At 37.5% G+C, this 72089-nt stretch overlaps 2 protein-coding genes across 3 annotated transcripts; both read right to left on the reverse strand.

The window, feature by feature from the left end:
- Positions 1-15661: 15661 nt before the first annotated feature.
- Positions 15662-53418, reverse strand: LOC149196688 (putative F-box protein PP2-B12). Of its 2 annotated transcripts, none has more exons than XM_089405610.1 (3): positions 52819-53418; positions 16558-16673; positions 15662-16416 (listed from the first exon to the last, which is right to left on the reverse strand). In XM_089405610.1, exons 1-3 carry the CDS (start codon positions 53098-53100, stop codon positions 15852-15854), a joined length of 963 nt encoding a protein of 320 aa, XP_089261736.1. In that variant the 5' UTR covers positions 53101-53418; the 3' UTR covers positions 15662-15851. The 2 variants fall into 2 exon arrangements, with proteins under 2 accessions (XP_089261736.1, XP_089261735.1); XM_089405609.1 differs by having other exon boundaries at positions 16558-16676; positions 52819-53413.
- A 7595-nt stretch (positions 53419-61013) lies between these two features.
- LOC149196689 (uncharacterized) lies at positions 61014-62186 on the reverse strand. The gene has a single exon (XM_089408389.1). It carries the CDS (start codon positions 62184-62186, stop codon positions 61014-61016), a length of 1173 nt encoding a protein of 390 aa, XP_089264515.1.
- Positions 62187-72089: the final 9903 nt, after the last annotated feature.

Consider the following 72089-nt stretch of genomic DNA (forward strand, 5'->3'; position numbering starts at 1 on the left):
AGATAGAAAGAATCGTTGCTGCCAGGTATGGACCCTTGGTCTTGCATGTTCCTTTAAATCCTATGCCTGTTGGAGAATACCAGAAATATATGCCTAAGTTCAATGGCACGGAGGGAGTAATAGCAGAAGAACACCTTGAAGCTTTTTACAATTATGCTGATAATTTAGATATAAGTGAAAATGATGTGTGGATGAGAGTTTTTGTCCAGAGCCCTGATGGAGAGGCCAGGAAGTGGTTCAGAGAATTACCCCAGAGATCTATAATAGATATTGAAGCCTTAGATGATGCATTTTTGAAGCACTGGGGAGATAAAAAGGACTTGTTGTATTACCATACTGAGTTTGGTAACCTGAAGAGGGAAAATGGGGAATCATTGCCTGATTTTAATAAAAGGTTCAATCGTATGTATAGTAAGATACCAGCTGAGGTAAAGCCTACCCCAACCTTGGCCAAACTCACTTATGCCAATGCTTCTAACTCTGATTTCTGCCTGTTATTGAGAGAAAGAAGATGTGCCACTCTAGCTGATATGCAGAATGCAACACTAGAGGTGGAATCCAATATCATGGCTGCAGAAAAGCTCAAAGGTCAAGCTGACAGAAGGAGGCAGAGAGCTCAGGCTTCTACTTCCTCTGCATCATCTTTAGAGCCTAAATTAGACAAAATGACTAAGATGATAGAGTCGTTGGCTGCTGAAATTTCTAAGCTGAAGGTTCAGCAGAATGCGGGAAAAGCAAGGCAGCAGAACACATTTGCTCCAAGAAATCCCAATCCATTTAGAAGAGCAAATGAGCAGTTACAAATAATTTAGAGGGGTGAAGAATCAAAGAAGAAAAGAAAGTTAAAGCTCCTTTCCAAAATGTATTCATGGAGGAGGAACAATTTGAAGATGAGGATGAAATTCACTACATGGAAGATAAAGGCAGTGCTGCATTTTTTACGTTGGCTGCTTATGAAGAATCTTTGTTTCAAGAACAAGACAGTCAAGAATGGGATAGAGAAGCTATCCTACAAGCTGAGGAGCAACGAAGATATAATTTGAGGTCCAATGCAAAAAATGTCAAGGAGAATCCTGCCCAAAGAGCTGTTGTCCAAACAGAGCCACAGAATATCAAATAGAGAAGACCAGCAGCTAATCCAGCCATCCTCAAAGCACCAGTCCAAGAAGTAAAAGGTTCTAATAAGTTATCTTCTTCTTTCAGCTTTGAGTCAGAAGTTTAGAAATTGAAAATATTTGTGCCTCTGGTAGAGTTGGTAAAGAGTGAAGTATTTAGAAAGCCTATCCTTGAAACTCTTGAGCTGGAAACTACACAAACCTCCACTGTTTCTGTTAATTTGCAAGATGACAAGCCTGTTGTTGTGCTTAGCCCTATGATTGAACCTGCTGATAATATTTCTCCATCATTTTATGTCTCCTTGACCATTCATGACAAAATCCTCCACAACTGCCTGCTAGATACAGGAGCCAGCCACAATTTAATGCCTAAAGTTGTCATGGAAGAGTTAGGCCTTGACATCACCAGACCTTATCATGATTTGTTTTCTTTTGATTAGAGAAAGGTGAAATGTCTGGGATTGATCAAAGATCTAGCCATTACCTTAACTCAGCTGCCCATGAAGAGTATGATGATGGATATTGTGGTAGCAGATGTTCCTCCCAAGTTTGGCATGCTGCTGTCCAGAGGGTGGATTAAGAGGGTAGGTGGGACATTACAGAATGACCTATCTTATGCCACTGTCCCAGTTTTTTTAGGGGAAAGAAGGAGATTGTACAAAGAAGCACAGTTGGCATACATCATTAGTGATGAGAAGAATCCTACTAATCATCCTATTTATGCAGTGGACACTGATTTTGGAGCATGCATTCTCCAAATAGAAGAATCTTAGAAGGCCTCAATGCAGATCAAGAAACCAATTGTTCGGGCCGAGAAAGAGCAAGGAAGTTAGGTTTGGGAGATGTTCTTTGATGGAGCATGTTCCAAGAAGACTGCAGGAGCAGGGGTGGTGCTAGTATCTCCAAAGCAAGAAAGCATTCACCTGTCTTTTAAGCTGGTTTTTCAAGTCACAAACAATATAGCAGAATATGAGGCTCTGCTGTTGGGCCTTAATGCAGCAAAAGACAGAGGAATCAGGAACATAAAGATGTTTGGAGATGCTGATTTGATCATTCAGCAAGTAAATAAAACATTTCAGGCAAAGCACCAAGGCTGAAAGCGTACAGAGATGAGGTATGGAGAATCAGATATTCTTTTGATTATTTATGTATTTCATATATTCCTAGAGCCAAAAGTCAGCTTGACGATTCCCTTGCGATGTCTGCTAGTTTGTTTATCCCTCCCATGCCTCCTAGACTAGTGTATGAAGTCCAAATGAATTACAGACCATCCTTGCCTGATAATGTCCAGCATTGGAAAGTTTTTGAAGATGACGATGAGATAAATAGGTTTCTTCAAGTCATTGATGAGTTTTCTAAAATGCAAATTGACCAAGAAAATGTAACCTTGGAAGAAAACCCCCAATCTCAGCTTAGAAATAAAATTGGCAAAAATAGCATTGTCTAGCTTCCTAGTAATCATATTCCAAAGGGTCTAATTCCTCTTGAAAGACTGTTTGACCAAAATGATGTGCCTTACAAGGCTGTCCAAAAAGAAGATCAATCTGTAGTCTGTAAGCATGATATAGGAAGTCCAGGTCAGCCTAGATACATAAATCTGTCCACTCATCTGTTTGCTGATCAAAGTGTTGAATACTGCAATTTAATTGGGCAATTTGCTTATGTGTTTGCCTAGGAGTACAGTGACCTGAAAACGTATGATAAGAACATAATCCAGCATAAAATCCCTCTAGAAAAAGACACTATTCCTTTCAAACAAAAGCTGAGACCAATAAATCCTATGCTTCTTCCTCTAATTGAAAAAGAAATTAGAAAGTTATTGGCTGCCAAGATTATAGTTCCTCTTAGATATTCAAAATGGATAGCCAACCTAGTAGTGGTGAGGAAGAAAAATGGAGAAATCAGACTGTGTGTTGATTTCAGAAACTTAAACAAATTCTCTAAGAAAGACAACTATCCTCTACCAAAAATGAAGCATTTGTTGCAAAAGGTCTCAGGAGCAAAAGTAATGTCTTTCTTGGATGGTTTTTCAGGCTTTAATCATATTGTTGTGCATCCAGATGATCAAGAGAAGACTGCATTTACCACTCCTTGGGGCACTTTTATGTATGCCAAGATGCCTTTTGGGTTGATGAATGCTGGAGCCACCTTTGAGAGAGCTATGGATATAGCATTTGTGGGAGAGAATGATAAGTTTGTCCTTATCTACCTTGATGATATAACAGTATACTCCAGCAGCCATCAAAATCATTTGCATCATTTAAAAAAGGTGTTTCTGAAGTGCAGGAGGTTCGGAATTTCAGTCAATCCTAAAAAGTCACAATTTGCTTTACAAGAAGGCAAGCTATTAGGACATGTTGTTTCTGCTGCAAGGGTTCAAATTAACCCAGAAAGAGTAAAAGCAACACAGTCCCTGACTATTCCAAGATCAAAGAAGGGCGTCCAGTCTTTTCTAGGCAAAATTAACTTCGTAAGGAGGTTTATCCCGAATTTTGTTGAATATGTGAAGCATATAACCTCCATGTTAAAGAAAGGGGCAGAAATCAAATGGACTGATATAGAAAGAAAATCATTTGAGTCTATTAAAAAATCTATTATGGAGGCTCCCACTTTAATAAGTCCATATTACAGCAAGGAGTTCCATATATTTTCGTTTGCCTCCGAAGACACCATTGCAGCAGTTTTATTACAAGCAGATGAAGAAGGTTCAGAACATCCAGTAGCATTTTTCAGCAAGAGCTTGAGGGATGCTGAACTGAGGTATGATATTATTGAAAAACATGCATATGCCCTTATCAAATCCTTGAAAGCTTTTAGAGTTTATATCTTGCATTCCAAGATAATTGCATATGTACCCTCTGCTACAATAAAAGATGTCTTAACACAACCTGATGCTGATGGAAGAAGGGTTAAATGGATTGCAAAGCTAATTGAATTCAATATAGAACTGAAGCCCACCAAGCTGGTCAGAGGTCAGGGTCTTGCCAGATTATTGGCTGAAGAAAATTGCAGATCATTTGATATTGGTTTCCTGTGTACAATTGCAGAAAGTGGTCAGACAGATGAAGAAGAGGAAGCAGTTGAACCAGAGAGAAAGCATTCAGTGGAAGAAAATCTAGCTTCTTGTGATTGGTATTTTGCAATAATTAATTTCTTGCTAAAGCTAGAGATCCCTTCAAAATTTACTCAAATTCAAGCCAGAACTATCAAGCTTAGGGAACCTAAATATTGCATTAATGAAAATCTACTCTACTGGAGGGATCCATCCAGATTGCTTTTGAGGTGTCTGGATAAAGAACAGTCAAAAGAAGTTATGCAGCAATTTCATTCCAATATGTGTGGAGGGCACCATTATTGGAAAACTACAGCCCATAAAATTCTCAGAGCTGGGTACTATTGGCCCACTTTATTTTCTGATGTATTTTCATTTGTTAAATCTTGTGACAGATGCCAAATATTTGAAGGAAAATAGCAATTGAAGTCCCTGCCCTTGAAACCAATTCATGCAAAAGGACCTTTTCAGCAATGGGGCTTGGATTTCATTGGAGAAATCAATCCACATTCCAGTGGCCAACACAGATGGATATTAGTAGCCACTGATTATTTCACTAAGTGGATTGAAGCAATCCCTACTAGGAAGGCTGATCATAATGTGGTCATGAATTTTTTGACAGAGAACATCTTCAACAGATTTGGTTGTCCACATAAACTAGTCACAGATAATGCAGCAGCTTTCAGGGCAAAGGAATTGGTGGAAATGTGTGATTCAATGGGTATTAAACTTGTTCATTCCACCTCATATTATCCTTAGGGAAATGGTCTGCCAGAATCCTCTAATAAAATCCTGATAAGGATAATTAAGAAGATGTTAGAGGACAATAAAAAGAATTGGGATTCAAAGCTCAAGTATGCACTGTGGGCTGACAGAGTGACCATTAAGAAATCTACAGGGAATTCTCCTTTCAAGCTGGTATATGGTACTGAAGTTGTATTCCAAATTCACTTAACTCTCCCTGTGGCAAAATTCCTTCAAGAAGAGCAGGATGAAGAAGAAGAAATGGCAAAAAGGATCACTGATTTAGCAGAGGTACATCATATTAGAGAACAACTGGTTGAAAACGCTGCATCACATCAGAAAAATATCAAGGAAGCCTTTGACAAGAAGGCAAAAACAGATAATTTTAAGGTTGGTGACTTGGTTTTGAAGTGGGATGCATTGAAAGAAAAGAAAGGCAATCATGGGAAATTTGATGCTTTCTCGACAAGCCCTTTTATTATTTCACAGTTTCAAGGGAACAACACCTTCATACTGAAAAGTATGGGAGGAGAGGCAGTGTTTGATGGCTCAGTTAATGGGCGTTTTCTGAAAAATTATGTTGTTTAAGGTCCTTGGCCTTAAAAGTTGTAAATATTTTGTTTTCATCAGTTTTGTGTAGGCAAAGTAGACTCCATATCCAATGGAATACTAGGAATTTTGTCTAATTTGTTTTCAATTGGAAAGGCAATGATCTGCAGGTTCTTGAGACCTCACAGGGAGGATCCATCCCCGGAAGGAGCCAGTGTTAGCTCTGCTATTAATTTCAATATTTAAAGGTCAATATGCATGCCTGATCAGGTTTTCTATGATAAAACAGGATTTGCAGTGGCCAGTCTGCCGTTTCCCCTTCACTCTGCTCATGTCCTCATAACTCCTCGTACCTCCGTTTCCTCCTTCCCTTAATTCTCCTTATTCTTCCATAACCCCGTTATTTCTGTTTCCTCTCCAATCCTTCATAAACTCCGTTTAAATCCTGTTTCCTGCAGGTCCCGGGCATAAAGTAAACCCATGAGTCCGTGGCTATATGATCGCGCGTATATAAAAAAGCGCTACCATCGTAGCCCTCACCTGTTACATCAATCAATAAACGTACATGTTAGACCCCCATCGTCCGATCGTGCCTTCCATATGATCCGACGGAATTCGTTGATCCTCATCCCACAAGCCGCGCACGCAATAACCCGTGGGGAGAATGGTTTCGCGCCCAACACATCTGCCACATGTCGTTGTTGTATTTGATCGCACGGTCGCATACGAAAACCGCCCATGGGAGCGGGGAAACTTCTTACCGCCCACATGTACGTTCCCCACCCGTTAACGCCCGCGCACCTTTCTCTTTCAATGACCATTAGATCCGCTGCTCCCTGATCTGACGGCTCTCGTTTGTCCGCTACTGTTCTTTCTCGATATCGTCCGTGAACCATTCCCCGCCGTTCATCTGCCGAGATCCAACGGCCTACAATCTCCCTGCGCATTTACCTTCCGATAGCCCACGTGATCCGATCTCCGTCGTCCAATTTGTCAGATCCGACGGCTTATAACCAACTGTGCCTCCGTTTCTTCCCATCGCCTCCCACCATGAGATCTCAGCCGTCCATCCGATTCATTCAACGACTAATATTCATCCCCAGCCCTTCGTTCATTTTCCACGCATTTTTGATGTGTTTGGCCTATTATATGCTTCCAAGGGATGAAGGATAACAACGATCAGCTACCAACCAGCACTCTGTGTAGTTAATCTGCAACTACCTCATTCAAGAGACAGCACGGCCAAGGAAGGAAAGTACAGCCTCGAGCAGTTAAACGCCTTCAGCAGTTATGGACATTTATCCGTGCAACATTCCACCTGTTCGAGGAGTACACCTAAGTACCAGAGAATGTCAAATTTTGCTCATTAAGGCAGCAGATGGTAGCAGAAGCCCCATATCAGATAGTTAATGTGGTTGGTGGTCATTTATGACCCCTCCACGCATAGGATAGCAAATAGTTTTGTAATCAACCTCCATATATACCCAGAATCAAGATGTAATGAGGGTTGATGAATGTTATTCTGATGTAAGGTTCAACTTCTGGAGACTATAACTATTATGATACCTGCAGCATCTGGTCTTCATTTTCAGCTAATACAAGCTTCTTTTGATGTTAATTGCTCACTTTCCACTTCTTCTTTGTTCCAGGTTGTGCTTGTTATGCATTTTTCATGTGCTCTTGATGTTTAGCATTAGAGGGGCTGTCATCCCACCTCTGTGTTAAGATCTAGTGTGTATTATTGAATTTGTATGCAGGTTTCTGTTGTTTTAATGCTAGAGAGTTGTCATCATGTCTGTGTATTAGGAAATAAATTTGCAGACCTCTTTACTGGTTGCAGCTGGCCATCACATGGTCTTGTGCATCTACTGGTGCGGTCAATATTCTCCATATTCACCTGTTCCTCAAGCTGTGAGTAATTGGTGGTCTAAAGCCTTCTAGTCCGGGGATGTTCACCCATGTCTGGGGTTAAGCATAGTAGAAGTGGTTATCTGGCTTGAATATGCATCATTCCTTCCATTCATCCACCATTTTCCAACATTTTTTGTTGAGTTTATAATGTTCCCGAGCATCTCTGATATACAACCTAGGAGACTTTCTTGGGGTGATAACAGTATTGCATCAATGTTTGGGCTTCATATTTCATGTCTGAAGGTGAGTGTCATATGTGCGGAGTGCGAAGGAAGTTTTCATTGTGCTTCCTTCGCACCTTCGCACAATGATCTTAGACAATGAAGAGACATCAGCTTTAATCATTGGGACCAATTTAAAGTTCAACGAGATTTCATCTGAATGAGTTGGCGCTGGAGAGGTCCTGTAATTTGCAAGGTTTAAAGAGTAAGTTGAAAACCTTATATGCTCAGCAAATGCTTCACATTCTCACCACTCGCCAAGGAAAATTTTAAGGATGGAAAATTTTCTTGAAGTTCAAAACATTGGCACGTCTTACTAATCCCTAAATTTATGAAAACTATAAAATGTTTATTGATATATTTGTAGAATTATTCAAATTTATAATGATTTTATATATATTCTCTATATAATGTTGGTGATTTTTAAGGTCAAATAATTTTATATTCTAAAATTTGGGCGAATTGTCTTTTATAAAAATTGGAAATTGGCGAATCTTTTTTGTGGAAAAATCATGGAAAATTAGCCCACTGGGTGAACATTAGCCCCTAAAATTTTCAATGCCACTCGCTCATTGTCGAAATGGAGTGTCCCTCACTACCTTAATCATATCATCATATCAATAGATACAAAAACAGGCGACAAATTGTGGAAACGATTACGGAAATGGAAAATGCAAACCGCACACAAAGAGGCAGGTAAAATGATAGTGGAATTAGCTTTCATTGTGCAGAGTGTGAAGATTTCCTCGTGAGGAGATTTCCTTAATCAATTAGCCTTAAGTATATTAAATTAGCCTTGTGCAGAGGAAGAAAGCTTCACTAGATATAGTTCCTACTCTTTAACAAACTTCCCCACATGCAACTTCTCTGCACACCCTTTTTCCGCACTTCCCGCACACCCTTTCTCCTTCCTCCACACATCTATTCACCCCTTGGCTTGTGTAAATGACCTTTCCCACACACCATGTCTCTGCACAGCAAAATGGTAAAAGTTTCATATCAAATTAATATATAAAAGCTTCATTTGCATATTTCTCATCAACCCTTGTATCATTGGGTAGAGCACTTACCAACAAAATTAGCATTTTTTGTCCATGCCTCAATTCCGCGTATTAAATTAGCCTTGTGAGGAGGAATAAAGCTTCAATAGATATAGTCCCTACTCTTTAACAAACTCCCCAACACAATTTCTTTGCACACCCTTTCTCCTGCATGTGGACACCCTTTCCCCTTCCTTCACATATTTGATCAGCCCAACTCCTCCCCTCCTACCCCCCACTTCCCCCCGCTTACATAAGCAGCCTGGAAGTCTGTTAGTTCTAGCATCATTGAGCGAAGCAATAGCAGTGTCAGAGCACTCACCGACCAATTAGCCACTCACAAAATTAACCCTTTTTTTATTTTAAAATGATTTGTCAAACACTGAAAAATACTGAAAATAAATCACCCTCCAGCAGAGGAATTATGTCCCATCACATCTCGCTCAAGAAATTGAAAATTATAAATAAAATTTCCAAAAATTAGAAAATTATTTTTTGAATTTACCGTAAAATAGAAATATTCAGAATTTTCTTGAAACTTTGGTTAAAATTGCAAAAGCACAGTCAAATAATCGAGAGTGAGCACACTTTGACTGCTAGGAAAGTGCTATCGCCCTGACAAGGCAGGGACTAATAATAATCGAATAAATAAAATCCATCTCCTAAAAAAAATTAAACATTAAAATCCATCATAAACCAAGATCTAGATCAAGCTTAAATGCCAACATCAATGGGTTTTAACAGGTTTTTCAAAGTGTTAACTTATGACTTATTTTTTGGGCAATAACAGATTCAGGATTAAGATGATTGGGATATATAAAACAAAGCATATTAAAACTTGTAAATTTTGCAGTCCTTGTTCCCGAAATGGAAATGGGTGACTGACAAATGGCCAACTTTATTCATTTATTATGGCCTAATCTGGTATATTCATCACAACAGAGTATTGAGCCAGGGTTGCATGTAACACGATAATTTAGTAATGAAGGCATTTGCAATAATAAATTTTGCTAGTAATCAGATCTAGAACCATTTTCCAAGAAGTTGGGTCAAATGGTCAGTTCCAACACGCTGAGTCAACTGGACAAAAACACTTATATGGGGCATGTCTAATGGTTGTTCTAAACATGCTACAGTCATTCATTGTTTTAAACATCCTACAATCATGTTAGAATTTTATAAGCAAAATTTTTTCTAAGTTCCTTTATTTTGTATTTCATTTGATTTTTTAAGTAATTTTATTTTGTAATTGACTATAGCAAAAGATTGAAAATTTGAAAAAATTATATTTAAAATTTAGTTGAGTCTCAAATTATATATGATGCATTTATAGTGGAAAAGGTTTAAGCTTTCATACAAACTTGAATAATTAAACAAATTGAACAAAAAGAGAGACAGATGAGGCGGCAAGGAAAGCAGTTTTCAGCAGAGTGCCATCTTGTATAGACGAACAATATTGTATAGATTTATATAGTCATACAAATTCCATAGCAGTTATGTACAGCAGTTGTACATCCCCTATAGTAGTGCAGTAGAACGAAGAACTGCGGTTGATGTTTTTCGGCAATTGTACCTCTTAAACAACTTGTACAAGCTCAAGTTCAGAGTCGTTTCTGATAACAGTGTAAATGCTAATTTTTTTGTCATCATGTAGAGGTTTACTTAAGTTTCAAAAAAATATGAAAAACTAATTTGAAAAGGTGCCAAATTAATTTTAATTGTTCTTTTTTTTTTTTGCAATAATTGTACCTTTTAAACAACTCATAAAAGCTCAAGTTTAAGGTATTTTTTATAATAGTGTAGTGTAAATTTTTGGACATCTTTGGTTTGTTGTGATAAGGCTCAAAAAATAGGTTTCCTCGCATATGTGGAGTCTCTTCTCTTGCTGAGTCATAAATTGTCGGTATATCTCGCATGCAAACTCTTGGATATAGCCACCCTGGGTTGAATCAGAATGGGATCGAGCCCAAATCCTAAGGAGGGTCGATATCTCACTAGGCCAATGGTCTGAATCCCCCTGTGCCAAAATTGAAGATGAGCACTCAATTCCTTTAACCAACCAATTTCTATGGATAAGAACACAGACCAACCCAGCGATAATATGCTCAGAACAACTTCTCCAATTAAACTAGGTGTATTTCCCCTTTTTTGGGCTATATCCAAGAGATCCCATTTGTTGATAAGATCTTCCAATATTTCTCGGAATGGATCTCTATCAACACCTCCTCCATGATTCTTTGATGAGAGACTTCATGCCATTGTTCCACCTTTAATCTGATTAAGGAGTCCCAAAATTCACCATTTTCACTATAGATGACCGAGGTGTAAACATTTACAAAGCATAATGTTTACTGTGTTCTTGTCTTCTAACCTAAAAACCACCCAATATCTTGTCTTGGAACTAGCTATTAACAAAAAACAAGTGTATGACTAGAATGTACTCAAGCCTAAGCTCCACAAGAGCTTTGAGCTATACCAACATTGTTTCTCTAGAATGACCTAGATAGAGCTAGGATCTCTGCTTCTACTAGTTTTGTTTCTTGCAAAATTAATATAGGATTTTTCCATCTTAACTAAATCTTTAACTACATGGGATTTAATGTGGTTTCCCAGTCCATTGATATTCCAGGATACAACTTTCATTTAAACTAAAAGAGGCATTTGACTTAACTCCTCTAACCTTGGTGCTCCCATGTTCTCTATTGTTCATGTTCTTGAGAATTTTTGTAATTTGTGGTTAGCTGCTAGCTTGATGTTTTGTTCGACTTTTATTTCCCTAACATCTTTCTTAGAACTCCTTCCTCCCTTTTTGTGATTTTCCAACTCATGGCTAGTGGAATCACTTGCCCAATCAAGCCTTCTTAGCACTTCTCATAAGCTCCTTTCCTAGTCCTTCCTTCCTTTCTTGGGGCTCTGGTATTACACATTCTGGTCTTTTATCCCTCCTATCAGGGTCTAATAGAGTCGTAGAGCTATATTGAATCTGAGATTGGACGTTACTGACAGGAGGCATTTCTCTTACCAATTCTTCCTCTTGAATCCCCCCCTCTTCTCCTTCTCCCTTTTCTTCTTTAGTACCTGGAGCTTCTTTTCTTGTATTTGGCTTTGTCTGTTCATTCTCTTCTTGAGTCAAAATTTCATAGGGATTTGTCGATGTTGAGGCAACATTATGAACGAGGGTTTTGGGATTTTTAACTCCACCTTTTCTCCTGTTTTCCCCCCTTTTCTAGGTGTGTCATTGATCATCATGTGTTGAGGTCGTTACATCTCCATTTCCATACTTAGTTTTCTTGCAATCTCAGGCAAAATGTCCATATTCATGGCAACTTTTACATTTAAACGAGAGTTGATCATAGTCAAGCAACTAAATGTAGCTCTACTTCCACACAAATTTTAGCGCACATGAATTATTGGCCTTTAGGTTCAGCACGATCAAGGTATTAGTCGATGTCATTACCTATTGTCTTCAAGCACACGTCACTCCAAAAATAAAGTGGTAAGCAAGGAAGCTTAACCCAAATGGGCACGACAATTGGAATGTCCTTGTCCAAGTTGAAATCCAAGGACTAATCTTTCATATACACCCCCCTAGAGCCAAATAAATATGGCCTATTCTGAAATACTATGTCTTGGTCCTCCTTGTACTGAAAGAGAAAGGCAAAAAAATTGTTACCCACTCCATAAACACCAAGATTTCCTTTCATCATTGATTTCCAAGCCTTATCAGACCATTGTTCAACGGACTTAGGCGAAGGACACATACCCAAGAATTTCCCAACCCGAAGGGAGAGCAACTGACAGGGTATTCTAAGACTTCTTAACGAATTTAGTCTATTGTTCTTTTGGTCTAGGCTTACTTTTGAGGGATGAGACTAAAGCATGAAAGGAGAAATCCTCATCACAAGGAGGGGCAAAGGTCCCCATCGAGCTCGAAGCCATTGAACTTCAGCGAAAAAGGCATTGATGCTAGCAAAGGGGATAAGGTTTTAGATCGTCGCAGTTTAGTTGCAGAGCTGTTTTGGCTACTCAAGATAAATTTGTATTCATATCCAAGGGAGGTCCACTGCAAGGGATTCAAGATCCAAAGACCACCCACAAGGCCCCATCATCTTACCCCAAATTTATTATAAATAATTAAACTAACTAATTTATTTAAATTTATTAGAAATAATCACATTTATTTTAATGAATATTATTATTCATGAACAAATTCCTTTGGTTTTTATATTAAGATTAACATTTTATATTTAATTTTTTTTATGGAGTTTCGAATCAATGAATATTTCACCATTAAATACTTTATTTTAATGAATATTATTATTAATGAACAAATTCCTTTGGTTTTTATATTGAGATTGACATTTTATGTTTAATGTCACCATTAAATACTTTATTTTAATGAATATTATTATTAATGAACAAATTCCTTTGGTTTTTATATTGAGATTGACATTTTATGTTTAATGTTTTTTATGGAGTCTCGAATCAGTGAACATTTTACCATAGAATTCCTAACAAGACCCAGTTATTATAAATCCTTGTTTAATGATTAGATTTGTATTAATAAAGACATTTTATGTTTAATGTTTTTTATGGAGTTTCGTATCAGTGAACATTTTACCATAGAATTCCTAACAAGGCCCAGTTATAAATCCTTTTTTTTAATGATTAGATTTTTATTAATAAAGAGTCACAAAACTGAGTTGTATGATAAAAGACTACAAAATTGCTCCAAGTTGCATCATTTGAAAATTGTGAGTGATATTGTCCATCCAATTTTTACATTGTGAATAAAAAAATTAGATTTGTATTAATAAAGAGTCACAAAACTGAGTTATATGATAAAAGACTACAAGATTGCTTCAAGTTGCATCATTTCAAAATTGTGAGGCACTTTTTACATTGTGAAACACACAGTAGAACTAAATTATCACAAATTAGTTACATAACAAAAAAGAAAAAGAATAACCCAAAAAAAAATGGATTACAAGCTTGACTTCTTATTACCATTAGTTAAAATGTTGATGACAATTTTCCGTCTTTACATTTATCCAAACTTGTAATGTCTTTGCTGAAATCTTTTTTATTTAAGTGTTCAAACTTCTTTTCCAGTTAGTGGCCAAACTTCTTTTCCAATTAGTAGAATCCTTGTTATTTTTGTGAGTCTTACATTTATCTTGATTTGATGGTTCTACTTGTTCTCAAGTGTTCTTCAACATGGTCTGTCCAATTCAACCTAGATCAAAAAAACTAAAATATCCAATTCAACTTGGATCAAAAAAGGCCGAAATGACTTTTTATTCTTGTCCTATATCATCAGGGATAAATTCCCCCATCTTTGGATTTTGGGTTTCTGGATTTTGCCGAGTTTTCATAGTTATGAGGTCAGTTGGAATCAAAGGATCTATGGGTGAAGACAAATCACTAACACACTAGACTATGTGGTGATCTTCAAAAGAGCCAAACCACCAGTTAATTTATGTTGGTGTTTCTTGTTATTCTTAAACTCTTTATGTCCATGGGTTACAATGTAACCTGTTTCAAATCAAGACTTTTTTTTCAAAATCTTATTAGTGTTTCTAGTTATTCTTGAACCTTTTATAGAAATGAATTATAATGTAACTTGTTCCCAATCAAAATTTACTTACTTACATACTTATTTATTTATTTATTTCACAAAGTTTTTACTCATTTATTTATTTATTTTATGAAGTTTTTTTTGTTATTCTTAAACCCAACAATAATAACAACCCTTTATATGTTTATTTCACAAAGTTTTTACTTATTTATTTATTTATTTCACAAAAGTTTTTTTTGTTATTCTTAAACCCAACAATAATAACAACCCTTTATATAAAGATGAATTACAATGTAACTTGTTTCCAATCAAGATGATTTATTTATTCATTTAGATTATTTATTTATTTCAAAAACAATTTTAAAAAAATAGATTTATTTTTTTTATTTATTTCAAAAAACCATTTTTAAAAATATCTCCGACCAATCTCCTCAAGAATCTTTGGCCAATCTCCTAAACCCATTCAATACCTTTTCATAAAGTTTGTCAAAATCAATTTTGACAAAGAAATTTGTTTCTACGCAAGATTTTTTTTTACCAGTCCCCAGAGCCCATTCAAAACCACCTGATAGCTATAAGATTATCAAGCATAAACATGCCCTCTCAATTCTCCTTATAGGTTAAGGAACGAATCTGATTTTCCTTATCCAACTAGCTGTCTACAAAGACAAAACCTTTGTAAGTTTATCCCTTCTTGGGCACAACTTATTTTTAAACAACTTTCTAACAAACTCAACAAAGGCGTCACATGGATGAACAGGGCCTTTCGAAGTCTCCGGAAATTTTCCTGAAAATACTCCGACTTTGATCTCATCTCTAAAATGTTGCCACTGAAATCTCAGGAGGACAAATCCACCCAGAATTCTATGTTCTCTTCAGGTGCTAGGTGAATAATTTCGATGACACAACCCCTTAGCCGATCTGGAGAATGAGTACCCTAATCCTAAGCCCCTGCCCCCTTACGTCACTGCGTTTTGGAGGTGGTTCCAAACTCGATATTCAGTTTCTTATCTCGGCCTAGAGATCATATCTTCCCAATCCATAAAAGCTAATAGATGCAGATAATAAGTAAGAACATGAACAAGAACATTCCAAGGCTAAACAGATAGTTATTACATTACAAGGCTAAAAAGATAGTTATTAAACCTTTAGCAATCACAGAAAATAGTCCTCTAGCAACTGTTAATGGTGACTCGTGAGTATTCCTTCAGCTCACTGTTAATGACGAAAGAAACTTTCACATGGCCATTTCTGTACATTGAATGTATCATAGAAATGCATAAAATTTAACACTGAAATTGGAGATTCCACAGCTAACTGTTAATGACGAAAGAAACTTTCACATGGCCATTTCTGTGCATTTAATGTATTATAGAAATGCATAGAATTTAACGCAGTGAAATGGGAGATTCCATGAAGGAGCTGCTATAGCCATTTCTGTACACTGAATGTACTAGAGAACCAGTACAGTTGACCATAATGAAATGAGAGAAACGTTCCTACAAGTCATTTCTGTACATTGAATTTCTTCCATTAGTCAAGTAGAGATACAAGAAAGTTGAAAATGGTGGAATTAGTAAGCAAAATATACACATTACAAATCTCTAAAATTAGTCCATGATGAAATAGAACCAAATTATATCATTCTGCTCGTTCCCTGAGCAAAGCAGTGGGTAGGATCTTAACCCCTTCTAAAAGAAGTCCACCTTTCCAATTCCCACCTTCCCATTCTCTCATGCAGAACTCTATACTTCCTGGATTATCTCCCTTTTCTTCCACAACAAATCTGCCTGCATCAAACTCCATCCACCCTTCCTCTACATGTCTAAAGGGAGCCATCTGGTACCCTTCAGCCTCAACAGGTTTATCCACGTCACTCAAATATCGAGCATATATCTGGTGATCACCACAAGGAGTTGTAAGTGAGAATTTGACTGGCTTACGATTCCATCCATGTGCTCCATTCCATCCATGTGCTCGAGGCAAGGGGGGAATAATACGTTGAATAGGTTGAGGCCAGAGGGGAAGAAGTGGATGCAAGTGTGGAATAATAGCTCTACGACCAAAGTTCCGAATAATGCCAGACTCATGGACTTTGAGCCTGAATGAAACACTGTATGCCGCACCAGGAGACAAAAACTTGCAGTCAAATTGACCTCTCACTTCAAGCCAACATACTTCAATTAGTTCAGCTATCTCCTTGTAACTGTAGTCAAAAGTCAAGAGTGTGTTATTAGCTTTTCTTTACATACTGTCTTGTTAGTATTAACCTAAAGAAAACAAAGAACAGAGCGTTGTCTTGTTGTCAATATTAACCTAGAAAACAAAGAACAGAGCGTTGGATTACCTGGATTCATCCTGAGAAATCCAATGCCAATACCGATTATCATCTCCCCAAGTTATATTCAAATTTCTTGCAGACAAGAATAAGCACAACTTGCCTGTGTCTCGCTCTATCCAGAACTTCTGAAATCAAAAAACATTTATGGCCAAATATAAACATTCAGTTAAAATAAGAAAACTAGGATATTCTGTGGCAACTAAAGTAGCACAAAATAAGAGAAGGAAGGCAAGCAATGAAAACTGGGTAATTGAGGCTACTATTTGCCTAATCATATAGGCAAATCATGGTGTTGGCCCCATGTAATATTGTCAATTAATACACATTGAATTTCTGACCAAACTTAGAACTCTGAAATCAGTGGAAGGTAAGATCTAGTTGCACCTACCCCACGTTTATAGGGGCAGCCTTCTCGAGGTAAACCATTTTACTTTCAACTGACATTGATTAGCTGATAATTTGGTAGTTTTTCTATATTTAAACCATTTTACTTTCAACTGACATTGATTCGCTGATAATTTGGTAGTTTTTCTCAACTGACATTGATTAGCTGATAGTTTGGTAGTTTTTCTATAACTTTTTTGGGTGGTCCAAAGGCCTATGGGTGGCATACACGAACAACACTGCAAATCCTGTAACAGGGCTCCTACATAAATCATGGTTCCAGGTATATTTTCCTGCTCAATTTTACTTGAAAGCGGATAATTTGGTAGTTTTTCTATATTTAAAGATGATATTTTCGGGTGGTCCAAAGGCTTATGGCTGGCGTACAGTAACAACACCGTACAAACCCTGTAACCAGGCTCCTAAATAAATCATGGTTCCAGCTATATTTTTCTGCTCAATTTTACTTCGAAACTTCATTGGTATGAGATTGCATGATTTTTTTTATTTTACTTAAAAGCAGATAATTTGGTAGTAGGCCTATGGCTGGCATACACTAACAACATCGTACAAATCCTGTAACCACCGTACAAACCCTGTAACCGGGCTCCTCAATAAATCATAAATCATGGTTCTAGTATATTTTTCTGCTCAAATTTATTTAAAATTTCATTGGAATGAGATTGCATGATTTTTTTGAAGACATTAAATCAAATTTTCAAAAAATATAATTTAAACCATACAAAATAAATATATGACTAGCTCAGAGGGTTAGCTCAATTGGTCGAGGTCCCATTGCTAAAGCACCTAGCCATAAAGAGGTCATGGAGTCAATTCTCTTGAACAAGCTTGGAGTTAGGGTCTGATTAGTTTGGCCTACCTTATCAATATATATATATATATATATATATATATATCCCTAATCATGGCAATTACATTGTTAATTAAAAAGTAACTTAAAAGTTATCACTAACAATCACAATTACATCGTTAATTTAGATAAATCTAACAATCACAATTACACTGTTAATTTAAATAAATCATGGTTCCAGGTATACTTTTCTGCTCAATTTTACTTAAACTTCATTGGAATGAGATCACATAATTTTGTTGAAGGCATTAAATCAATTTATGTATTCAAAAATATAATTTAAACAATATAAAATAAATATATCACTAGCTCCAACGGTTAGCTCAATTGATCAAGGTCTCATTGCTAAAGCACCTAACCATAAAGAGGACATGGAGTCAATTCTCTTGGACACCCTTGGAGTTAGGCTCTGATTAGTTTGGCCTACCTTGTTAAATTAAAAAATAAAACTAAATAAATATATCAATAATCATCACAATTACATTATTACATTGTTAATTAAAAAGTAACTTAAAAGTTATCACTAACAATCACAATTACATTGTTAATACCGTGTTAAATTAAAAGAATAAAATTCAATAAATAAATATATCAGTAATCATCACAATTACATTGTTACATTGTTAATTAAAAAGTAACTTAAAAGTTATCACTAACAATCACAATTACATTGTTAATTTAAATAAATCATGGTTCTAGGTATATTTTTCTGCTCAATTTTACTTAAAACTTCATCGGAATGAGATTACATGATTTTATTGAAAACATTAAATCAATTTATTTATTCAAAAATAGGATTTAAACAATATAAAATAAATATATCACTAGCTCCGAGGGTTAGCTCAATTGGTCAAGGTCCCATCGCTAAAGCACCTAGCCATAAAGAGGTCATGGAGTCAATTCTCCGAACGCCCTTGGAATTAGGCTCTGAAAACACTCTGACCTCAATTTTCGCACTCCTTGGAAATTTGGAAGCGCCTTGTTCCAATATGTGATCTCATCCCTACCACGACCCTCCCTTGATGCTCTATAGGCACTCTTACCAAAAGTATAAAAAGATAATATTTTTATTATTTTATTTAATTTATTATTATTATTATTAATTTGTTTTCGGGAGAGTGGTTCCAACCTAATAGCATTTTATATGAAGAAAATAGAATTACATTTCCTATTAAAAATTCAGCAAGCAAATTTAATAATTTTCAGAATTTCAATGGGATTGAAGCTTTCATTAAATATTATGACAATAAAGATATGTGATTGGCATCTAATCAAGAGCACCAAGCCCAACCGACATGTGCCCAATATTAGTAGTGTTGAATATTATGACATATAAGGATATGTGATTGGCATCTAATCAAGAGCACCAAGCTCAACCGACATGTACCCAATATTAGCGGTGTTGATTGTTGAACTCCTTTCTCATGGTCTTAACAAAAATGTACCTTTTACTCAAACCAAAATCATTGATCGGCCATATTAAGCCTTTTCCATCATATTTAAAGGCTTGGATTAAACCACTTCATCAAAATTGGGTGGTGTTGACTAATGTCACTAGAGGATCGAGGAAGAGGCAAAGACCAAACAAGAAGAAAAGAATGAAGGATGGTAATAATGAAATTCCTGATATAAGTTGTTAGTGTTAGTCTTTGCAGCCTTCCTCCAATGATCAAACATGCTCTTATAAAGTGATTTTAAGATGTCAAGGTCAAATTTTGTCATTTCAGTGAGTCTTCAAGCAAAATTTGATCACTAGGTATTAAGTCTAGGGTTTGTTTTCACTCTTTTCAAAGTTGTCCAAATGTCGGTCCATGTCGCTATTCCGCTGAGTGTACCATCATTCAGAGGGTTGTCATTATCATGTTAGGTTCCAATGGGTCATTTTACACTTTGTTCATGCTTCAGTTGTGCCTAAGTAAGGTTCATTTCCCTCTCCTAGGGTTTTGAAAGCAATTTCTCTTGAATGGTCAAATCATCAGCAAAACTTGTATCCTGATGTTCATACATCTTCCCCTATCCTTAATGTATCTTAGTAAACACTTCCCATCACTGATATCCCTCAAATTCCTCATTTCGCACAAACCATAGTTTCTTGCTACAACTTGGCAATTTTCAACGCTAGACCTGTGTTTTGCCCTTTTGGACCCCTTCCCCTCACTCAATCTTTGAAATTCCACTTTCCCCTGCTTCCTAACATCCCTCCCTATTTCCCAAAATTTTCTCAAGAATTTAGAAGCCCCTTATCCCCTTCATTTCGCTTCATTTTGACAAATCCCCTGTTTCACACATCGGGATAGGTTTTACTTCAATGATGTTTCTGAGCAAAAAAAAGATGAATTTGGAAAAACTGAGAGAGGTTTTGTCCACAGTAGGCCAAGGAAGAAAAACCTCATTCACTTTTTACACAGGTCATAGTTTTAGAGAAATGTCAAAAATAGAGTTGCCTCAGGAGAATTGATGCACCTCTGAAGTGACCTTGGGAAAATCAAAATTTCTCCTCGCTTGGTTGGCCAAATGACTTGCCTAATGAGTCAAATGATAACTAGACACAAGGAGCTTTCCAACGAGCCATCATGAACTCAATTTGGAGTCGAAGAAGAACTTCAAAAGTTGACTACAACATCACTCTGCCTTGAAGCAGCCTCATTTTTCACATTTTGATCAGTTTTGGGAGATTTGACTTTTGACAGGGCAAATGAACTCCAAATTGAAAAATTCAAGTTGGGTTGGAAAGTAGACTCAATAAGCTTTTCAACGAGCTATCCCGCGTCCAATCTGGACACCGGGAAGGCCTCCAAATCTGGTCTACAAAAAGGCGCAGCACACTTAATGGTCCGCAACTTTAACACAGAAAAGGTGCGGTCAAGTGCGTTGGAGACATGACCAATGGGTGCAGGACCTCAGGTAATACTAAGAGAAAGTGCGGAACTAGAAATTTTTGAGCAAAAACAGGCTTTTCTACCCAATGCGCCGCGCCACCTGGCGCTCGCTTTTAATAGAAGCCTCCAAATGACAAAAACTCAGCATCTTTGGATTTGTGTTGGAAAAATATGCATGCCTACCAATGGCCAAGAAAATTTTGACAGATTTGAGTCCCCAAAAAGGTCAAAAACACCCAAAAAATTACCTCACTGCCCCTATTTTGACACACATGAAGCAGTGTTGGAAGAACTCAGTTTTGGAGGGGCAAATGGAGGCCAAATTCAAAAATTCCACATTTGTTGGAAAGTAGACAGGCAGAGCTTTCCAACAAGCCCACTTGGAGAAAATTTGAACAACAGAAAGGCCTCCAAAAGCAGCTGCAAAAAGGCGCTACGCATAGGGAAATCAGCACGGCGCATTGGAGAAATTTTGCTCAGTTTGACCCAAATACTCTGTTTTTTGCCAGTTTCTTGACAGTTTGACTTTTCTCCTTCTTAATGTCAAACTCGTGATGTAATTTAATATAATTTGATGGATCTTGATGTAATTACGTTGAATTTTTACTCATAGAGGTAGATTCATCCATGAAAAGATAGTTTGCAACTGAATGAATCAGTTCCCTAATTTTTAGAGGCATGTTGTTCCACTGCCTACTTTTTAGTTCTCAGTTTAAAATTTGTTAGAACAGCTCCTAAAGCCATGAGCTCGACCCCTAGAGGCTAGGATGAGTTGTTGTTTGCCTATATCTTATGTTTTCTCAGTCATTAGCATGGTTGGACTTTTGAGAAAGCAATGAGCTTCATTGTATACTCATATCAGCATTTTGGCTAAGGAATTGAGACTAGGGATTGCAGCACTCTTTGGGATTCATGTGGCATTTTGTCTTGGTATAGTGCTTTCTTCTGTAATTGTGAATTTGCTGATGTGTTATGTATGCCATTATCTATCTTGTTTCTTCTTAACTAAAACAAACAAGGGTAAAGGTAGAATCCATTGAAAATGCAGTGTTCTAGCTAGGGTTTGCTTTAGTTTTTTATGTTTTCAGTTGTTTGAAGAGAATCCCTGAGCTTTCTTGCCCTCTTCAACTCCTCACCTGTCTAATCTCTCCATCTCATTCAATTTGAAGTGCCAAATCAGTTTGCCTACCTTGCCCCATTGAGATCTCTACAAAACTGAGCCTCATTCCCCGCACCCAAAATCTGTTTTTCCATTTGAGCCAACAAAACATCTTTAACTTCAATCAAACCCTTTTGCACAAATACCTAGCCTAAAGTCAGTCTTCATTCAAGTCATCTCAAGCCTCATTGATCATTTTTGCTAAGATTGACAGGAGAGAGCCCTCTCCCGACCTAGTGGGGCTAGCTACCAGGGGTTAAGCTTGGTTTGATGTTACCCTAGATCCTACCTTTCTCAGCCTGAGGTAGATTTAGGCCCTAACATAGTGGCGACCATACTGGGGAAGAAAAGTTTGTTCTTGCTTTATAAACTACAGACAGAGCCTGAAGTTATGCCAAAAAGCCTTCGAACTACATATTGCTTTGTGAGTGCATAAGTAGATAAACGTTGCTTCAGTCAATCTCCAGTCTAGTCTTATAAGCTGAACATCTGACTTGCAAATTGCCCCAATAACATGTATCAAGTTCAGATCTGATTGTTGATAGTGGACAACGATCAGACACTGCAAGGCTGAAATCATTCACCTGGCGACTCTAAATCAGTTTCGAGATCAGATCAAAGGACTCCACTGGAGGATGAACCTGACCAACAGAAACATGAAAGGACAATATGGAAAGATCAGGTATTCAAGTTGGAATTCCATCCAAGACATTTTGTTCTTTGTTCTAAATTATTTCTTCTCTTTTCCCGAGAATGTCAAGAAGGTTTTGCAAAGTATATTGTATTTGAGAAAAGTTCCTCGGCCTGCATTTGATTCCTTCCCTTTGAATATTGTAAATACCAAATATTTGCATGACTTTGAGCTTGATCAAGACCCTTTTTCTGAATCTTGTGATGACCGTCTTCAAACTGAAGAGCCTAATGAAACCAAGACTGATTCTATACTTTCTGTACATACCCCTATACCTTGTAAAATTCCAGATCGATACAAGCCTCTGATTTTTATCCCATGCTTTCCCTAAAAATCATGATCTATATCTACCAAGATTTGATGGTGAACACGACAACATCACTATTGAGAGACATGTATTGAATTTTGACTCTTTTCTTGATCTTTTCGAAGTTGATGAAGAAGATGTCAGTATTAGGCTTTTTGCTTTTTCTTTGCAAGGCAAAGTGAAGAGTTGGTTCAAAACCCTGGCTGATGCGAGCATCTCAGATTTCCAGCAGTTCGTCAGAGTTTTCATCCACAGGTGGGTGGTAAGACAAAACCCTTTCTTGATTATAGAAGAGTATAACCAGCTGAGAAGATTGCTAGTGGAGACAGTACAACAATTTTCTGTCAGATTTAACCATGTTTATTTTTCGATGCCAGTTAATATAAGACCTCCTCCTGGATCCACTCTCTTGCACTACTTGGGTGCCTTTGATCCGGAAATGGAGTTCCAGCTGAGAGAAAGGAATCTTGCAACACTTGAAGAGATGCAAAACAGTGCAGTAGATGTAGAGGCTCATTTGTTGATCCGAAGGGCAAAGTTGAAGAAAGAAGAAATGAAAAACATACATCTAGAGGAATCGACATCTATAGAGGTAAAGCTCAACATTTTGGTAAGTGCAGTAGAAAAGATGATGCCAAGGATCACCACAAGGAATGAGTATAATGTTCAAGCCCATGGCTTGCTGATTGAAGAAGAACAAGTTGTTGATCCAAAACATCTTCTTTCTTATCCCAATTGTCATAGATCTGATAATGATTGTTTTATAGATCATCTTGGAGAAGAGAGATTTGTTGACATGACATGTATGCTTGATGATGTGTTTTATACTGATGATTTGTCTTAGTTTGATCAGTATGATGATGATTATGTTCTCCAAACAGAAGCAAATCTTGCAGACAAACCAGCAGCTAGTTTGTGGGAGGAAGAAGTTCACTTTCAGCAGCTCGAATACAATGTTCAGCCATCACATATTAGCGATGGAAATGATGAGGAAAGTGCAGCAAATTTTGGAGTAAGTGAAGAATCTTTGCCTTTTTGTTTTGCTTCTTTTCAGATCATTAGAGACAACTTTCATGCAATCAGAAATCAGCTGTCGACAAGTCTTGATTTGGACCATCTTGAGAGCAATGAAAACCTTGTTCAAGACTTTTCATATCCAGAGTTGCAGCCCTTGAATCCCATTGATTGTCATGTTGCAGATGAAGACATGGAAGCTGGACCATATGATCAAATGATGCAAGATGATTCCATACCATTTTGTTTTGAATCATTTCAGTTTTTGAAGGAAAATTTGCATAATACATCTTCAGTAAAGGATGAGCAGCTTGTAGGGAATCATATAATCTCATCGGAACCAATAAAAAATGGGTTGCAGCAGTCTTTACAAGTTTTTCACAATCCAATAGCTAATGTGTTGGATGATGTCTGCAGTCAAAGTCCTCCATTGACTACATGTGAGCTTGAAACGTGTACTGATATAAACTTGATCTGACAGCAGGTTTCTTTGTCATTTTCAGCAGGAGTCTCGTCACAAAGCTCAGATCAAAGATTGCATTCATGGTATGAAGAGAAGAAAAGTAATCCATTGGATGAGCTAAGTCCCAGTGTGCATGAACTTCAAGATCCTTATGCAGTGTTTTTGGAAGCAGATAGAGAATCCGTAGTATTCAACGGATCCGTTCACGAGTTTTCATGGGAAATGCCTTTCAGTAGTTCTCTCTTGTTGCTCATAAGCGAGCACTTGCGCAGAATTCAAACAGCAGCCGGAATACTTACTTGGTTGCTTCATTTCACTTGATCAAGTGATGAATGGAACAACTAGAGTAGGTTGTATTGAATAAGCTCCATTTTGAGCATATTTTCCAGTTTGTCGGTTGTGTTTAAGTATCGAGTCAGTTTTTAGTTGAGTGAGAGTCAATTTGTGTCGTCAAGTCATCAGTTTTCAGTCATGCATTTCAGCTTGAGTTTTTGACTCCATTGCCCAATGGATGAAGGCATTGTCTGCTTTCCAAATATCTGTAGTTCTTGGCACCTCCAAGGAGCTACCATCCCCATTGGAGCCAATGTTTGTGTCAGTGTTTGCAGCCTTCCTCCAGTGATCAAACATGCTCTTATAAAGTGATTTTAAGGTGTCAAGGTCAAATTTTGTCATTTCAGTGAATCTTCAAGCAAAATTTGGTCACTAGGTATTAGGTCTAGGGTTTGTTTTCACTCCTTTCAAAGTTGTCCAAATGTCGGTCCATGTCACTATTCAGCTGAGTGTACCATCATTCAGAGAGTTGTCATCATCATGTTAGGTTCCAATGGGTCATTTTACACCTTGTTCATGCTTCAGTTGTGCCTAAGTAAGGTTCATTTCCCTCTCCTAGGGTTTTGAAGGCAATTTCTCTTGGATGGTTAAATCATCAGCAAAACTTGTATCCTGATGCTCATACCAATGTTGCACGAAGCGGGAGCGAAGCGGAAGCGCAGAGCGCGGAAGCGTCATTTTCCAAAAATCTAGGAAGCGAAGCGTCCGCGGAAGCGTCTGCTATATATATATATATTTTTTTGCATTTATACTCAAAACAAACATCCCAAATACCAAATTAATTGTAGAAGACATGAAAACATGCATATTTTTGCATAAATCAAGATAGATATGGCATCCATGATTCCATTGTAGTTACTAGTATGTACAACAATCATCTATATTCTAGCTATTACAAACATACATCAAATTTTTAAGCATATTATAAAACATAAAACATTTAAGCATATTATAAAACATAAAACATAGAGCATATTATGATTTATCTAGCAAGTGAGCAACTGTCAACATTTGTCATGTCCAAAATTCAAATAATAATGTTTACAAAATATGTCACTTGGTCACCGCCAAGCCAAAAAGGTTCAAAATTCAAATTCACAAGTCTACAAGTCTAATGAGTAATCTATGACAAAAAGAAGTAGATTGTGAATATATCTACTAATCTCTCCTCCTTCCACCACGAATAGAACGTGATGGCGGGCCTCCACGTGGTGGCAATGAAGAAGATGGTCCCTGTGTAAGTCGTGGCACTGGAACTGATGAAGAAGAACCCCCTGCCGTTGGTGTTGAACCATGGAACCTAGAAACCAAGGGACCAGATGGGGGTGGTGGCAATGGCATATCAACACCCGTGTCATCATCCTAGAATCGCTCAAAAAATTCATGCAAAAAAAAAACACTAGTTAACAAAAAAATTAAAAACATGAATTAGAGAAATGCTTTATAAGGGAAAATTGGAAAATTCATACCACAATGGACATACCTGGATAAGAGAATCCTCTAATTGCTCTAGTCGCAACACTCCATCCTCCAAATTGGGCTCCTCTGGATTCTTGTCCCAAGTCAACAAGTCTTTATTAGACTTTGCATCTTCACAGTAATGGAACAACAATCGCAAGTTGTAATGAACATAAACCAAGCTCTCTGCCCGGTCTAAATTCAACCTGTTCCTTTTAACACTGTGGATGAAAGAATAAGAGCTCCAACACCTCTCTGCAGAAGAAGTGTTTACCACCTGTGATAGCACCCGCAATGCCAAACTCTGTAGAAGTGGAGTAGGCCCTCCATGCATGTTCCACCACTCAAGAGCAGAAAAATGCTCTCGATCTTGAATTGCATGCATGCTCCCAAATGGACCAATGTTGCTCGTATAGTTGCTCACCTGTCTCCGTACCAATGCAGCCTCCTCATTATCAGGGATTAATCTACTCAATGCAACCATATATTTTTCGTGAACCTCTTTATCTTGGTGTGGTTTTTTCCTGCTTCCCCCCCCAGGTGCTGGTTTTGAAAGCCATGATGGATGATAGTATTTAGGTGTCAAAACATATGCTAATGCATGCAATGGAACATTTAGCATATCCCATCGGTTTTCCACCTCTTCACGAATATAATTGTACAAGGTGGTATCTCTAGGCTCAACAATGTCTTTAATCTGCCCCAACATGCTATCCATTTGCTCATACACCTCCCCAATTACTGGTCGATCTGAATCTGCAAACTTGATCATGTAATAAATTGGTTTGGTGAATTGCAAAACATATTTAACCTGTGACCAAAAGTAACTGTCAAGAACAGTGTCCTTGACTTCATTAGCACCATCTGTGTCAGTGTTAATTTCATCCCATGTTTCAGCACACACCAGATTAGTTAAAGCTTGTCTCACCCTCACTAGCCGCCTAAAGGTGAGGTAATAACTAGCAAATCTTGTCTTTGCAATTTTAAGCAATTGCAACTTGGAGTAAGTGCCATAGAAGTAGTTTACCCTTGTATGCCCTGTGATGAATTTAATGAGCTGCTTCCCTTTCCTGTAAACCTCAGCAATCCACCCACAATCTTTGTGTTTCACAATATCATGCATCAAAAGGTTCAATGTGTGAACCAGGCACCCAGACCAAAAGATGTGTGGATGAGTACGCTCAATAATTTTTCCTGCTAACTTACAATTTGCTGCATTATCTGTGATCACTTGAACCACATTATTCGGACCAACATCTTTGATTGATTTCAATAGGAGATCTGCAATGTTTTGTGCAGTTGCACTGATGGAGGAGGAGTCATGAGATGCAATAAATACTGCACCACTAGAAGAAACACCAAGAACATTTATCAAATGTTGGTTTCTAATATTTGTCCACCCATCTGATACAATGGATACCCCAGAATCCACCCACTCATGTGTAAAACGTGTCAAAGCTCTTTGAACCTTAGCTTTTTCTCTTTCTAATAACACTGTTCTAGCTTTCTCATAGTTGGGGGCCTTGTATCCTTTTGGGGCTTCATTGATGGCCTTTACCATTTCGTGCCAATAGGGAGAGCGAAGCACATTGAATGGTACACCGCAAGCACAAAGAAAACGGACTATCTTTCCATCCACATCATCCCTCCCAGCAACATTAAGGAAATCCCCTATTGTTTTTCTACCTCCAGAGGTTGCAAAAGTACCATGAGGAGATGGGCAACTACCAAATTTAGAGGTTGCACTTGATTCAGAATGAGTTTTTTGTTTCTTGTTTTTTTGTTGTGCAGCCATCTCTATTTGGATGTATTTTGTTCTTTGTTCAGCTGAAATTTTTGGGCAAATTTGTACCCCCACAGAACCCTTTTTTTCTTCACTATCCAGCACCCCACAAAGATGCCTCCTCAGACGGGTATATGAACCACAATATGGTTTTCCTCCATGACAATCATGAGGGCACATCCATTTGTAAGATCCACCACCCTTTCCCCCATCAAGTTTGGTCACATAGTTCCACAAGGGTGTTGTTGTACCTTTCCCATCTTGTGCTTCAGTGTCCCCTTCAAGTTCATCCCCTTCCTCTTCAAACCCTTCCTCCTCATCATACATTGGGTCACCAAGTTCATCCCCTTCCTCTTCCCCTCTATTCCTCACCCTTGCCATCATTAAAACCAAGAGTGGAATGATACATAGAAGCCAAAAGAACACCATCTTGGAATATGGATATAGGTGGTGGACAACCTGTAAATAAAGGAGCAAGTAGAAACAATGGGAAAGAGTAGGAGAGGGAGGAAAAAATACAATTTTTTTTTCAAAAAAACAAGGGAGTTTGGGGTTTGAACTTACCTCTTTAGCTCTTATAGATGAAGTCCTGCAAGCTCTTGCTCCAAGCTCCTCCTCCTTCTCCTAGCTCCTCCTTCTTCACTCCTCCAAGCTCTCCTCTCTTCTCCTCTCCTTTCCTCTCTTCTCTTCTCCTCTCCTCTCTTCTCTTCTCCAACTCTCATAAACTCAAAGTGAGAAAATGAGAAGAGAATGGGGGCTTTATTCTTTTCTAAACTCACCCTAAACTAACCCTAACCTCACCCTAACCCACCCCCTCATGCTAACTTAAGTGAACTTTTTAAAAAAATTAAAAAAAAAAACCAAGTTAAATGCTGCCCGCGCGGAGGTTAGTGGAAGCGCGCTTCCGGGCCTCGTGAAGCGTGCGCTTCCGGGCCTGAAGCGTTGCGCTTCCGGAGGCCCGAAGCGCCCTCCGAAGCGCGGATCCGGGCAGCCGCTTCCATAATTCCAGGAATCGTTTTTTTAAAACGGAATCGCGCTTCGGGGAGAGGTTCCGGAACGCTTCCGTACGGGACGCGATTCCGGCCTCGGATCCGGGGGGGGGGGGCGATTCCTGCAACACTAGCTCATACACCTTACCCTATCCTTAATGTACCTTATTAAACACTTCCCATTACTGATATCCCTCAAATTCCTCATTTTCGCACAAACCCTAGTTTCTTGCTACAACTTGGCAAATTTCTAGGCTAGACCTGTGTTTTCCCATTTTAAACCACTTTTCCCTGCTTCCTAACATCCCTCCCTATTTTCCAAAATTTTCTCAAAAATTTAGAAACCCCTTATCCCCTTCATTTCGCTTCATTTTGACAAATCTCATGTTCCACACATCGGGATAAGTTTTACTTCAATTATGTTTCTGAGCAAGAAAAGATGAATTTGGGAAAACTGTGAGAGGTGTTTGTCCACAATAGGCCAAGGAAGAAAAACCTCCTTCATTTTTTACACAAGTGTCATGGTTTCAGAGAAATGTCAAAAATACAGTTGCCTCAGGAGAATTGATGCACCTCTGAAATGACCATGGGAAAATCAAGATTTCTCCTAGCTTGGTTGGCCAAATGACTTGCTTGATGAGTCAAATGATAACTAGACACAAGGAGCTTTCCAACGAGCCATCATGAGCTCAATTTGGAGTCGAGGAAGACCTTTAAAACTTGACTACAACATCACTCTGCCTTGAAACAGCCCCATTTTGCACATTTTGACCAGTCTTGGGAGATTTGACTTTTGACAAGGCAAATGAACTCCAAATTGAAAAGGCCAAGTTGGGTTGGAAAGTAGACTCAATAAGCTTTCCAACGAGCTATCCCGCGCCCAATTTGGACACCGGGAAGGCCTCCAAATCTAGTTTTCAAAAAGGCGCAGCGCACCTGGGTAGTGGTGCGGCGCATTCAGTGGTCCGCACCTTTAACACAGAAAAGGTGCGGTCAGGTGCGCTGGAGACATGACCAATGGGTGCGGGACCACAGGTAATACTAAAAGAAAGTGCGGAACAAGAAATTTTTGAGCAAAAACAGGCTTTTCTACCGAATGCGCTGCGCCACATGGCGCTCGCTTTTGATGGAAGCCTCCAAATAACAAAACTCAGCATCTTTGGATTTGGCTTGGAAAAATATGCATGCCTACCAATGGCCAATAAATTTTGACAGGTTTTGAGCCCCCAAAAAGGTCAAAAACACCCAAAAAATTACCTTACTGCCCCTATTTTGACACACAGGAAGCAGTGTTGGGAGAACTCAATTTTGGAGGGGCAAATGGAGACCAAATTCAAAAATTCCACTTGTACTAGAAAGTAGACAGGCAGACCTTTCCAGCAAGCCCACTTGGAGCAAATTTGGACACCGGAAAGGCCTCCAAAAGCAGCTGCAAAAAGGCACTACACATAGGGAAATCAGCACAGCGCATTGGAGAAATTTTGCTCAGTTTGACCAAAATACTCTGTTTTTGGCCTAATTTCTTGACAATTTGACCTTTTTCCTTCTTAATGTCAAACTCATGATATAATTTAATGTAATTTGATGGATCTTGATGTAATTATGTTAAATTTTTACTCATAAAAGTAAATTCATCCATGAAAAAGTAATTTGCGACTGAATGAATCAATTCCCTAGTTTTTAGAGGCATGTTGTTCCACTGCCTGCTTTTTAGTTCTCAGTTTAGAATTTGTTGGAACAGCTCCTAAACTCATGAGCTCGACCCCTAGAGGCTAGGATGAGTTGTTGTTTGCCTATATCTTATGTTTTTTCACTCATTAGCATTGTTGGACTTTTGAGAAAGCAAGGAGCTTCATTGTATACTCATATCAGCATTTTGGCTAAGGAATTGAAACCAGGGATTGCAGCACTCTTTGGGATTCATGTGGCACTTTGTCTTGGTATAGTGCTTTCTTCTGTAATTGTGAATTTGCTTATGTGTTATGTATGCCATTATCTATCTTGTTTCTTCTTAACTAAAACAAACAAGGGTAAAAGTAGAATCCATTGAAAGTGCAGTGCTCTACCTAGGGTTTGCTTTAGTTTTTATGTTTTCCGCTGTTTGAAGAGGATCCCTGAGCTTTCTTTCCCTTTTCAACTCCTCACCTGTCTAATCTCTCCATCTCATTCAATTTGAAGTGCCAAATCAGTTTGCTTACATTGCCCCATTGAGATCTCTGCAAAATTGAGCCTCATTCCCCGCACCCAACATCTGTTTTTCCATTTGAGCCAACAAAACATCTTTAAATTCAATCAAACCCTTTTGCACAAATACCTAACCTAAAATCAGTCTTCATTCAAGTCATCTCAAGCCTCATTGATCATTTTTGCGGATATTGACAGGAGAGAGCTCTCTCCCGACCTGCTAGGGCTAGCTACCAAGTTAAGCTTGGTTTGATGTTACATAAATCCTACCTTTCTCAACCTGAGGTAGATTTAGGCCCTAACATAGTGGCGACCATACTGGGGAAGAAAAGTTTGTTCTCGCTTTATAAACTATAGACGGAGCCTGAAGTTATGCCAGGAAGCCTTCGAACTGCACATTGCTTTGCGAATGCATAAGTAGATAAAAGCTGCTTCAGTCAATCTCCAATCTAGTCTTATAAGCTGAACATCTGACATGCAAATTGCCCCAGTAACATGTATCAAGTTCAGATCTGATTGTTGGTGGTGGACAACGATCAGAGACCGCAAGGATAAAATCATTCACTCAGCGACTCTAAATCAGTTTCGAGATCAAATCCAAGGACTCCACTGGAGGATGAACTTGACTAGCAGAAACATGAAAGGACAATATGGAAAGATCAAGTATTCAAGTTGGAATTCCATCCAAGACATTTTGTTCTTTGTTCTAAATTACTTCTTCTCTTTTCCCGAGAATGTCAAGAAGGCTTTGCAAAGTATATTGAATTTGAGAAAAGATCATCGGCTTGCATTTGATTCCTTCCCTTTGAATATTGTGAATACCAAATATTTGCATGACTTTTAGCTTGATCAAGACCCTTTTTCTGAATCTTGTGATGACCGTCTTCAAACAGATTAGCCTAATGAAACCAAGACTGGTTCTATACTTTCTGTACAAACCCCTATACCTTGTAAAATTCCAAATCGATACAAGCCTCTGATTTTACCTCCTATCAATGTCACATGGTTCGGGTTTGAGTTCGGGTTCGACAATGATTAGGTTCGGTTTGAGTTCGAATTTTTTGATGAAGTTCGACATTAGGTTTGTCTACATATATTAATTTAAAATGAATTATAAGATAAATATTAAGAAATCAACATCAGTAAACATCAAAAATGCTATCACAGACATGGAAACTGCAAGGATGAATTACAAGCTTGAGTTGTAACATGAAGTTATGAGTTTTGATCTATGGACTTGGTCAATGGCTATGAGGTTCGATGAGGTTCGTCGAACCTCAACATTTTTTTAAGGTTCGCCAAAATTCGAACCTCAAGGTTAAAGTTCAACGAACCTTGTCACATAGCCTCCTATATCCCATGCTTTCCCTAAAAATCATGATCTATGTCTACCAAGATTTGATGGTGAACGCGACAACATCACTACTGAGAGACATGTATTGAATTTTGAGTCTTTTCTTGATATTTTTGAAGTTGATAAAGAAGATGTCAGTATTAGGCTTTTTGCTCTTTCTTTGCAAGGCAAAGTCAAGAGTTGGTTCAAAACCCTGGCTGATGCGAGCATCTCAGATTTCCAGCAGTTCGTCAAAGTTTTCCTCGACAGGTGGGTGGTAAGACAAAACCCTTTCTTGATTATAGAATAGTATAACCAACTGAAAAGATTGTCAAGGGAGACAGTACAACAATTTTCTGCCAGATTTAACCAAGTTTATTTTTCGATACCGGTTAATATAAGACCTCCTCCTGGATCTGCTCTCTTGCACTACCCGAGTGCCTTTGATCCGGAAATTGAGTTCCAGCTGAGAGAAAGGAATCTTGCAACACTTGAAGAGATGCAAAACAATGCAGTAGATGTAGAGGCTCATTTGTTGATCCGAAGGGCAAAGTTGAAGAAAGAAGAAATGAAAAACATAGATCCAAAGGAATCGACATCTATAGAGATAAAGCTCGACATTTTGGTAAGTGCAGTAGAAGAGATGATGCAAAGGATCACCACAAGGAATGAGTATAATGTTCAAGCCCATGGCTTGCTGATTGAAAAAAACAAGTTGTTGATCCAAAACATCTTCTTTCTTATCCCAGTTGTCATAGATCTGATAATGATTGTTTTATAAATCATCTTGGAGAAGAGAGATCTGTTGATACGACATGTATGGTTGATGATGTCTTTTATACTGATGATTTGTCTCAGTTTGATCAGTATGATGACGATTATGTTCTCCAAACAGAAACTAATCTTGCAGACAAACCAGCAACTAGTTTGTGGGAGGAAGAAATTCACTTTCAGCAGCTCGAATACAATGTTCAGCCATTACATATCAGCTATGGAAATGATGAGGAAAGTGCAGCAAATTTTGGAGTAAGTGAAGGATCTTTGCCTTTTTGTTTTGCTTTGTTTCTAATCATTAGAGAAAACTTTCATTCAATAAGAAATCAACAGTCGACAAGTCTTGATTTGGACCATCTTGAGAGCAATGAAAACCTTGTTCAAGACTTTTCATATCTAGAGTTGCAGCCCCCGAATCCCATTGATTGTCATGTTGCAAATAAAGACATGGAAGCTGGACCATATGATCAAATGATGCAAGATGATTCCATACCATTTTGTTTTGAATCATTTCAGTTTTTGAAGGAAAATTTGCATAATACATTTTCAATAAAGAATGAGCAGCCTGTAGGGAATCATGTAATCTCATCGGAACCAATAGAAAATGGGTTGCAGCAGTCTTTACATGTTTTTCACGATCCAATAGCTGATGTGTTGGATGATATCTGTAGTCAAAGTCCTTCTCCATTGACTACATGTGAGCTTGAAACGTGTACTGATACAAACTTGATCCAGCAGCCGGTTTCTTTGTCATTTTCGGCAGGAGTCTCGTCACAAAGCTCAGATCAAAAATTGCATTCATGGTATGAAGAGAAGAAAAGTAATCCATTGGATGCGCTAAGTCCCAGTGTGCGGATAGAGAATCCGTAGTATTCAACGGATCCGTTCACAAGTTTTCATGGGAGTTGCCTTTCAATAGTTCTCTCTTGTTGTTCATAAGCAAGCACTTGCACAAAATTCAAACAGCAGCCGGAATACTTACTTGGTTGCATTGATTGTTTCATTTCACTTGATAAGGTGATGAATGGAACAACTAGAGTAGGTTGTATTGAATAAGCTCTATTTTGAGCATATTTTCCAGTTTGTCGATTGTGTTTAAGTATCGAGTCAGTTTTTGATTGAGTGAGAGTCAATTTGTGTCGTCAAGTCATCATTTTTCAGTCATGCATTTCAGCTTGAGTTTTTTACTCCATTGCCCAATGGATGAAGGCATTGTCTGCTTTCCAAATATCTGTAGTTCTTGGCACCTCCAAGGAGCTACTATCCCCATTGGAGCCAATGTTAGTGTCAGTATTTGCAGCCTTCCTCCAGTGATCAAACATGCTCTTATAAAGTGATTTTAAGGTATCAAGGTCAAATTTTGTCATTTCAGTGAATCTTCAAGCAAAATTTGGTCACTAGGTATTAGGTCTAGGGTTTGTTTTCACTCCTTTCAAAGTTGTCCAAATGTCAATCCATGTCATTATTCAGCTGAGTGTACCATCATTCAGAGGGTTGTCATCATCATGTTAGGTTCCAATGGGTCATTTTACACCTTGTTCATGCTTCAGTTGTGCCTAGGTAAGGTTCATTTACCTCTCCTAGGGTTTTGAAGGCAATTTCTCTTGGATGGTCAGATCATCAGCAAAACTTGTATCCTAATGTTCATACACCTCCTCCTATACTTAATGTACCTTATTAAACACTTCCCAACACTGATATCCCTCAAATTCCTCATTTATGCACAAACCCTAGTTTCTTGCTACAACTTGGCAATTTTCTAGGCTAGACCTGTGTTTTGCCATTTTAGACCCCTTCTCCTCACTCAATCTTTGAAATTCCACTTTCCCCTGCTTCCTAACATCCCTCCCTATTTCCCAAAATTTTCTCAAAAATTTAGAAGCCCCTTATCCCCTTCATTTCGGTTCATTTCGACAAATCCCCTGTTCCACACATCGGGATAGGTTATACTTCAATGATGTTTCTGAGCAAGAAAAGATGAATTTGGAAAAACTGAGAGAGGTGTCATGGTTTTAGAGAAATGTCAAAAATACAGTTGCCTCAGGAGAATTGATACACCTCTCAAGTGACCTTGGGAAAATCAAGATTTCTCCTAGCTTGGTTGGCCAAATGACTTGCTTGATAAGTCAAATGATAATTAGACACAAATAGCTTTCCAATGAGCCATCATGAGCTCAATTTGGAGTCAAGGAAAACCTTCAAAAGTTGACTACAACATCACTCTGCCTTGAGGCAGCCTCATTTTGCACATTTTAACCAGTCTTGGGAGATTTGACTTTTGACAGGGCAAATGAACTCCAAATTGAAAAATTCAAGTTGGGTTGGAAAGTAGACTCAATAAGATTTCCAACGAGCTATCCCGCGCCCAATTTGGACACCGGGAAGGCCTCCAAATTTGGTCTGCAAAAAGGTGCAGTGCACCTGGGTAGTGGCACAGCGCACTCAGTGGTCCGCACCTTTAACACAGAAAAGGTTCGGTCAAGTGCGCTGGAGACATCACCAATGGGTGCGAGACCGCAAATAATACTAAGAGAAAGTGCAGAACTAGAAATTTTTGAGCAAAAACAAGCTTTTCTGCCCAATGCACCGCGCCACCTGGCGCTCGCTTTTGATGGAAGCCTCCAAATGACAAAAGCTCAGCGTCTTTGGATTTGTCTTGGAAAAATATGCACGCCTACCAATGGCCAAGAAATTTTGACAGGTTTTCAGCCCCCAAAAAGGTCAAAAACACCCAAAAAATTACTTTACTACCCCTATTTTGACACGCAGGATGCAGTGTTGGGAGAACTTAGTTTTTGTTGACACCTAATCCGAAACGGATGAGGTGAAGCTGGACAGTCATCTAGAAGATGAACTGATCCGTTTTGTGTATGTATAAATAATAGTTGGTTAATGAATAAAATTACCAATTGTTTCTTGCGCTCATTAATTTCTGGAGTTAACCTGGCCTGACATGGTATCAGAGCCAAGTTCCAGAAATAGCTGTAACTCCTCTGCCAGGTTTCTGCTGCCTCATGAAACCTCTGTCTTGACATGATGTTCTCTGGCGCACCAGTAACGCCAGTCTGTCGATGATATTCTCTGGCGCACCAGCGCTGCCTTTGTAACGCCTGTCTGTCCATAAACGTTGGCCTGTCTGTCCATAAACGTTGGCCTGACACCTGACATGCTCCTCTTCTGCTCGTAACTCCTCTCTTGTAACCTCCAATGAATTTGATACCAGTGAATGACGACATTCGATGTCCACATGCATTTCCGAGGATGACTTAGCGAAGGAACTGGAACCCTCGACTGCTTCTTCTTTCAGAAATGGGGGTATGCATGAAAACTGTGAGTTACAATCTTGTGCAAATCCAGTACTAGATTTTCAATTGCATTACAATCAGTAGCAGCAGAAAGTGGCTGAAATTGACGGGATTTCCGAGAGGGGCGACGCTGCTTCCCCCTCTTCTCACCGTCCGCTAAGCCTACGCATTCATCCACATCCACATCATCTTCTTCATCATCGTTATCCCTCTCCTTTGCCTTCATCCTCTTCATTCCGCTTCTTTGCCGACGAGGGCCTTCCATCTCGCTGTAGGTATTTGTATTAAAACATCAAAATAAGTCGGGATTATGTAATGGAACATATCTTCTGCAAACTGAGCAACTCCATTACTGTGTATGGTTTTGAATTAAACTATCAAATAGAAATTGGTGTATTTTTTATCTAAAAGGGCCACTGCCGCGGGTTGAAGAGACCGGAGCTCTCAAACTTCCGTCCAGACAAAGGAGCAGCCACAGCGGATTTTGAACAGAAATTTTTTGAAGCAGCTAAAGGGAATCAAAAATACGTTTTGAGATATTTGCACAAGAGGAGCGATGTTCGATCTGAGGTTTGCAGTTTGAGTGAGCATCGACTTCTGTGTGTCATGTTTCTCTCTAAATACACATTGTATCTGTATCATACATTGACTGCTCTCTATATAAAGGCTGGCATAGATTCATTTAAGCAAGGAAAGACATCGAGTACACTGTCTCTGCGCTTGCTGTAACAGTGAAGACTGTGAAGATTAAAACGCGCAGTATCATTCAAAAGTTTTATATATTGCGCTGCCTTTTTTAACAGTTTTTGCATTGATATATATTGAAGTGATATATGTTGAAGAGAACCCTTAGCGCCTTTTTTTTCTTTCTCAAAACACAGTAGTGTGGCAGTGATATAAGAAATGGTGATGCTGATGCAAATGTTAGAAGAAAATAAAATGCATAAGGCTATGATATAAGAATTTTTTTTTCCAGCATTAGTCTTGTTGTGGCATAAGATTTTTTTTTCCAGCAAAAGTCTTGCTGTGGCATAAGATTTTTTTTCCAGCAGAAGTCTTGTTTTGGCATAAGATTTTTTTTCCAGCAGAAGTCTTGCTGTGGCATAAGAATTTTTTTTTCCCAGCAAAAGTCTTTTATCAACAGAAGTTTTTTTTTAGCAGAGATATTTTTACAGAATGCATTCAATCATTTCTATGGTCGGAATAGTTCTCACTGGCAAGGAGAACTATTCTGAATGGTCTCGGATGGTGAAACACACCCTCATCTACAATGCGCTGTGGAAAGGAGTGTGTGTCGGAGAAGAAGACAGAGAACCTGTGCAGCCCACATCAGACAAAGAACTCGCCATTTGGGAAAACAAGAACAGCAAAGCCTATGCATTGATCGCAGCATCTGTAAATGAGGAAGTAAGTCGTCATATTTCATCCTATTCCACTGCCTTTGAAGCTTTACAAAAGCTGAAAGAACTCTATGATACACATTCTGCACTTGAAGTTGTTCAGCTAATGATTAAACTCTTCACTCTTGAACTGAAAAATAATGATCCTCTTGCTCTTGCATCTAAAATAAAGTCTATAATGCATGATATTAAATCCACTAAGGTTGAGCTGGATATCTCTCTTATTGCCTTTCTCAAAGCACTCTATCCTACCTACTCCAATTATCTTGAGTCTTTACAAGCAAATGGAAACCTTAAAGATATAACCTTTGACTCTCTTGTGAAAAAGTTTGCTGAAAGAGAGAAAGCCTTTGGAAAGAAAACAGTCCCTGAATCTTCTGGAGAGACTATTTGCCTTGCTCATAAAGAAAAGCATCCTGCTCAAGATTCTACAAGAGGAAGAGGTGGACGAAGAGGAAGAGGAAGATACTTCAGAGGCAGGGGGGGCAGACATTCTCAAGCAGAAAAGGCAGATCTGCATTGCATTCGCTGCAAACGAAATGGAACACATGATGCTTCTACATGCAAGCTACCATGGGACAAGGTTGAGCAGAGAAGAAACTAGCAGAAAGGTAAAACTGATGACACAGACAAAGGTAAAGCACCTGAATCCGCTCACTATATTGAGGCACAATGTAACATTGGAGTAAATGAAGACTTGTTTAATGCTTCACTTGCTTCTTCGAAAAATGACTGGTTGCTTGATTCAGGAGCAACCTGTCATATGACTCATAGGAAAGAATTTTTTGAAGATTTCACTGACAATGTTGATGGAGCAGTATACTTTGCAGATCAGTCAAAAATCAAGCCATCAGGGCTTGGCACAATCAGGCTTAAACTGCCTGGTCTTCCAGATTTTCTTCTGGATCATGTTCTATATCTCCCACAGCTCAAGAGAAACTTGCTGTCCCTGGTCCACATCCGCCAGCAAGGTCACTCCATTCATATGTTTGATGGAAAGCTTGAGGTAAGAAAGGCATCTGACCATTCACTTGTCATGAGGGGTATAGAAGAAGAAAGACTTCTTAAACTGCAAGGAACCTCTGCTCATGCACAACATTTTTCATATATTTCTCATCATGAAGAAGGTACACTTCCATCAAGTTTATTATGGCATGCTAGATTTGGACATTTAAACTATGATAGTCTCCGCTTGTTGAAGAAAAATGGTGTTGCTGGTTTGCCTACAATTCCTAGAAAACATAAACAATGTGATGCTTGCATTCTAGGAAAGCATAGCAAACAGTGTTTTCATGATTCACATTCAAGAGCACATAGGAAGCTTGAACTTATTCACTCAGATTTATGTGGTCCAATCCCTGTTCCTTCTGCAAATGGAAATAAATATATCATGACATTTATTGATGATTACACCAGAATGTGTTGGGTTTACTTATTGAAGAACAAATCTGATGCTTTTCAAACATTCAAGAATTTTCATAAATGGATTGAAAATGATGCACAATCTCATATTGGGTCTATTCGCACTGATAATGGAAAAGAATATACATCAAATGAATTTGAACACTATCTTCGCCAACATGGGATTAAACATCAAACAACTGTGCCTTATAATCCTCAACAGAATGGTGTAGCTGAAAGAATGAACAGAACAATTTTGAATATGGTACGATCCCTGCTTTTCTTCAAAAATGTAAAGACAATGTTTTGGGCTGATGCTGTTCTATGTGCTGCATATATAAAGAATAGATGTCCATCTAGTGCTATAAGAAACAAGACTCCTTATGAATTGTGGTATGGACATGTTCCTTCGGTAAAACATCTCAGGATATTTGGTTCCACCTGTTATGCTTTAATACCAAAAGTACATAGAAACAAACTTGGTGCTAGAAGTCGTAAGTGTATCTTCCTGGGGTATTCAAACACATCTAAAGCATACCGCCTTTATGATGAAGTAAATAAAAAGTTTGTTTTATCTAGAGATGTCATTTTTCTTGAATCATCCAAATCTGACAGTGTTGTTGAGCGGCAACTTGATCGCTTGGATAGATTCACAAAACCGAAATCATTCCAAGAGTTTGATAATCAGATTCTACATCTTGAAGGGGGGATTCCTATACTAGATCAACATGTGGAATCTCCTTCTGAAGAACAATCTCCCCTGCATGACACTCCAACAACGGATGATGCTTTAAGTGATGTAATTGATAGAATTGGGAGACTTAATCTTGATTCAGACCCAACTCAATCAACAGAACAGCCTGGACCATCTCAGAAAGGTCCCCCAAAGTGGCTGACAAAGACAATTGAAAGTGTTCATCCTGATGAAATCGGAAAAACAGGAACCAGAAATTCAAACCGACAAGATGGAGGTGATGTAGATAACTCTAATTCACCTGTTGATATGGATGTTACTTATGATTGTGAATTGAACTTGTCTACAGATTTTGAACCAACTTCCTTCAAAGAAGCTGCTTCTCATGATAAATGGAAAGAAGCGATGCAGAAGGAGTATGATGCCCTCATAAAGAATAGCACTTGGAAGCTAGTTGATCCTCCATTTGGAACCAAACCAATTGGCTGCAAGTGGGTCTACAAGAACAAGTACAAAGCTGATGGCTCACTTGACAAGCACAAAGCTAGGCTTGTGGCAAAAGGTTTTGCACAGAAGGAAGGGGTCGATTATGAGGAAACTTTTGCTCCCACAGCAAAATGGGCCACCATCCGGACACTCTTTGCACTAGCTGCTCAGAACGGTTGGAAAGTCCATCAAATGGATGTAAAAACTGCATTCTTGAATGGAGATCTAAAAGAGAATGTTTTTATGTCCCAGCCTGAAGGATTTGCTGTGAAAGGACATGAACACAAAGTATGCAAACTTGTGAAGTCCTTGTATGGCCTCAAACAAGCACCACGAGCTTGGTATGAAAAACTAACTGAACATCTTCTGAAACTCAACTTCAATCATTTTGATCTTGATGATGCAACTTTATTTGTCAAGAAAGTTGGCAAAACAGTTGTATATCTTGTGGTATATGTAGATGATCTTTTAATGACAGGGAACAATGAAAGCTATATTGCATCCATAAAGAAAGAATTAGGAAAAAATTTTGAAATCACTGATTTGGGCTATGTTCATTACTATCTTGGCATTGAAGTAACCCAACACCCAAAGTCCATATTTCTTTCTCAAAAGAAATACATTGGAGATTTGTTAAACAGATTTGGCATGACAGAGTGCAATCCCCTTTCTACTTCAATGGAACAAAACTTGAAGCTCACATCTATTGAAGGAAAGGAATTTGAGGATGCAACAAAGTATAGACAGCTTGTAGGAAGTCTCATCTACCTCACTACTACCAGACCAGACATTTCATTTGCTGTTGGAATCCTCTCCAGGTTTATGCAAAAGCCTTGTGAGGGACATTGGTCTGCTGCAAAAAGAGTTCTAAGGTACTTGAAGGGAACTCAAGACCTTGGAATCAAGTATACACAGGTGGACGACTTCAACTTGATTGGATACTCTGATTCAGACTTCGATGGAGACAAAGAAACTGGGGTATCTACTTCAGGATATGCTATGAGTCTTGGATCGGGAGCTATCTCCTGAAGATCACGCAAACAATCAGTACCAGCAGATTCCACAACAGAAGCAGAATATGTGGCAGCAGCTGAAGCAACGAAAGAAATTGTGTGGCTCAGGAAAATTCTTGAAGATTTGCAGGTAAAACAAATACAATCAACTCCACTCATGATTGATAACACCTCTGCAATAAAGTTGGCCAAGAACCCAAAGTTCCATGATCGTACTAAGCACATCAATACTAAATATCATCTGATCCGACATCATGTTGAGGCCAAAACAATCCATCTCCGTCATTGTTCCACAAACGAGCAAATTGCAGACATCTTCACCAAAGCGCTTGGAAGAGAAAAGCTTGAAAGATTCAGAACGATGCTTGGACTCACCAACATCCCTTCAGATTAAGGGGGGGAATGTTGACACCTAATCCGAAACGGATGAGGTGAAGCTGGACAGTGATCTAGAAGATGAACTGATCCGTTTTGTGTATGTATAAATAATAGTTGGTTAATGAATAAAATTACCAGTTGTTTCTTGCGCTCATTAATTTCTGGAGTTAACCTGGCCTGACAGTTTTGGAGGGGCAAATGGAGGCCAAATTCAAAAATTCCACTTGTGCTGGAAAATAGACAGGCAGACCTTTCCAACAAGCCCACTTGGAGCAAATTTGGACACTGACAAGGCCTCCAAAAGCAGCTGCAAAAAAATGCTATGCATAGGGAAATTAGCACGGCGCATTGGAGAAATTTTGCTCAGTTTGACCAAAATACTCTGTTTTTGGCCTAATTTCTTGACAGTTTGACTTTTTTCCTTCTTAATGTCAAACTCATGATATAATTTAATGTAATTTGATGGATCTTGATGTAATTATGTTAAATTTTTACTCATAAAGGTAGATTCATCCATGAAAAATTAGTTTGCAACTGAATAAATCAGTTCCCTAGTTTTTAGAGGCATGCTGTTCCACTGCCTACTTTTTAGTTCTCAGTTTAGATTTTGTTGGAACAACTCCTAAACTCATGAACTCGACCCCTAGAGGCTAGGATGAGTTGTTGTTTGCCTATATCTTATGTTTTTTTAGTCATTAGCATGGTTGGACTTTTGAGAAAGCAAAGAGCTTCATTGTATACTCATATCAACATTTTGGCTAAGGAATTGAGACCAAGGATTGCAGCATTCTTTGGGATTCATGTGGCATTTTGTCTTGGTATAGTGCTTTCTTCTGTAAATGTGAATTTGCTTATGTGTTATGTATGCCATTATCTATCTTGTTTCTTCTTAACTAAAACAAACAAGGGTAAAGGTAAAATCCATTGAAAGTGCAGTGCTCTACCTAGGGTTTGCTTTAGTTTTTTATGTTTTCAGCTGTTTGAAGAGGATCCCTGAGCTTTCTTGCCCTCTTCAACTCCTCACCTGTCTAATCTCTCCATCTCATTCAATTTGATGTGCCAAATCAATTTGCCTACCTTGCCCCATTGAGATCTCTGCAAAACAGAGCCTCATTCCCCGCACCCAAAATCTGCTTTTCCATTTGAGCCAACAAAACATCTTTATATTCAATCAAACCCTTTTGCACAAATACCTAGCCTAAAATCAGTCTTCATTCAAGTCATCTCAAGCCTCATTGATCATTTTTGTTGAGATTAACAGGAGAGAGCCCTCTCCCGAACTGGTAGGGCTAGCTACCAAGTTAAGCTTGGTTTGATGTTACCCTAAATCCTACCTTTCTCAGCCTGAGATAGATTTAGGCCCTAACATAGTGGCGACCATACTTGGGAAGAAAAGTTTGTTCTTGCTTTATAAACTACAGACGGAGCCTGAAGTTATGCCAGAAAGCCTTCGAACTGCACATTGCTTTGCGAATGCATAAATAGATAAAAATTGCTTCAGTCAATCTCTGGTCTAGTCTTATAAGCTGAACATCTGACTTGCAAATTGCCCCAGTAACATATATCAAGTTCAGATCTGATTGTTGATGGTGGACAACGATCAAACACCGTAAGGCTGAAATCATTCACCCGGCGACTCTAAATCAGTTTCGAGATCAGATCCAAGGACTCCACTGGAGGATGAACCTGACCAGCAGAAACATGAAAGGACAATATGGAAAGATCAGGTATTCAAATTGGAATTCCATCCAAGACATTTTGTTCTTTGTTCTAAATTATTTCTTCTCTTTTCCCGAGAATGTCAAGAAAGCTTTGCAAAGTATATTGTATTTGAGAAAAGATCCTCGGCCTGCATTTGATTCCTTCCCTTTAAATATTGTGAATACCAAATATTTGCATGACTTTGAGCTTGATCAAAACCCTTTTTCTGAATCTTGTGATGACCGTCTTCAAACTGATGAGCCTAATGAAACCAAAACTGATTCTATACTTTCTGTACATACCCCTATACCTTGTAAAATTCCAGATCGATACAAGCCTCTGATTTTACCTCCTATATCCCATGCTTTCCCCTAAAATCATGATCTATATCTATCAAAATTTGATGGTGAACGCAACAACATCACTGTTGAGGGACATGTATCGAATTTTGAGTCTTTTCTTGATCTTTTTGAAGTTGATGAAGAAGATGTCAGTATTAGGCTTTTTGCTCTTTCTTTGGAAGGCAAAGTCGAGTTGGTTCAAAACCCTGCCTGATACAAGCATCTCAGATTTCCAACAGTTCATCAAAGTTTTCCTCGACAGGTGGGTGGTAAGACAAAACCCTTTCTTGATTATAAAAGAGCATAACCAGATGAAAAGATTGCCAGGGGAGACAGTACAACAATTTTCTGCCAGATTTAACCAAGTTTATTTTTCGATGCCAGTTAATATAAGACCTCCTCCTAGATCCGCTCTCTTGCACTACCCGCGTGCCTTTGATCCGGAAATGAAGTTCCAGCTGAGAGAAATGAATCTTGCAACACTTGAAGAGATACAAAACAGTGCAGTAGATCTAGAGGCTCATTTGTTGATCCGAAGGGAAAAGTTGAAGGAAGAATAAATGAAAAACATAGATCCAGAGGAATCGACATCTATAGAGGTAAAGCTAGACATTTTGGTAAGTGTAATAGAAGAGATGATGCAAAGGATCACCACAAGGAACAAGTATAATGTTCAAGCCCATGGCTTGCTGATTGAAGAAGAACAAGTTGTTGATCCAAAACATCTTCTTTCTTATCCCAATTGTCATAGATCTGATAATGATTGTTTCAAAGATCATCTTGGAGAAAAGAGATCTGTTGATATGACATGTATGCTTGATGATGTCTTTTATACTGATGATTTGCCTCAGTTTGATCAGTATGATGACGATTATGTTCTCCAAACAGAAACTAATCTTGCAGACAAACCAGCAGCTAGTTTGTGGGAGGAAGAAGTTCATTTTCAGCAGCTCGAATACAAGGTTCAGCCATCACATATCACCTATGGAAATGATGAGGAAAGTGCAGCAAATTCTAGAGTAAGTGAAGGATCTTTGCCTTTTTGTTTTGCTTCGTTTCAGATCATTAGAGACAACTTTCATGCAATCAGAAATCAACTGTCGACAAGTCTTGATTTGGACCATCTTGAGAGCAATGAAAACCTTGTTCAAGACTTTTCATATCCATAGTTGCAGCCCCCAAATCCCATTGATTGTCATGTTGCAGATGAAGACATGGAAGCTGGACCATATGATCAAATCATGCAAGATGATTCCATACCATTTTGTTTTGAATCATTTCAGTTTTTGAAAGAAATTTTGCATAATACATTTTCAGTAAAGGATAAGCAGCCTGTAGGGAATCATGTAATCCCATCGGAACCAATAGAAAATGGGTTACAGCAGTCTTTACATGTTTTTCACGATCCAATCGCTGATGTGTTGGATGACGTTTGCAGTCAAAGTCCTTCTCCATTGACTACATGTGAGCTTGAAACGTGTACCGATACAAACTTGATCCGACAGCCAGTTTCTTTGTCATTTTCAGCAGGAGTTTCGTCACAAAGCTCAGATCAAAGATTGCATTCATGGTATGAAGAGAAGAAAAGTAATCCATTGGATGAGCTAAGTCCCAGTGTGCATGAACTTCAAGATCCTTATGCAGTGTTTTTGGAGGCGGATAGAGAATTCGTGGCATTCAACTAATTCGTTCACAAGTTTTCATTGGAGTTGTCTTTCAGTAGTTCTCTCTTGTTGTTCATAAGCGAGCACTTGCAGAGAATTCAAACAGCAGCCAGAATACTTACTTGGTTGCATTGGTTGTTTCATTTCACTTGATCAGGTGATGAATGGAACAACTAGAGTAGATTGTATTGAATAAGCTCCATTTTGAGCATATTTTCCAGTTTGTCAGTTGTGTTTAAATATCGAATCACTGTTTAGTTTACTGAGAGTCAATTTGTGTCGTCAAGTCATCAATTTTCAGTCATGCATTTCAGCTTGAGTTTTTGACTCCATTGCCCAATGGAGGAAGGCACTGTCTGCTTTCCAAAGATCTGTAGTTCTTGGCACCTCCAAGGAGCTACCATCCCCATTGAACTCCATCCCCATTGGAGCCAATGTTAGTGTCAATCTTTGCAGCCTTCCTCCAGTTATCAAACATGCTCTTATAAAGTGATTTTAAGGTGTCAAGGTCAAATTTTGTCATTTCAGTGAGTCTTCAAGCAAAATTTGGTCACTAGGTATTAGGTCTAGGATTTGTTTTCACCCATTTCAAAGTTGTTCAAATGTCAGTCCATGTCACTATTCAGCTGAGTGTACCATCATTCAGAGGGTTGTCATCATCATGTTAGGTTCCAATGGGTCATTTTACACCTTGTTCATGCTTCAGTTGTGCCTAGGTAAGGTTCATTTCCCTCTCCTAGGGTTTTGAAGGCAATTTCTCTTGACTGGTCAAATCATCAACAAAACTTGTATCCTGATGTTCATACACCTTCCCCTATCATTAATGTACCTTATTAAACACTTCCCATCACTGATATCCCTCAAATTCTTCATTTTCGCACAAACCCTAGTTTCTTGCTACAACTTGGCAATTTTCTAGGCTAGACCTGTGTTTTTCCCTTTTGGACCCCTTCCCCTCACTCAATCTTTGAAATTCCACTTTCCCCTACTTTTTAAAATCCCTCCCTATTTCCCAAAATTTTCTCAAAAATTTAGAAGCCCCTTATCCCCTTCATTTCGCTTCATTTCGACAAATCCCCTGTTCCACACATCGGGATAGATTTTACTTCAATGATATTTCTGAGCAAGAAAAGATGAATTTGAGAAAACTGAGAGATATTTTTGTCCACAATAGGCCAAGGAAGAAAAACATCCTTCACTTTTTACACAGGTGTCATGGTTTTAGAAAAATGTCAAAAATACAGTTGCCTCAAGAGAATTGATGCACTTCTGAAGTGACCTTGGGAAAATCAAGATTTCTCCTAGCTTGGTTGGCCAAATGACTTGCTTGATGAGTCAAATGATAACTAAACACAAGGAGCTTTCCAATGAGCCATCATGAGCTCAATTTGGAGTCGAGGAAGACCTTCAAAAGTTGACTACAACATCACTCTGCCTTGAGGCAGCCTCATTTTGCACATTTTGACCAGTCTTGGGAGATTTGACTTTTGACAGAGAAAATGAACTCCAAATTGAAAAATTCAAGTTGGGTTGGAAAGTAGACTCTATAAGCTTTCCAACGAGCTATCCCACGCCCAATTTGAACACAAAGAAGGCCTCCAAATCTGGTCTGCAAAAAGGCGTAGCGCACCTGAGTAGTGGCGCGGCGCACTCAGTGGTCCGCGCCTTTAACACAGGAAATGTGCGGTCAGGTGCGCTGGAGACATGACCAATAGGTGCGGGACCGCAGGTAATTCTAAGAGAAAGTGCGAAACTAGAAATTTTTGAGCAAAAACAGGCTTTTCTGCCTAATGCACCGCACCACCTGGCGCTCACTTTTGATGGAAGCCTCCAAATGACAAAAACTCAGCATCTTTGGATTTGTCTTGGAAAAATATGCATGCCTACCAATGGCCAATAAATTTTGACAGGTTTTGAGCCCTCAAAAAGGTCAAAAACACCCAAAAAATTACCTTACTGCCCTTATTTTGACACACAGGAAGCGGTGTTGGGAGAACTCAATTTTGGAAGAGCAAATGGAGGCCAAATTCAAAAATTCCACTTGTGCTGGAAAGTAGACAGACAAACCTTTCCAACAAGCCCACTTGGAGCAAATTTGGACACCGGAAAGGCCTCCAAAAGCATCTGCAAAAAGGCGCTATGCATAGGGAAATCAGCGCGGCGCATTGGAGAAATTTTTCTCAGTTTGACCAAAATACTATGTTTTTCGCCTAGTTTCTTGACAGTTTGACTTTTCTCCTTCTTAATGTCAAACTCATGATGTAATTTAATGTAATTTGATGGATCTTGATGTAATTATATTGATTTTTTACTCATAGAGGTAGATTCATCCATGAAAAGGTAGTTTGCAACTAAATGAATCAGTGCCCTAGTTTTTAGAGGCACGCTGTTCCACTGCCTACTTTTTAGTTCTCGGTTTAGAATTTGTTGGAACAGCTCCTAAACTCATGAGCTCGACCCCTAGAGGCTAGGATGAGTTGTTGTTTGCCTATATCTTATGTTTTTCAGTCATTAGCATGGTTGGACTTTTGAGAAAGCAAGGAGCTTCATTGTATACTCATATCAGCATTTTGGCTAAAGAATTGAGACCAAGGATTGCAGCACATTTTGGGATTCATGTGGCATTTTGTCTTAGTATAGTGCTTTCTTCTGTAATTGTGAATTTGTTTATGTGTTATGTATGTCATTATCTATCTTGTTTCTTCTTAACTAAAACAAACAAGGGTAAAGGTAGAATCCATTGAAAGTGCAGTGCTCTACCTAGGGTTTGCTTTAGTTTTTTATGTTTTCAACTGTTTGAAGAGGATCCCTGAGCTTTCTTGCCCTCTTCAACTCTTCACCTGTCTAATCTCTCCATCTCATTCAATTTGAAGTGCCAAATCAATTTGCCTACCTTGCCCCATTGAGATCTCTGCAAAACTAAGCCTCATTCCCCGCACCCAAAATCTACTTTTCCATTTGAGCCAACAAAACATCTTTAAATTCAATCAAACCCTTTTGCACAAGTACCTAGCCTAAAATCAGTCTTCATTCAAGGCATCTCAAGCCTCATTGATCATTTTTGCTGAGATTGACAGGAGAGAGCCCTCTCCCGACCTGGTAGGGCTAGCTACCAGGTTAAGCTTGGTTTGATGTTACCCTAGATCCTACCTTCCTCAAACTGAGGTAGATTTAGGCCCTAACATAAGTGATGGTGGAACATGAACATTACTTATCAAGGAGTTGTGGAACATGCATAGTGGTGCTACCCCACAGCACCAACAATTGGCAACAAGGGTGCTTTCACAAGTACTGAACACTTCCTTTGTAGATTGGTGTCTAGCAACAAACTCAATTAATTGTTTTGAACATTTGATCTTCATATTTCTGCATAGATGGCCTATTTTGTAAACATAACTATTTGGTCATGTTTGTGTTGACAGTTGCTAGATAACCTACTTCATTCTTAAGTCAATGGTGTACTTTCTATTATATGCCTTAAAAATTTATATGTTTGTTTGTAAGTGATAAGAGGTAAATGGTTGATGTTCTAATGATTAATCATTATAGATATATCATGGATGCTATTTCTATCTTCATTAATATATAAATATATATCTTTTCATATATTCTACCACTAATTCAACATTCTAGATTTTTTAAGTAAATGCACTATTATTTTAATAAATTATATATATATGTATATAGATATATCCTCGAGGCAGCTCAATTGGTGATCAAAGTGATATGAAATCATGTAAATTAAGAAATCCAAGGTTTAATTCTCCTGAAATAATCCAGTCTACAGAGAAGAGGATTGGTTGTAAGCTCAAGAAGTATAGTGGTAACTGTTGTGGTAGTTGTTGGAACCGACCCCATGTAAAGCAAATACAATATGATCCAGTTATATATAGTATATATATAGAAATGCTCCACTCCACTCATGAGGATTTCAAAGCTCCCAGTCTCTTAAATTAAAGATGTTACAGTGAAGCGTTAATTAAAATATTAAATTTTATGTCAATTTATTTTTAATCTTTGTTATTCAAATAAAACTAATGAAAAGAGATACAGCGATTAGATGAATTTGCATGGATGTTTAAATAAAATTAGTGAAAAAAGTACATTGATAAAATGACTTTGCATGGATGTTTAAATAAAATTAGTGAAAAAAGTACATTGATAAAATGACTTTGCATGGATGTTTGAAGATTTTAAAGTGCTTTTGAATTCATATCAAATATTTTTTTATTAGTCAGTATATGTCTTTATCTGCCCAATTTTACAACGCCAAAGAGCTCAGAAATTGTTGCTTATTTATGCTCTTAGAGAAGGCCATGTTCTTAGGCCAGAATGTGCACAACGGTTATATATAAACAAATAACAGAAAATTGTAAGACAATTAAATATATTAAAATAGATCCATCGTAAACGAAGATTTATTAGACTTTCTATTAATGGTATGAGGGATCATTATTTAATGCCAAGCTCAATGGGGTTTTAAAAAGAATGTGCAGGTGTTTACTTTGACTAACCTTTTTAGTCAATAGTAGATTCGAGATTAAAGGAGATTAAGGTGGACGAGTTAAATACAAGGAAAGCTTATAAAAGTTGTAAATTTTGCAGTCCAAAAATGGCTTGTTGACAAATACACAACTTGATTTACATTCATCAGAGTAAAATGGCGTGTAGTTGTTGATTCATTTATTGTGTAGTTGTTGATTCATTTATTGTGTTTTAATCTGGTACATTCATTACAACAAAATGTCTAATTTTATTTATTTATAGAGTTGTTTTTAGCGAGATTTTTTGAAAGTTTTTCCAGTGGGTTTTTCGGTCTAATTTTTCTAAAATCTGAGAGGAGTTTATTGAAATCACAAGTTTGATGGGTAACCTTGCACAATTAAAGTGCCCTAGGGGTTTTTCAGGGTGTTGAATCCATATATACAGTCAAAAAACCAATTTAAATAACACAAATCAAGATTTCACCTCAAATTTTTCCGCAGGATTCCAACACCAGAAAGTCCAAAAAGTCGCACTAAAGACAACTCCTTTATTTATTAAGACCTAAACTATATATTTATGGCAATGCCTATATATTATACAGACTCATCACTAATGCTAACTATGAGATCATGGTTTTGCTACTCATGGTTCTGCCAAAGGTATGGCAAGGGTCTGCCGTTCATGCTCATGCTCATGGAACCTTGGCGTGTAGCAGAAGCCTGATCTAGATAGCTCACATTCAAGGCAACGCCTATATATTATACAAACTCGCCATTAATGTCAGTTGTCTAGATCACAGTTCCGTTGCTCATGGTTCAGCCGAAGGTATGGCAAAAATCTGTTGTTCATGCTCATGAAACCTTAACATATTTTTGGTGGAACTGTAAGCAGTGAAACAGTGAGTTGACAGCTAGCATTAATGGCGAATCTGTATAATATATAGGCATTTCCATATATTCGTAAACTTTATTCATTTATTGTAGCCTAATCTAATAAATTCATCCAACTTTATTTATTTATTGTAGCCTAATCTAATAAATTCATCACAGCATAGTAAACTTTATTCATTTATGGTAGCCTAATCTAGTAAATTCATCACAGCATAGTAAACTTTATTCATTTATGGTAGCCTAATCTAGTAAATTCATCACAGTACATCACAGAATAGTATTTGATCTGGGGTTGCCTATCAGGCACGGTAATCTAGTAATATAGGCTAACTTGCCAAAATAGATTTGGGGAATAATAGCTTGAACCCTTCCTGAAGGTTGGGTCAATTAGAGAAAAACACTTGTGATGGGATGGGCCATCTTAGTGCGTAATCTGAAGATACTAAAATTTGGATTATTTTTAATTTTGATTTATTTTTGTTTAAAAAATAAATAAAAATGATTTGTATAAAAAATAGATGATTGATTGAGATTGAAACTTTTACTAGAAAACTTTAATGTGAAAATACAAAAATAAAAAAGATAGATTCTCCATTAAAAGTATAAAAACATGCTCTCACACAGATTGAACAACGGAGAGGAAAGTGGGCATCCAGGAAAGCCGTTTCCAGCACAACAATGCCATGCAAATTCATATAGTCATACTGATTCCGTTGAGCATAGATGCCATCTAGGATAATAGCAGTATTCTCTGCTGTAAAAGCAGTTGTACCTTTCAAACAGCTTGTAAAAAGGCAGCTGTACCTATTAACATTTTGTAAAAGTTTCAGTTCAGGGTGATTGTTTTTTTGAGAGGTCACAATTTTCATTTTAAGGGAGAGATTCCAGTTGTTTGCTGGAATTTGGTAAGAAATTTTTCAAGAAATCTAATACTTGGAGTGTTTGAATTGGTTTTTATGGTGGAAATGGATACAACTGTTTGAATCGTTATACTGGAAATGGATTCATATCCTGAAGCTGTATCTTAGATTTCCAAAAATTTCCACTGCCAATATTTCCATGATTTGCAAAATTTCCATGATTTTCCATAATTTTCCAAGCTAAATTGTGCCTTTGTTTGTTATACTATGACTATTTTTCCAAATTGTAACAATTTGATTTGCCAAAATTTCCATGATTTTCCATAAATTGTGCCTTTGTTAGGCTACGCCTATTTTTCCGAGCTGTAACAGTGTGTCTATCTTTTAGATGTTTTGAGACTTTTCCAATATACTTCGGGGTCTAATGTGCCCAAAATTTCACAGGCTTTTCCAATATATTTCGGGGTCTAATTTACCCAAAATTTCGCCGTGTTTCGTTGAAATGAAATCACAAATTTAAATGGTGAACTTTCCACAATCTCAGTGCAACTGGCCAAGAAATTTGACGAGAAATTTGTGAACCTGACTTGAATTACCAAATTTAAATGGTGAACTTTTCACAATCTCAGTGCAACTGGCCAAGAAATTTGTGAACCTGACATAATTCAAGACCATTGAAAAAAAAAAAAAAAAAAAAAAAAACTCCGTACGGATTCATATCCATATCAGTACTCGTTGCTGTACCTTTTAACCAGGTTGAAAAAGCTTCAGTTTGAATTTTTATGAGGTTTTTCACTGAGTTTTCATATATATATAAATAACTTGAAAATTTTTTAGTCTAAATTAAATTCAATAAAATGCATTTTTTCGAATATTTCTCGACCCTGATTTGTTTGATTGATATCATTGCTTGATTAGTCAGTACTTGAAACTGGAGCATGCATGCACATTCAAGGTACAATAAGGGTAGGGTTTTATAATGGAAAATTGCAATTCAGCCATTTCAGACAAAGAAATATAGCATTACCTTGGTTCTGCCGTCGATCCAATTGGCATGACAGAGAGCGAAATACAACCCTTTCTTCGAACAGATTTCCAAAGGCGAATCCATCCGTGCAAGAAGGTGGGGATACTGAATCGGAAGCATCTTGTCCCACACGGAGTCCGAAATGCCAGCCGACCTGAACGTCTGATTGACAGCACTGAGCCTGCAAACATCTTTGGGTGTGGTGAAACAGAGTATGTGCGATATGCAGCTCTCTGGCAAATCCCCCATTGTCATCGTCATCCCTTTCTTGGTCTCCTTCATCGTTAGGGTACAATAACAAGAAACCAGAATAGTTCCTTTGTTGGGATTCGCTCCCTCACTCTTCTCTACCCAATGTGAGGCCAACCCTCTCCGCAAAGACTGTTATAGCATTACTCTTCTTCCCAATTTATGTTTTGCTTCACTACGAAGTTTTTATAGTAGTCTCTCCTTCCCGATTTATATTTTGCTTCACTACGAAGGTACCAGAAGAATTAAAATCTGGATATTACACGCAGTCAGTGAATTCACTAAGTATTAAATTTGATGACAAAGTGTGCTGTTAGACATTGTTGTCAAAAGGATCATGTAGAGGCACAAGTCCTCTGCCCTCCCCAACCCCATATCCCGAAGGCTGGAGCTAACCAGCCATATATTGGGTATTTAATGCCCTCAGAGTAGCACGCCACTTAGCCCAATAACACGGGAGTGGGCAAATATTATTTAATGCCGAATTTGCCCGCTCCCGTGTTATCGCTTTAAGTCGTGTGCTGCTCTAGGGGCATTAAATACGCAATATATGGCTGGTTAGCTCTTTCCTATCCCGAACCCCATAAAATAACATCGTCACTATTTCCCCTTCCCAACCCCATAAAAATAACATTGTCACTTTTTATGGTTTGGTGACCAATTACCCTAAAATAGGAATTTTTTTTTTTCCCATAAAGTTTGTGTAACTAATTAGTGTGATCTTAATTCTAGATCTACCAAGCACTAAGAAAGATCAAATCTCTTTTCACTCTAAAAAAGATTTGATCCCTCTCAACGTTTAATAGATTCAGATTTTTACTTTTAAAATGAAAATATTTATTAATATCTTTTTTTATTAATTTTAATCAAATTATTTTAAATTTAAATAAAAGTTAATTTGAAAATATTTATATATATATATATAATATAATTTAATATCTTATTTTCATAAAATTAAAATTTCAAGATTTTATAAAAATACCATATTACAAATAAATTTAAATAATTAAATAAATTCAATTCAAGAAAATGAAAATGTTGTTGGATATATTTTGGAATAGGCTTTCGTCACTCTTCCAATTTTTATTTATCATCCATTTTCATTGTATAATTTTATTTTATTTGTAAGTGAGAACATTCTATTAGCTATAGAAGAAATATTTACAAGGCTAATGCTAAAAGGTTTTGGCAGTCTCATCCTCACCAGGTTTGTTGACCATTGCCATCCGTCCAAAATAAATAGTCCAAAAAAGACATAAGCTAATCGTCCATAACCGTAAGGGCAAGATATGTCAAAAGATTCACAAAATGAATAGAACACCAAAACACATAATCATCAAAGTTGATAGGAGTTGGGTTGTCTGGACCCATCCTAGGTGGAGGAAGGGAGCAAAACAAGCCGCTGACGTGTTGCTCCAGATGAGCTAGCCAAGCCTCCAACTTGTCCAGAATGTGCATGTGTCAGCACTAAACCACCACTACACGCTCCTGAAGATGACACTGGAAATATTGGATTTGAGCCAAGGCTTACCATGGCCACCTCATGCTCCTCCCAGTGAATTTTCTCATACTGCATTTTCACAAACTGGGTAGTTGGCCTTTGGTCGTACACGAGGGATTGTTCCTCTTCCTCGACGGTGGTCGGCGTTCACGATGGGATCCCCGCAAGCTCCAGGTTGCCTTTGAGCTCGGCCCCACCTCCTCCCGCTTCTGGTATTGACGTCGAGGTTTGGGTTCCACGTCCAGCCCCCTACCACCTCCACCCAAGCATGAGCTATGTCGCGATGCCATGTGCACGCCGCAGCACAAAACCTCTCTGACCCCTTGGTCGCTTTCACCACCAGCAACACCAATGCACCGCAATACATCCAACACTAGCACCATCGCAACATCAGCAACACCGCAGCACCACAACATTAGCACCACGACAACACCAGCAACACTACAACATGTCCACAACGGAGATAAAATCTCCTGCCCAGGCCTGATGACCTTCTCATCTTGACAATATTCCTGCTCTATATTGGTCGCCCTGCCCTAGTTCGACCTCCACAAAGAACACTTTCCCGAGCTGAGGCACCCGAGTGTGCTAGCCCACCCAAGACTATGCAGTGTTGCACCCTTAAACCAAAGAGTCACCGAACACCACAGGCCCAAAACAACCAGAGGCAATTGGGAACATAGTTACCGATCAAACGAGAAAGTGAACTAGTACCCGTTTTTTTTAGGTAGCAAAAAATCACCCGATTTTGAAAAGTGGTGATGCCAAAATACAAATTTTTTTAGCATATTTTTGGCACTTTAAATTTTTTTATGTATCAAGTATGAACATTTTTTTCGATGCTAGTGATTTTCATGCTTACTTTGAAAAGTGTTGATGCAGTGTCAACACATTTTTTTAAATGTTAGTGATTTTCATGCTCATTTTGAAAAGTGTTGATGCAGCGTCAACACATTTTTTAGAGGGCTTATTTTTTACACTTAAATTTTTTTTATGTATCAAGTGTGAACATTTTTTTTTTGTTAGTGATTTTCATTTTGATTTTCAAAAGTGCTAATGAACATCAACCCTTTTTGTTTAAAGGGATTAGTTTTTACACTTTAAATTTTCTAATGAATTAAGTGTGGATGAATTTTTTCAAATGTTGGTGATTTTCATGTTAGTGATAAAATGTAAAAATAATAATAATAATACAAACATGACCAAAAAAAAAAACCAACTTATAAAAATGTTAAAAAAAATCATAAAGCATGACAAAAATAAAAATAATAAAAACATGTTAATAATAAACATTAAAACATTAAAAAAAAATGGACTCAAAAAAAAAAAAAAAAACATACTTAAAAAAAAAAAAAAACAAAAAAAAAAAACTAGTTAAAAAAAAAATTGAATAAGAATTAATGAAAATAATAATAATAATAAATTCAAAAATATATATAATTTAAAGGAAAACAAATTGATCCACACAAAAAAAATCTAAAAACATTTTTTTTAAGTTAAAAATAATAATAATAATAATAATAAAACCTCATTACAAAAAAAAATTAAAATAATTACCAACAAAAATTAAAATAAAATAAAATTAATTAATTAAAATAAGAAATAAGAAATATTTAAATTAAATAATTTAAATAAACAAAATTAAAAATAAAAATTTAAGAATTATTTCCTTAAAATTAAAATTATAAAAATAAAGAAATAACCAAAAAAAATTAAAATAACAATATAAAAAATACAATTAAAATAAAAAAATAAAACAATTTAAAAAACACAATTAAAAATAAACCATTAAAAAAAACCAATTTAAACAAAAAAATTAATTTTTTTTTACAAACAATATAAAAAATAAAAACTATTAAAAATAAAAAAACATTCTACCGACAACTACCCTCTGTCCTCCCTCACCTCCCTCGGGCCACGCCCTGCCTACCGTCCCCTCTCCCCTCCCCCTCCGTCACGGCCCTCCACTCCCCCTACCTTTTGTCCTCCCTTACCCCCGTCCACTCTCCTCCCTTCCCTCACCCCCCTCGCCTCCCCACTCGACCCTCTATTCTCCCCTCACTCAACCACCCTCGAGCCGCCCCTCCCTCTCTTCTCTCCCTTCTCCCCTCACCCACCCAGTCCCTACCCCACACCCCTCGCTCACCACCCTCCGCTCCCCCTCACCCTCTTACCCTGCTCCCCTCCCCCCCCCGGGCCCCCAGCTTGTGACCTCCTAGCTGCTGGCTGGGGGCCCGGGCAGGGAAGGGAGGGGGGTGAGGGGGTGAAGGGGAGCAGAGCTGGGTGAAGGAGCGGGAAGGCTGGGAGAGCCGAGGGTGAGGTGGGGGCCGGCTGGGGGAAGGGAGAGGGGAGTGGGGCGGGGTTTTGTAATTGTTTTTTTTTCATATTGTTTTTTTTTTAACATTTTTTTTTTAAGTTTTTTTTTTGGTATTTGTATTTTAAGTTTTAAATTTATTTTTTTTATTTTAAATTTTTTATAATTTAAATTTTAAAATATAATTTAAAAAAAAAATTATATATATATATATATATAATTTAAATTTTTTTAATTGTTTTTAATTTTTTGTTTTTATTTTTAATTTTTATTTTTTTTTATTTTTTTATAATTATTTAATATTTTTTTAAATGATGTTTTTATTTTTATTTATATTTTCTTATATTATATATATGTTTTAATTTTATTTTTATTTTTTTTTAATTTTTCATTTTTATAAGTTATTTTTTATTTTATTTTACATTTTTATGGTTTATATATATATATATATATTATAAAACTTAATTCATTTTTTTCATGAATCGTCCCCTTGCCACCCCTGGCTAGTTGGACCTCCGGGTCGCTGCAGATTTTTTTTTAAGTTTTTTATTTTTTTTAATGTTGTATTTTATTTTTGTAACTTTTTATTTTTATTTTTTTATTTTTTATTTTTTTATTTGGTTTTTATTTTATTTTACTCTTTTTTTTTTTTTACATGGTATGATTAATTTTTTTTTTCATTTTATAGTTTTTTTTGTATTTCATTACTATATATTTTTTATATTTGATTTTTTTGTCATGTTTTTTTTATGTTTTATTACTTGTTATTATTTTTTATTTTTATTTTTTTTCAATATTTGAATTTTTGTTTTCTTTTGATTTTTTGTGTTTTTTTGTGTTTTTTTATTGTTTTTTTTCAATATTTGAATTTTTGCATTTCTATATATTTTTAGTATTTGATTTTTTTTGTCATGTTATTTATGTTTTATTACTTTTATTTTTTTAATTCTTTTTTCAATATTTGAATTTTTGTTTTCATATATATATATATATATATATATATATATATATATATTCAGAAAGAAAAAGCATGATTGTATTATATTGAGACAATATAAAGATAACAGATAGTACATCATGAGCTTCCGAAAGCTGGAGATTCAGAACCTAGACAAACAAGACTGGATACAGGGTGCATCCGGAATGAAAGCTATAGAGCTGACACACAATTAACCATATACAAGACTTTTTGCACAGTCACATGATATTTCCTGGGATATAAGCATATTGCCGAGATGGATCAACCACTCATAAAACCATACATATTCAAGGATATATAACATAAAGATCAAAAAACAGAGCATACCTGGAGAGTTCAAGAAGTGATTTAAAAACCAGGGAAGGAGAAATCCTGGATGGAAAAGGAATTCTCTGCAGATATTACCTTCATGATCCATGTACCTTTTTGAGATAGAAGCCCTTCCTTTGATAACCTGTCTTCTTGCTGGTTCTGGGATCTATAGACGTGTTGAATGGAACATCCTTTCACTTTACCCCATAAGTACATGATTCTGTCCATCCAACCTGCAAGGTGTGGGCATCTGATATAGCATTTCCCCATAACGTGATCGACCATGATTTTGGAATCCCCATAGATTGAAACAAACTGAATATCAAAGAAAATGCAGAAAGTAAGAAGACCCACTAGAGCCATCACCTCAGCCATACTGTTAGAACCCTTTCCTCCATTCCATGAGATGAGATAATGAAGGTTCTTGTCCATAATGATATGTACCCCGCAGCCACAAGAATTTTGCTGAGCAGCGCCATCAAAATATGCTCTTAGGACCCCTGAGTGATTATCTTCTTGCTCGTTCCGATTGACATTTTTTCTTTTGTGATTCTTGGGCAGGGAATCATAAAAGGATACAACATTTTGTAGCATAGCCATAAAAGGCTCTTTCCTGGCTTTAAAAATTACATTGTTTCTCCACTTCCATACACACCAAAGAACTATGATGATTATAGGTCTCCAAGAATCTTTCTGCCCACTCCACCAGTGGAAAGCTTCTTGCGTGGAAGCATGAGTCACAACAGGGAAACCAAACAAAGCCGCCAGTTCATACCATAATAGCAGCGCTTTCTGGCATTGGAAAAACATATGAAAGTTGCTTTCCTCAGCTGATTCACACATTAAGCAAAAGCCCGGCCCATTCCAATTTCTTTTTTTTTTTAGATTTTCCCAAGACAGGTTCTTATTGTGGAACACCAACCATGTGAAATATGTTAATTTGGGAGGACATCCGGTTTTCCAGAAGACTAATGGAAAAGTAGGACTAGCGCGCGGTATTTTTAGACCAATCAAGTTCCTGTAAATGTCTTTAACACAAACTTGGGCACTTGCATTAGGCACTTTCCAGATAAGAACATCTTCAGGCAAGGACCAATGTAAACCACAGCTTCTCAAGCCATCTCTGATTATGTTCCAATGTCTTGCCAGAGACTCAGACATCCCCATACTGTCAGCCTCTTTCCAAAGAGGGATAGGGCCCTGCCAAGCTTCTATAAGTTTGTCCCAGGTGAAGAAACCCTTCCTATGGAAGAAGCTTAGGAATCTTTTTGGAGGGGATATCTTCTCACAACCACATATGAAAGGGTTTATTCCAATGATAATCCTATTTCCGGATTGAAAGCTCCATATCAAATTCTCTAGAAAATAGTGCTCAATCTTTCGAAAGCTGCGCCAAATTGTTGACCCATACTTAGATCCGATCCTCCCTAATCTATACCAATGAGCCACATCTTTGTCGCCCATGTATTTCTTCTTAATTGTGATGCTCCAGAGGCCCTCTCCATAAATCCCTCTCCATAGTGATTTGCACAGGAGCGCCTTCCCAAAAGTTCTCAAGTCCAGTAGTCCCCAACCACCTGAATTCTTCGGCATAAAGATCTTTTCCATTCTAGTAAGATGATATTTTCTCTACTCTGATTTTCTGCCCCATATAAAGTTTGCAGTTATCTTATTCATTTTCTAGATAATGCTTGCAGGGAAGAAGAATAAGTGTGCCCAGTATACAGCAAGTTGCATTAATACTGCTTGTGATAGAATAATTCTTCCTGCCAATGATAGGCACTTAAATTCCCAAGCAGATATCTTTTTATAGTACCTGTCTATTATCCACTGCCAGTCCGCATTAGAGTAACCCTTCGCTTTTAGCTAAAATCCCAAATATTTTAATCCGTTTTTGATGGACCTCATCTCTATCCCAAACAACGCTGAAATCCATTCTACTGTTTCCGCGTTGACATCATTATGGAAGATGATGGATTTTGATTTGTTAATTTGAAGACCAATAGCACCTTGAAATATTTTCAGAATGCCATGAAGATGTATCCAAGTGACTCTGCATAGCATTGCAAATAAGAGCACATCATCTACAAATAGGTTATGCGAAATGTAGTTGTTTCTGCAAATCTTCATGGGCCTACACCTGTTTTCACTAACTGCTTTGCTTATATGAAGACTTAATGAATTCATTGCTAAGATAAACAAAAGAGGAGATAGGAGGCAGCCTTGACGAAGACCTCTTTCTACAAGAAAAAAGGGGATGGGATCCCATTTATGATGACGGCATAGTTTACTTTCTCCACGCATGCCATGATCCAATTTATTATATTGGATTTCAGGGCAATCTTTGCTAATAATCATTTGATAAACCCCCAATCTAAGCAATCATATGCTTTTTGCAAATCAATTTTCAAAATGGTAGCTTCAGATTTATTTGATAGCATGGAGAACAAACTTTCTTGCGTGTTGGCCACTGCATCCAATATATTTCTTCCTTTTAAAAAAGCATGTTGATCCTTAGTCAGAAAACAAGCTAAAGTAGATTTGATCCTTTCAGCAATAATTTTTGTAATGATTTTGAAAGTTATGTTGCAGAGGGAAATCGACCTAAAGCCTTGGAAGGATTCAGCCTCCATTTTCTTTGGGATGAGTGCTATTTGAGTGGAGGACACTATCTGGTGTATGCTGCCTAAGATTCTCACTGCTTCAACCATCCTCAGCAGGTCTTATTTGATGAGATCATAGAAGTGGATAAAGAATTCTATTGTCCAACCATTCGGGCCAGGGCATTTGTCCTTCTTGAAGGACTTCATAACTCCTAGAAGTTCCCCCTCTGTTATGGACTAGAAAAGGCCTTCATTTTTCACATCATCAAACATTTGAGGGAACGTATCTATGCCCCATAAAATATCCTGAAACGTACAAACATCCAATCTTTTATATTGTTTTTCAAAGTATCTTACAGCTTCCTTTTGGGCGTCTTGTTGGGAGAAAAGGAAGCCCCCCTGACCATCACTTATTTTCCATATGGAGTTTTTCTCACGCCTGGAATTCGCGTACTTATGAAAAAATTTGGTGTTTTTGTCTCCTTCCTTGAGCCAAATCGCCCTACTCTTGAGTCTCCATGAGGCTTTTTCCTGCTTCAGAATTTTATGTTTCTTCCTTTCTAGCTCATTAATACGGCATCTCATATTAAAAGGGAAAGTATTAGCAGCCAGGACTCCGGATATACTATCCAGTTCCATCTGTATTTCCCGAAGAGCCTTTCTGTCCATGTGTCTTTTCTTAAACTGCCATTCTTTTACAACCTTTCTCATCGATGCCAATTTGTCTCTAAATGTCAGAAAAGGGGGGATCTTGTCTCTTGCTGATAACTCCTTCCAGGTTTTTGTTATGATATCATTAAAATCTGGTTCTTCTAGCCATGACCTGTTAAATTTAAACGGGTACCCTTTCCTAAACCCCTTTTCCCTCCAACTGAGATATATCGGCCTATGGTCAGATATGAATACATTTCCAATGGAGGAGTAAGGCATACCCATTCTATCAATAATGCTAACATGTACAATGAATCGATCAATTCTTTTTGCAATATACGCCTCATCTATCCTTCCATTGTCCCATGTTGGCATCATTTTAGCAGGATTTATGTCTACAAGATTTCTGTGCAGAAGTTCATATTTGATACGATCTGCCAGCGGGTCCCTTTTCCTGCTTTTCCCCCATCGTTCCTCTGGATTTAGAGTTACATTGAGATCTCCTGCAATCATCAAGCATTCAATATCAAAAATTTCTGATGCAAATAATTTTTCCCAGAAAGGGAACCTGTTTTTGTATGGAGCGTAGATATTTAAAATATTAATGGGACAATCTTTTCCTCGCACAGAGGCCGCGATGAGAATGCTCGTGAAGCATTTGTAAGCCTTTGCTCTAATCCAAACAGGGTCCCATAAGACGGCCAACCCCTCTGACAGGCCATTGGCTTCCGAGGCAACCAAGTGCCAGGTGGGAAACATTTTCCTAAAATAGGAGATGGATGCAGTATTGCTATGCATAGTTTCTTGTATTAATATAATTTTTGGCTGAGCTAAGTGAAAAAGATTCTTTAGCGCCAAAAATTTCTGGTCTGCTCCCAAACCTCTTATGTTCATAGATATGATGAAAGTTATTGAGGGGTTTCTTCAGCCACTCTTGCTCTAAGAGGCCGATTCTCTGACATATCAATGATGGGAACATCAATAAGAGACAGGTTCCTTACTTCTCTATCTGCGTAAACCACCCTCCCCCTAAAATGTCGACTGCCTCTGTTATTTTTCCTTCTCACTGTTATATTTCTTGCAGAGTCAGGGCTTATAAGAGAAGGCGATGGTTTCCGTGGTTTATGAATGGTTAAGGGTTCCAGTTCAAGTGACTTCTTGCTTAGAAGATAGTCTATGTCACTATCAAGCAAATTTGTTGGAGATGATACGGGGGAATTTAGAGGGGTAGCTGAAATCATTGGCTCTTTTCCTTTCATAGATGGAACAACTCCCTTTTTGGGCGATGGCGAGGGTGATGAAATAAATATGGTTTGGGAGCCCACAGTAAAATCTTTGAAAGGCTGGGTAGACGGAGGAGGGGGAGGGACTTCTTTATCATCATTTCGTTCTAAGGGGGCGAACACTAAATAGCTTGGGTCATTTTATCAGGAGTGGATCTTAGCCTTCTCGAGCTTTCCGGCATGGTGCAATGACTCTGAGACAGTATTGATGGATGGGAAATATCCTGTGAATAATGACTGGTATATTTTTCGGTATTTGTAAATTCTTGCAACTCATCATGATCTGACGGAGATAAGCTAATTGTGGAAGAAGGCTTTTCCTTTTCAGGAGGTTGGGGATTAATCTTATATTTGTTGGTATCAGTCCAGATTTGTCCATGATGCGGCCTGTTTTTTGGAGCAAGGTGCCGAGGGCAGTTTTTGATCAGGTGACCTGTCCTGTGACATGCTGAACATCTAAAGGGGATTCCCCAAAAATCCAATCTCTGATCTATTTTTAAATCTCTCCAAGCTATCTCTATGTGGTCGGGAAACCCTCCCCTGAAAGCCTTTTCTATAAGAATCCATGCTATTCGCTTGTCCTTTTCCCCAAGACATCTTGGGTCAACATAGACACACTTTCCTATGGCGTTACCTATCTCAGTTAACGTTTCCTTCGACCACAACTCCAGGGGAAGACCAGGGAGTTTGACCCATATTAAGTTATTTGAAGGAGTGTTCTTCAGTGGGTTGTACCCAATATACCACTTGTAAAGGGCAAGGAAACTCCTTTTATGAACCCAGGGACGTTTCTGAATGGTATCTAAATCACTGGCACTCAGAAAATGAAAACAATACCAGTCTTTCATGAGATTAGAGATGATAGGTATATATCCAATCAGTGGTTTCCACTGATTCTCCAGCCATTTCCGCATCATGGCATCATCCATCTCTGGGAAGTGCCACCTGCCCACCAAAGCGAGTTCCTGTAGACTTGATATGCGCTCGGTCACATAAATACTATCCAAAATTATAGCAGCTGGCGGGGGGGTGGTTTTAACAGGCTTCCGATTCTTATTATAATGGTTTGCATGTTCGCATATTACCTTTTCCTTTTGTTGAAAAACATTTTTTTTGTTGTCCTGCCAAAACGCTTGCGCTCTTTCTGACCCTTCACCATCCCAGTCAGAAACTGGCAGCGTTGGTTGGACAACCACGTCATCAAGGGTAGACTGCCAGCCACCTTATAACGTGGCGCCCTTCCACCCAGCTTCGACCTGTATTGCAGCACGTGTCATGGCCTCCGTGGTCGATACGTCAGATGCATAATCCATACGACACCATGCTCCTCCCCCTGACCTTTCTAAAGTACCTTTTGTCCTAACTGGATTTCCCGGATCGGGTATTTACTCCACTAATAAATAGAATCTGCTCTTTTTCTGAACATATTACCTAGATAGGATAAGGCCAAAGATGGAAACTTAAGACATTCCTGACATGGGTACAGGCAAATGGAAGCCTCGAGAAAAGGATCTCACTTTTCGAGGGAGGCATAGGATCTCATGTAGCCAGCTGCCCTGAAATAATAAAGTTGGGTGACGTAGCCTGAGACGGATGAAAGGACTGGACTTAATTCCCCAAGTACATGACACATCACCTATAGTACTATCCTCCTAAAAAACTATGAGATTTGAATCTCCTTGCTCTGCAGGCTTTCAACCACCAGGATTGGGACTTTGAATTTTCCGGTCCCTTGAGGCTAAGTTTTCCGGACCGGAAAAACCAGGGCCAAGCTTTGAAGGAAAAGCTAACGACTGACGCCCGGGTGAACTTCCGCTCCTCCAGAGTGTGAGACAAACATCAATTCTGGTAGGCTAGAGGGCTAATCAAGCATGTCACCACCCTAAACATACCTAGAAATTTTGACTCTGCATATTGATTTTCAAGATGAAGTATCCAGGCATGTTATGCAACAACAGTATATTTCAAAAATACACCACCAGGAACCTATTTTAAAGCGGAAATCTGAGCATGGTTTGTAGATAACTAAGAAATTCTTCACTTTCTGGATGAAGACCCGGATAACACTAAAAATTACAGACCCTGGCATATGAGTTTGAATATTTGCTTACAGTACTTTGGGAAAGGAGGATTTTAGATGCGCAGACAGTATTCAAACATTTTTTCCCTTTTTTTAAACAAATAGAGCAAATCTATTCCTACTAACATACTGATTTTTCTAAGAACTATATCATTTCAGAGATGCTACTGTTAACCATAATAAAAACCATTTAAGTTCAGATTGAGAACAGAAAAACCTGACCTTTTTCCGAGAGCTTGTCGAGGGAAGAGCGCCTATAATCCGCCAGCAGACTAGAACCAGATGGTTTGAAACCAGTGCATATAAAACCGATAAAACCAGTAATTGAAAAGCATGGAGGTTTAAGGCGGATGGAAAAGAAATGTGAAGTTATGAGGATGACCCGACCTTGCGCCTGAAATGCGCAGGGGAGAAAGGGGTGAGAAACCTTCTCCCTAACGTCCGAAGCTGGTTTTATGAAAACTTCAGAGCCATATGGCCAGCGAATGGAAGAGTGAGCGTGTCATAAGGTGGTCTTGCATGTTTTAGACCATAAACAACTATCAGCAGGTGGGGCGGGGTAAAAGAACGTCTGAAGTAGTGATTCGAACATGCATGGGGCAACGAAATACCCAGCTGAAACAGGGGGAGAGGTGAGAAACGTGCTGTTGTGAGAGCATGGCAGGCACGTATGACTTACCTTCCAATAGCACGCACCTGCAATATAGCCATAGGTTGACCGTAAAGGTGAGAGCGACCTCGCTGGTTGCTATTCGGCAGCGCTCCTCCGCTCGGCAGCTCCATGGAACTTCTTGATCATATGGCACAATTTTTCTAACACCGTATATATATATATATATATATATATATATATAGGGTATGTGTCTATGCTTGTTTAGCAACCCGATCCTATTATGTGCAATTTGATATTTGATTTTAAATTTTTTGTTATAATGAATAGAGTCTGCCCCACAATGTGTTAATTTCATGGTTGGACTTTAAGTTTTCATTACAAAGGGTTGAGCTCACTTACACTGCGTGTCAATTTGATAGTTGATTTTTTAATTTTTTTCACAATGTATCAAGTTGTCTTAGGCTACGATTTCAAAATCGTTATACATTTAGCATTTTAAAAGAGTTACTTTTGGTATAATAACTTTTTCATTCAGGTATTCATTTTTTAAATTTTTTTAGTCATAAATTTTTTCCATGATGTCATGCTTAAAATATTTTGAAAATTTAAGATTGTTTTGTAGTCATAATCTTTGGTTTTAATTCCATGGTTGAAAATTGTCAAGATTTTTAATGTTTTTCTAAGTCGTGATATTTTATCTTTAATGTTATGGCTGAAAACAATTATAAATAATTTTTTTTAGCACCATGCTTGAAAATTGTTGGAATTTTAAGGTTTTTCAAAGAAGTGATATTTTAAATTTAATGTCATGCTTAAATCAACACTTTTCGATTTCAAGGTGTCTTTTCATGTTTTTTTGGCTCGAGCATCCGTTTTGAGGTAATAGTCCTTATTTGATCGGTAACCATGTTTGGGGTAATAATTTCCCCAAATCCCCTTCGAAATTTCACGCATCGCCTCAAGCACCAACTGGAATGTACCCAATAATAGACCACAATTTGATCAAGACACCATAAGAGGGCGCCCATGGGTTAAGTTACAGAAGCTCGCCCGATCACGGGGGGGCCATAGAGAAATTCGGAAGATATACATGAACCGAGGACGAACGACTTGTTCCTACAAATAGAAACCACCTCCAACATCATCCAAAGAACATTAATTTTCCTTATCCCCCCTCCAAAACGTATCATCATGGCATCGCTCGAAGTTAGACGCCCCAAACTGCAATCACTAGAGTATCATAACAATTCTCATTGAATTTCATAGACTGCCCATTTCCCAACAACCTCCATTTAAATGCACATGAGTGTGGCTAGGTGGGTTCACATGGATCGACTATGACATACTCTACCACGCATACCTCATGCATCTCATGTGCATGGGAAATATGGGGGGAGGTCAGGCTCAACCTCCATTATCCTCTATTTTGTCAGCCCCATTGGGGTCTTTTCATGGTATAATGTTATATAAATTTATTTATTTATTATTGTATGCAAGAGATGTTGTAATGCCTTGTAAACATTTTAACTCTATCAAAATACATAAAAATAAAAATAAATAAAAATATTAATGTAATGTAATGTAAACATTTTAATTCGGTCAAAATAAAATAAAAATAACCCTATGTTAAAATAAAAAATCTATGTTATTATTTTTATTATTATTTTTTGTTGAGTAGTTAAGGTAAACTTGACTTGGTCAGGTTATAGTGGTTTTTTAGCTCCATTTATGAGAACCCATGGTATTCATGTGGAATATAGCTTATTTAAACGGGGGAATTAAACTAGTCTAGATCTATCTCAACTTTGAATCTATCAAGTGCCTAAAGAGATCAAATCTCTTGAGATCGAAATATCTGGAGATGCAAAGAGATTTGATCTCTCTTGGTGCTTGGTAGATCCAGAGTTAAGATGGGTATATGTTGGTTATTTTATTAATGTTAATCAAATCATTTTTAAAATAAATATTAATTTTAAAAAATATAAAAGAATTTAATTTAATTTAACTTCTTTTATTGCTATTTTAATTTCATAAAATTTTAATTTCAAAATATTATAAAATTTTAATTTGAAATTAAATTTCGATTGGAATTAAATCCTATAATACAAATAAATTTACATATTTTTGTAAAGGCTAATTTACATTACCATCTAACACAAAGATGACATCGGTTGGAGTTGAAGTTAAAGACCAAGACCCTTTGCTTCTTGAAAAACCAAAATAACATTTCAAATTATTCTCTCCTCACTAATATTCTCTCACTAGTGTAAATGGAGAGCACATTTGGGTGCAAAAGACAATTATTGAATATTGCAATCATATCCATTCTATGTATTTAATGAGACGTCACTTGGATAGTTTAATATATGTAGAACTTTCCTCTATCATTTGTACATTTAGACAGTGAATGGGAAAATTTCATACTTACTTCAGTTTTGTTTATTATATATAATCTTTATAGTTATAAATTTAGAGGATTTATGTCAATTGTGAAATTTCTTATACCAATTTTATGAATCTTTGTATTGCCAACAATAAATGCTTCAGTATATTTAATAAATTTTTAAAATTTTAGTTTATAATTATTTTCAATAACTTCAAAATATAGTAATACATTGAAAATATAAAAAAACAGATACAGTGAACTCTTACATATTCTCTCTTATGTTTTTGAGACTAAACATCCAATCCTTCTTGAAAAATGGTCTTTGTAAAAAATGTTAGAACCACCATGAAATTTGCATATCATGAACCACCTCTTTTAAACATAAAGTCTTCTTTTAAAAAAACCCTAAATGTGAATAGAGAATATTGTTTATTTTTTTTCATATGTTATCATCAAACTTATGCAAAACCAACTACTTGAATGATAACTTTTCCATAATGAGATCCATATACCTTTCCTACCTAGAGTCAAAAAATTGATATTGTTTACATGACACATGGTTGTTGTCCGGTGGAATTTTATGTCTTTAAATAGGCTACATTACATAAGAATGCCATGGGAAAAACCATGGGTTGCCACAACCTGGAGACAAAAAATCACAAATGGTAAATTGACTAATTTACCTCAACTTTATTTTAATTATTAATTTCAATTTTATTTTTATTTTATTTTTAAATTTTCTTTTTTTATTTTTATGTAATTTGACCTAGTCAAAATGTTTAAGAGTGCATTACAATGTTTAACAGACACATTACAACATATCTTCCCTAGTGGGTTGGAGAGCGCCTTTCTACTCAATAATTTAAAACACTTTTCTTAGCTCCTTTTACCTACATTCCACCTAAATTCTTGTATGCAAGGATATAGAAGTAGAAATTGGGTCAATGTTAAAGATCCAAACAATTGTTACCATATAAACCCTTTGCATAAGGAATAAAAGGTCCAATCCTTCCAATATGAAGGTAAGACTTCTATTGGTTCCTTTCCAAGACACTTTAAGTTTTAACTATTTAGAGCTACTTGTGGGCAGACTTGACTGCTCTAACATTTAGATATAGGATGATCATTTAGGTACCTTGATCTATTGAATCTTTTCTACTCTAAGAATCCCTTTTATTGTCATTTCTCCTCTTTCCTAACCTCATTAAAGATTTTTTTAATACAATTGACATATGAGACCTTTCCAACAATGGGTGTTTGACTTGTGTTTATTGCAGGTCTTCAATTTCTTCTCCATCCTTCATAGAGGTTTCCATCCTAAGCCTAAAACTATATCTAGACATCAAGACTCTTTTATGACATTTTCCACTTTCTACTTCAAAATCAAATTTTATAAGGAAGCCTCAACCTCAAAATTACCCATAGATACAAGAGTTTATCATCAACATATACATTCAATACATCATGTGTATTGCAATTATGAAATCTTCTCACATATAACCCCCCTTTACTATCATCAAAGATAAAATGAGGAATTCCATGAGAAAGAGTTTTATATTTTTTAATTGAAACAATGCAAGAATCTAATCTCCTTACATATAAACCCCCTTTAATATCATCAAATATAAAATAAGGAATTCCATGAGAAAGAATTTTCTTTTTTAATAGAAACAATGCAAGAATCTACATCTTTTGAAATCATAACTAAATGAGTTATACATTTTTACACTGAAACCTTAAGGATACACATTTGTATCCTTTGGAGATATTTGCATTAGTAAAATTGAATCTTTTGACTTCTCCTCAATATCATTTACATAGACACCCACATTTACTTCCTTGTTACCTCCAAACTTAGATCCCTTCTTTCCACCTTCCACCTTGGAATCCCTAGATTCCTTGTTTTCCTTTGAATTAGAAGAGCCCTTCTCTTCTTTATTTGTCGATACCTTCCCTTTTTTTCTTAGACACTTTGCCTCAACTACCCTACTTCATGACAAAATGAACATTGAAAGGGCATATTCTTGTAATCTAAACTTTGCATATATTTTTAGAACTCCCATTCAACCTATATTTCTAGAAGGAGCTGCTCCTTAAGATCAACTTCCGCCAACAATTTAATTATTCGCTTATCCTCCGTAATTTGAAAATTATCCTTCAAGTCCATAAATTTGTGGATAGTAGGACTAAATTTTTCAAGGATTTTCTTACTTCATATTTCAATTGGAAGGTCATGTATCTATAACCACACTTGTTAAATAAACAATGGTTTGCATCTAGAGTCAAGCCCCAAATGCCACCTTTTAACGTAGAGACTCAAAGGACCCTATAACTAGTGATAATTGATTATTTCCACTACCTTCTGTGCACACCAAAATTTGAAAGTGATTGAGCTTTGAAGAGAATATAAATTTTTGGCATTATACTTTAACAACGTCTTCTAATTATCCTTCATCTATTTTCTCATAGACTCTCCCTTCACTTGCTTTCTCATGGAACATCTAGTTAAAGCCATTTCCATCATCCCTTCAACTTCCTCCATTCTAATATCCCCTCTTAACCATTTTGACACAATTTTTCTTTCACTTAATGTGTTTATGATTTTTCTTCCTTTTAGCTAGATTAACTCACTGAATTTCCACAGACCCACCTATAACGACCCTTGTATACACCCCTAATTTTGTAATGGTTGTAATTATATACATATTTTATAATTGGTTGGAACTGAAGGTTGGGCTGATGAATCCACGGTCTAGGGGAAGCAGTGAAAGGTGGTTGTTGGCATAATTGAACGCACCACTACCTACAACTCGCAAGGAAAGATGGGCCAAGAAAATGCCCATGTTTCTCATGTTCCCCGCGACATGGTAATATGGAAGCAAACAGAGGGGTGGAAGGTAAGGAGCCTGAAACAAAAAGGAAGAATGAAAAGCAAAACAGGGATTCAAATGGTAGTAGAATGCAAGACATGCACAGTGTGAGGGAATGTTAGAGAGAACGAGTTTTTGCAACATGAGAGCATGAATGTTGAGAACTACAGAAATCCTGTTGAGGCTAAAGGGGTGTGATTCCCTGTGTTGATGTATTGAAGTTATGGAATTTGTGTTTCCAGGCTTGGAAGGATCAATGGAAGGCTCAGAGGAGATTGTTGGGTGATGGGTGTTTATTGTATGATAGATAAACCACTAGGCAAGGTTACAATTCACTAGGGTGCTTGCTAAAAGGGTTGATAAACCACTGAGTGCTTTCCAAGAGGGAGGATAAACCACTTCATTCTCACCAAGTAAGTTGATAAACCACCTAAATTGTGAGTTGCAAGTTCCTGCAGTGCTTTCCTTGAGGATACAATTGATAAAACACCTAAAAAGTTAACCCATACTCCTGGAGCTAAGCATTATTCCAACTAAGTCTGATTGAAGTCCCTCGAATCATGGATATGGCTTGGGGGTGGACAACTATAAGAAATATTATGGTGCAGCTGGCCTATGGTTGGGTGGAGAGTTGAAGTCCCATCTTTAGTTTCTAGTCATCTCTAGCCATTCAAATAAGTGCCATGGCTTGTGTATAATGGAATTAGATTAATTACCTAGATAGGTATGTTAATGAATAATGAATGGCTCTGTGTTATCTTGAATAGTTATTGGAAATTGTTGCATGTCCTTGATAGGAAATAGGTCTTGATGTTATTTTGGCTAAGTTGGAAATATTGGCTTTATGCGGATATTATCAATGTTATTGAATATGTGTGTGTGTGTGTGTGTGTGTGTGGTTAGATTGCATGAGGACATGCAGATAAATATTGATTACAGTGTTTTAAAGGTTGGCATATTTATAAATTGTAAGGTTCGTTGTTCTTGCTTAATATGCACTCTGCTTATGCCCATGATGGATATGCCATGTGTATAGGAAGCTTGTAAGAGTATAGAACTCTAAGATAAATAGATGCACAGTAGTTGTATCCTTAACTTTGTGGACATTCATTATTATATTTCATGATCTCTCTTTAGAGTTGATGTCCCTACCTAGGACTTATCTCTATGTTTGAATATGGTGTTACTGCATAAAAAATTCAAAGCATGGCTAGCTATGGTTTAGCCAAGTGTTGATGCCAAATGGTATGCATGTTATTGAATTTATTTGATGTATTTCTAACTTGAGTTAATGTTTGAAAATTTAGAATTTTGGAGTGAAGGTTTTAATCTTGTCGCAATAATGGTATTGAGCATTGCTCGAGACCATGAAAGGCTTCAGAACTCCAATGAAGTTCCTAATACTTCAAGCAGAGAACGCAGAGTGAAAA

Source organism: Pinus tabuliformis, chromosome 2_2 (assembly GCF_031772625.1).
Source record: "Pinus tabuliformis cultivar Carrire ecotype Pingquan chromosome 2_2, CPIR1, whole genome shotgun sequence".
Taxonomy (NCBI): Eukaryota; Viridiplantae; Streptophyta; class Pinopsida; order Pinales; family Pinaceae; genus Pinus; species Pinus tabuliformis.

Bases quoted from the DNA above. Each gene is read 5' to 3' on its own strand.
- LOC149196688 (XM_089405609.1), bottom strand. From the start codon at position 53,100: ATGAAGGAGACCAAGAAAGGGATGACGATGACAATGGGGGATTTGCCA. The intron at 16,677-52,818 runs GTAATGCTATAT...TTTTGATTTCAG, and splicing joins GGATCGACGGCAGAACCAAG to AAGTTCTGGATAGAGCGAGA. The intron at 16,417-16,557 runs GTAATCCAACGC...TTTTGACTACAG, and splicing joins ATTTCTCAGGATGAATCCAG to TTACAAGGAGATAGCTGAAC.
- LOC149196689 (XM_089408389.1), bottom strand. From the start codon at position 62,186: ATGTTTCCCACCTGGCACTTGGTTGCCTCGGAAGCCAATGGCCTGTCA.